General features: G+C 36.1%; 1 protein-coding gene and 1 pseudogene across 1 annotated transcript; one reads left to right on the plus strand and one right to left on the minus strand.

Moving 5' to 3' along the window:
• Positions 1-7,714: 7,714 nt before the first annotated feature.
• LOC138331157 (zinc finger SWIM domain-containing protein 7-like) lies at positions 7,715-16,006 on the minus strand. Its single transcript, XM_069278628.1, has 7 exons — positions 15,838-16,006; positions 14,832-14,903; positions 14,581-14,602; positions 13,978-14,080; positions 13,289-13,367; positions 12,386-12,411; positions 7,715-8,544 (listed from the first exon to the last, which is right to left on the minus strand). Exons 1-7 carry the CDS (start codon positions 15,851-15,853, stop codon positions 8,440-8,442), a joined length of 423 nt encoding a protein of 140 aa, XP_069134729.1. The 5' UTR covers positions 15,854-16,006; the 3' UTR covers positions 7,715-8,439.
• Positions 16,007-16,155: 149 nt separating this feature from the next.
• Positions 16,156-57,122, plus strand: LOC138331158 (beta-ureidopropionase-like; annotated as a pseudogene).
• The last annotated feature ends 5,442 nt before the right edge of the window (positions 57,123-62,564 follow it).

Consider the following 62,564-nt stretch of genomic DNA (forward strand, 5'->3'; position numbering starts at 1 on the left):
TGGTGATGGTTTCTAATTTAATTATTATCATTATTATTAGCTATCATATTACAATTAATCAGTGACATAAAATACAGTGGCATCAATAAGGAGGAGGGTCGAATACGGTATGTGAAATCTTATGGGACCACATACCGTAATATTACCTGATTTCCAGACAGGGCGTCAGTCACATTTGCAGCTTTCACAGCTTTCATACTAGCTTCTACCAGGGGCATCATTATTCAGCTGGACTGGAGTATTGAGCACGATCATACGGGATTTAGGTGGAATGGAGATGGTTTTGGATGTGTCATGTATCTTTACTACCATTTTGTCTGAAGGCATTTTTTCTGAGTAAAGACACTTGATTTTTTCATGGTACTGATGAAAGTATTCTCTGTTTGACAATTATGGGTATACGACGAAAATGTGTATTTGACATTGACATTAATGACTGGTAACATTCGAAGGATTTTGGCCTGACATCAACTGGTATCGTTGTATAATGGTTTGAAAATGAAGTAACATTTGACTTGACTGATTGAAAATGACTGGTACATTTGTCTAAAAGTAATTTTGGCTTACATCACCAATTCAAGGGTAGGTATTTCTCCATCATTGTGTTCGTAGAAAATAATTGATGTTTTAGGTTGACATTCACAAACCATTTAAAACAGTAGCTCTTGGTTCTTTCAGTGGTAAATCTTGCATAAATACAAATCTACCAGGATTTATTAAAGTGGAATTCGTGTCTGTCTCTTTCATTACGAAAAACAACACGAGCCGTTCCGTAAAAACGTTTTTTTCATACGAACACCAGTAAAAACACGATACACCATTGTAAAGTTTATTAAATTTCACGACGTTTATAACTTGCTTTAAAGACTGGAATGTTTAGGGGATATGTCTTAAAATTTTCGTTAAAAAAAAAATCGACAGAGTCATGAAATGACAGCACCGCTTCAGAAAGATAAGACGGTAACCCTCCCACCCGCAAGCTACATCAAAGGCTGCGCGCCGCGGATATCACAGGAAAAGTCAGTCGTCGCCCAACGTCACGGTCAGTGCACAAACACAAAAGCGCCTGCCTTGGACTTCCCCAAAACACCAGTGTGACTTATCCTTCTCATCTATACGTCCTTTGAACGAAACACTGCATAAATTGGTCACTTATGGCTGTTTTTTGAGTTAGTTAATTTCTATATCATTTTCAATCAGGTTGGGCACAACCCTGATATTGGGTAACAGTTAACCATTTCGAGTAAACAGATTTACCTGTTTGAGTTAATCAATAAGATACCCAATATGTGGAGAACTTATTTCAGGTACATATTCAATGAAGTTGTTATAAAAATCTTTTTTATCAAAAAAAGGGCGTAATAATTTTTGACATGGCACCATTTACTTAAAAAGACATAAGTACATTATTAATACAAATTGGTACAAAATCTCACTTGTCTCAATTTTGGTAAAAGTCACTAAATAAACCACCCTCGCAATGCTTAATATGGTGCCCAATATTAAATAGAAACACAGTTAAATACTCATTTCAACCATGACATTTGCACTGATTTTTCCTGATTAGCATACTAAACAATAAACGTCAATGCGTGAGCAACCTAAATTGTCTTTCTTACAATACAAAGTTAGAACAAAAGAATTTGGATACTTCCTCCCACAGGATAACATAAAAAGGCTTTGACAAGTTGTAAGGCATTCAAAAAATTAAGACGCCCTTTTTTTCGATAACATATTTTTAAAACAACATTAGGGCGATTGCTTTTCACAGTTAAAAACTCAATAGTGGTAAACTTATTGATTACTGATAAACATGTAACTGTCTAATCAAATAATTGGGTATATGTTTACCCCATATGACAGGGACTATGTGCCCATCCTGCATCAAACACTTATATTGATATCCACACATTTCATACAAAATCAATTTGTGGGCGAATTACCGACCATACGTTGAAAAGGAACCAGGTTAACGATACATATTTTATATAATATAACGTTATTGTCAAATTAACAACTAGCTTCTGTATGGATTGATGGAAATATAATATAACCTAACCACCCATACTATTTATATTTTTCCAAAACCAAATGCAGACGCCTATGGTTTATGTTTTTTTATGTAAAGAGAGAAAGTTCAGGAGATCCGAAAAAAATGTTTGTACCGAAAAACGTTAAGCCAGTCCCCGAAACGACAAGGAGAATTGCTGCAAGCTACATAAAAATTTGACCAGGGTAAAGCTTAAACTACCAATCCTACGACGCAACTCCATAAAAACAAACTTAATAAATCATAAATATTTGGCATCTGTTGTTAGCTTTCACTTGTTGTATGCAGGTGGCGCAGTTGATAAATAAGGACGTAGGTTGTCGTGCTGCCTTCTAGCATTTGATAAGTCGGGGAACGAAATTAATGGCGATGGGGCAGTAATAAAGATCAGTGAACTAAAATTTAGTGATATTTATTTGGACAATAATTTTTAATCAATTTTCTGTCATTAACAACGAGTCCGTTTCTTTGATATTTTTTATTTGACTTATATTAATTTCTTTTTGGCTGTATATTACACACTCCCGTAGTTTAGCCACACACACCATTGTGCTCATATGTTAGTTGGACTTTCATGGCCCCTCCCTGCATGTATGTCTAATCTGTTTCAGAAATTTACAACGAATCTTATTCAATCAACGGTTAAATACTGACAACATAATTTAATTGATCTACATATAAGTCTCTGAACAATATTAGTACTCGTTTTCTCAAAGTCCACCAGATTATTCTAATTTGAATCCGAAATACCATAACTAAAACAAAGATGACGCAAAATTTGTGGCGTATTCAGTTGCTCTTACAAAATGTATGTATGTGAATCCGGAAATTCAACAATCGTAGAAAATTCTTTTATTTGTGGGTTGTTGTGTTTCTCATAGACCTAAGATGATTTCTGCTATACCAACGTAGGAATTGTGATACATTACGGTATTTTTTCAGTAAACTTGAAGACCACACAACTGGCAATTGTAATGGTTTTAACACTTTGATTGTTAAAACATTCAAATATAAAGTAAATTGCATTTTAATGTATATTTGGTAAATGCCTCAGTAGATTTATAGGTTTCTTGTACTTCTGTGTTATCAAAGTTGATATTTAATGTTTGCAAATCTAATTTAAACAACTCGCCTCGCAACGGTCCTCTTCCCTACTCACTCTTACCCACCGCGCTCGTGCTCTCGGCCTGGCAACAAGACTGCGTAGTGGACTGCGGTTAAAGTCGGGCAGTGTTAATAAAATTCTGCTTCGTAGTGCTGGACAAGTTGAGAATAAAAAGTTTGTGAAACGGACTCGTATTGCCGGCACGAAAAGGAAGGCTGAGTCTCCAGTTGATATAGCGACAGTGAAACGGTTGTGTCGACATTAAAAGTGCTATTACTTCATCTTTGTATACTAACAATTAATTTATTGATCAAGCGCATTCACTGGCAGCTAAGTTGACACTTTTTTGGAGCTCAAATGTTTTAGTCCATCTATGTTGTTTTCCCACCATTCCAAGTGTCCATTCAGAGTGTCTACTCATTCACCCCTGAAGACACATTTAGGCTCTTCTAAATCAAACATTAGACCAGTCCATTTTGGAATTTCAGGGGCGAATGAGTTAAATCTGAAAATATCCACACATTGTCCAATTGTTCTACAATTAATGTTATATTTCTTTGGTCACTTGCATAGTTATAGGATGAAATACGGTTAATACAAAAGTGAGTCTGTATTTTAAAATTTTCGTATGAAGAATGTCTATTTTAAGGTTTAACTGATAAACTGAATTTTTAACTCATCATTCAATGAATGCCTTTTTGTACTGCATCTGTGTAACATTACATAAGGAAAAAGAAAAGAAATTCTAAAAACTCAACTGTTGTAAAGTACATGTTAGATCTCGTTTCCTATTTCCTTCTTTGACCCATTACTTCCTTGCCTCATAGTCTACTGATTTTCCTATGCAATTGTTACGATTATAACAAGGAATATGAACAATTATGCATTGATAGGCATGAATAACAGTTTAAACATTTTTATATCAATTTGCATATATATTTTATAAGTAATTAATTATAATGAATGATCATTTCACTTTATCTATCCATCGTATTAATTCTTAAACACAGTGTCTATGTGATTTCTGATTAATCTTATTTAAGAAAGTTGTTTTGTTTTAATAGTGAAGTTGTTGATTTTAACACATATTTTAATTGAATTATTTCATGGAGTCTTTTTCATATTGAAAATTTTATTTCATAGTTTCTGTTAACGTTGTGGCCATTCATAATGTCCAGAGCAGTCATTTTCTGTTAGAATGTTATTTCTAAACTTTCTAGAATGGACTTAATCCAATTGATATGGTGTTAAATATGAATGGTGTACAGGCTAGGCTAATTCTGGGTTTTCACTGATTGAACCCCCACCCAAATCTAAAAAATATCTACTGAGTTTATTGTACTTGGAAGTTTGATAGCATTCTTTTGTAGCAATATAAAAAAAAATGGGATAACTTTATGGTTTATCTTGGTTAATTTGTGCTTATAAACTGATAATTTTTGTGCAGATTTTCTTTAAAATATTATAAAAGGAAAAACAGTTATTGTAAATATTTGAATATGTTAATTTTCCTTATAGATTGAAATTCTCAGGGATGAAATTTCACACATGTATTGCATGTGTTAATGTTAAATAATTTTGTTGAGAGATGTAATGTTAGGAATTTCTGATTCTGCGCATGTCAATAATTGTCTGCATGCATCAGATGTAATTTATGGTAACTTTAATTAATACCAGTTTTATTTTGAAGTTATTCTTATACATGTTTGAATGTTGTGGGATAGGGAACATTATATAGTTTGAAGTGTTAGTATAACAATATATTTTCCATTATGTGCTCTTGTGTTGTCCAAGTTGATGTTAAAGATGCTCCACCGCTGACAAATGTTTTTTTTTCACTATCAAAAACAGGAGCAGACGATTTAGTATTTTTCTTGAGTAACAAAAGTTTCTTACTTTACACCATTGCCACCATTACAAAGTTTGAGCTTCTTATTTAACTTCAGGGTAAAAATATAAAAGATAATTAATTGCATCCGGAATAAATTCCATGGCACTATATCCTATATGGAATGAAGAACTGATTGCACATGCACCAAAAGCAAATAAATAATTTTATATATTTTTTTTATGTGTTAATTAGATTTATATATACACGATTAACCATCAATTGTTAATCAAATGATGAGTATCATTTATGCTCTGTCGGCGTTGGAGCATCTTTAAAGTATTAATTGGATAGCGACTTTTGAACAGTACATCATGGAGTGTGAAATTTGAAGTATTTAAAGCACATACTATTTCTTTGTGTTTGGTTTATATCTTACTTAACACATATACACTCGCTGTACTTTATGTATATCACTTAAACTCATTCACACCTGAAGACACATTTGAACTCTTCTGAAAGTGACTGAAACTTAAGCTGGAACAGTTCATAATAGAATTTCAGGGGCGAATGAGTTAAATGCATTAAGAAACCCTGGATACATCAAGGGGATGAAGTATGTCAAGTTCCAAAAGTAGGTCACTGTGACCTATATATTTTATCTGTTTGTGATGTTTTCTATGTAGATGAGATATACAAGTATCATAATCCCTCCACGTTTTGTTTTTCACATTCTATTATATTCTTCAATTGTTTCCGTCTAAGTAGTGTGTGCCTATAAACATGTTGTACAGGTCCTGTGATCCGTCTTTCTTCTTTGTCTGTTGATACAAGGTTTTCCTGTCTTTCATTCTCTGTGTTAAAATGACAAACTGTACTTAAAAGCGTTATTTAAATTGTTGATAGATTTCTGTTGAACTGTTCTAACTCAAAATCTTTTTACAAGTAAAGGATATGTTTCAATCTCATGATAAGGATATGTACTTAGATTTAATTTTTAACCATTTTAATAATTTCCTACAGCAAAAAAAGTTTTAAAAGAAAATTCATCATCATTTAATTTTTTATAGACCAAAGTTTTTAGCTAATACATCCACACATATTTTTAGTATTGACTAATCATGTATAATTTACAATCATGTTCCAAATGTTTTTCTTTGCATCAAAATATATGCCAGAACATATTTAAACCAATAGGAATACAATGTACTGAAAATTCCTTAGGTTTAAAAGAGTTGAAATTGTTTGTTCGTATTTTTCTCAGATGTTTGAATTCTTTATAAAAGTTTGATTGAAGTTATTGTTTTTTAAAACACGATTTTTACCACTGAATGACAGTTATTTATTGACACGTTCAATCAGTTTAAATGTTTCTTAATTAGATCTAGTTTCAGTCATTTACCTGAAATCTCATAATGAACTGTTCCAGTCTTTGGACTGGACAAGTTCACTTGTGTTCTGTGGGATGAGTGACGTCCTAAAGTGTACTACACCAATATACTGTTCATTGTATTTTTGGGCAGAGATTTTTGAAGAGGATGATTTCACTGTTATTCTGCATATATAGTGTGGGCAGTTATATAGAAGTTGAGGGTACATGTATTTAATGTTAAAACCTTTGATGAAATTGCAGATGTTTGTGTGAATGACATAAAATATAGTGTATATATTATACACCAGGTTACATTCACATAGCGAGATATATTTTTGTGATACTGTTGAAAACAAAATTATTAAAAAAAAATATATGCATCTTTAAAAAGGTTTTATTTGCCTATTGAACTTTCAATAATATTTTACTGTATATAATATTGTAAATACAATAAATTCAATAGTTTTATATCAAATTGATGATTTTGTTTTGTGTTAACTATAACAGTAACTACTAAAGTCCTAATGTTGAATGGGAATAATTCATAACATACATCTGTTTTGATAAGAGTTATTATTGAGCTAAATTACTGGTATGGCCAATTCTAATTCGAATGGGAATATTTCATGTATCGCATGATCCCAGATAACGTTTGTGCGGGACTAATATCTCCAGTGGAGAAAAAAATGTAACTATTTGTAATCTTCCCAGTGAAATGACATTAGCGTGGAATATCATCTTTCTACATCATTCCATCACCAATAGAAACAATAGTTCCGCATAAATGGTATCATGTGGTACGTGAATTATTCCCATTATTGGTTCACCTGCTTGAAGACCAAATGCAGTTGTCTGTCTAGTCACCTTTTCCTTTTAAACAACTTTTAAGGTAAACCGTGCCCAAGTTGTACAGAGAACTGATCTTTGTACGGTATCATGCTTCCTTGAAACAGACGAATGCCTATAAATGATATAGTAAGAACTGGATCAAATGGATAATGATTCAATCATTTCTCCATATCTTGCAGAAAAAATTTTCAAGATCCTAGCAATGACCCCAAAAACATGTTATTCCCGAGTGAAAACAACTGCTTAAATGATATTTATCATCCTCAATGGACTATCTCATAGTAAAACTAAACGCAGTTTAAGAGAAAACATCTCTCCAATTACAAAGATTTTTTTTTTAAGACTCCAGAAGTGACGTCCAACTTCAAAGCCACACTGTTGACCACAGTGTATCGTTATACGGCTCTTTTGATTTACATCAATGGACCGAATTACCTGTTCTGTTGCCTCCAGTTTTACTATGAGACAGTCCAGAGGGGTGGTATTACATTAAGGATAAAATAACAGTCGTAAAGTTTACATAATTTAATGTTGATAAACATTAACAGCTTTGGCTCTCAGTTATATAATATCGTAAAAACTCCATGTACTTGTGAAGGGATTGTGCCATGTTATATCAGTCAAGATATATGGCAGAATTTGGATGTAAAATGAATTATTTTCATCAAAAATACCTAAAAGGATAACCAATATTTAGTACATGTACAATGTATTTCAACCATTATGCTGTATACATGTAGTTCTATTACTAACCATCTTACCAAAATGGAGTTTATTAGCTATCTCAACGAAGAGAAATTATTTCGTAACCTAAATTACCAGGTAATAACCATTAGTTTCAGTTTTATCTGTGTAGTTTTAATACCAGTACTGCAAGGGAAAGATTGAAACAGAACACTGATCAAGCCAATACAAATTCTCTCACTGACAACAGAAATCTGTGTTGTGGTGGTCAATCTGTTCTGATTACATCCCTGACCAATGACCATCTCCTGTTGCTTAATACACACTTGACCAACGGTTATCTGCTGTTGCTGATGTAATGGTCATCTCTGTTGGTTGCACCCCTGATCAATGACCATCTTCTGTTGTTGGGGCCAATCTGTGCTGATCGCATCCCAAGCCACTTGAAGTTGCGGTGGTCAATCTACTTGTAATGACCTTGACAATTTCCCTTTGTGTGATCAATCTGTGCTGATCACATCTCAAGCCTTTTCCTGTTCTTGATGCTGTGGTCAATCCATATTTGTAATGACCTTGACCAATTCCTCATTGGTAACCACTAACTCCTTACAAAGGTCCATAGCTACAGCCAATCGGATTGCGAGGGTATGTTTACACTACAACAATATAAGCAAATTAAGATCATACGAGTAGAACTTTGTGAGAGTTTGGTCATATACTATACCGGTAAATTGTTTCATTTTGACATTTTTGGCAAGCACAAGATATCAAATGATTTTCATATAAATAAGCCATGGGATTGTTTGTTTTCTAAGTCTTGGCAAGCAAAAATTAAATATTTTGAAATGAGATCATGTTAATATATCTATGCTCCATGATAAAGAGACAAGAGATCCCAGAGGGATCTTGGCGCCCTCCAAAGAAGGATCTATGTCTGACAATGGAAAGAGGGATCTTTTCTCTGCTTTTCAAACTTTTGCAAACATATTACATATAAAATTTGAGACAGATCGCTTCAGTACTCTCTGAGAAATAGCAGTAACAAACTTCAACTATCAAAATCCAAGATGGCAGCCTGGTGGCCATTTTGTTGACCGATCGATCCAAAAACGCATTATGCACAACTAGAGCCCTAGGGGAACCTACATTTGAAATTTGAGAAAGATCCCTTCAGTACTTTGTGAGAAATAGCGATAACAATCTTTAACTATCAAAATCCAAGATGGCAGCCTGGCGGCCATTTTGTTGACTGATCGATCCAAAAACGCATTATGCACAACTAGAGCCCTAGGGGAACCTACATATGAAATTTGAGAAAGATCCCTTCAGTACTTTGTGAGAAATAGCGATAACAATCTTTAACTATCAAAATCCAAGATGGCTGCCTGGCGGCCATCTTGTTGACCGATTGGTCCCAAAACGCAATATGCACAACTAGGGCCCTAGGGGAACCTACATATGAAATTTGAGACAGATCCCTTCTGTACTTTCTGAGAAATAGCGATAACAAACTTTAAGTATCAAAATCCAAGATGGCTGCCTGGTGGCCATCTTGTTGACCGATTGGTCCCAAAATGCAATATGCACAACTAGGGCCCTAGGGGAACATACATATGAAATGTGAGACAGATCCCTTAAGTACTTTCTGAGAAATAGCGATAACAAGAATTGTTAACGGATGGACGACGGACGGACGGACGGACGGACGGAAGGACGGACGACGGACCACGGACAAAAAAGCGATTTGAATAGCCCACCATCTGATGATGGTGGGCTAAAAACATAAAAAGTTAAATTGCCAATAATCAGTCACAACCAGGACAATGACTTCATACCACATTAAATGAAGTTTAATGGAGTTAAAAGATTTTGGAGTCGTAGCTCAGAAAGAAAATTGTAATGGGTAATTTGATTTTTAGGTCATCTGACCCGAAGGGTCAGGATGACCTATAGTCATCATGTTTCGTCCGTCGTCGTCCGCCGTCCGCCGTCCGCCGTCCGCCGTGCGCCGTGCGTTAACTTTTCACATTTTGAGCTTCTTCTCAAGTTCTACCAGTGCCATTTAGCTGAAACTTACATGAAATGATCCTGACATGGTCCTGACAAAGTGTTGTTATTTTTTGGGTTGATCCGAAATCCAAGATGGCCGCCACAGCCGCCATCTTGAAAACACATTTTGAACTTCTTCTCAAGTTCTACCAGTGCGATTTGGCTGAAACTTGCATGAAATGATCCTGACATGGTCCCGACAAAGTGTTGTTATTTTTCGGGTCGATTCGAAATCCAAGATGGCCGCCACAGCCGCCATCTTGAAAACACATTTTGAACTTCTTCGTAAGTTCTACCAATGCGATTTGGCTGAAACTTGCATGAAATGATCCTGACATGGTCCCGACAAAGTGTTGTTATTTTTTGGGTCGATCCGAAATCCAAGATGGCCGCCACAGCCGCCATCTTGAAAACACATTTTGAACTTCTTCTCAAGTTCTACCGGTGCGATTTGGCTGAAACTTGCATGAAATGATCCTGACATGGTCCCGACAAAGTGTTGTTATTTTTAGGGTCGATCCGAAATCCAAGATGGCCGCCACAGCCGCCATCTTGAAAACACATTTTGAACTTCTTCTCAAGTTCTACCAGTGCGATTTGGCTGAAACTTGCATGAAATGATCCTGACATGGTCCCGACAAAGTGTTGTTATTTTTCGGGTCGATCCGAAATCCAAGATGGCCGCCACAGCCGCCATCTTGAAAACACATTTTGAACTTCTTCTCAAGTTCTACCAATGCGATTTGGCTGAAACTTGCATGAAATGATCCTGACATGGTCCCGACAAAGTGTTGTTATTTTTCGGGTCGATCCGAAATCCAAGATGGCCGCCACAGCCGCCATCTTGAAAACACATTTTGAACTTCTTCTCAAGTTCTACCGGTGCGATTTGGCTGAAACTTGCATGAAATGATCCTGACATGGTCCCGACAAAGTGTTGTTATTTTTCGGGTCGATCCGAAATCCAAGATGGCCGCCATCTTGAAAACACATTTTGAACTTCTTCTCAAGTTCTACCTGTGCGATTTGGCTGAAACTTGCATGAAATGATCCTGACATGGTCCCGACAAAGTGTTAATATTTTTCGGGTCGATCCGAAATCCAAGATGGCCGCCACAGCCGCCATCTTGAAAACACATTTTGAACTTCTTCTCAAGTTCTACGGGTGCGATTTGGCTGAAACTTGCATGAAATGATCCTGACATGGTCCCGACAAAGTGTTGTTATTTTTCGGGTTGATCCGAAATCCAAGATGGCCACCACAGCCGCCATCTTGAAAACACATTTTGAATTCTAATCACCGTTCTACCCCGTGCAGATCTGGCATGATAACTTGCTTGAGATAATGATCCGGACTACGATACTAATAGTGTTGTTATTATTTGGGGTCGGTCCTCGAAATCCACGGATGGCTGCCACAGCAGCTTTGCACACACACACATTTTGCTAAGAGTCTCAAAGCTCTCTAACGCGTTTTCGCAGATTTTGGAACCTGATACATTCGCATCGAAAATGATGACTCTCTGGACAAATTGTACCCGACAAAGTGTTGTGTTATTTCTTTCGGCAGCTGACTGACAGTGGTCTGATCCGATAAATCCATGATGGAACCGCTAAAATACTGCCGACACCATCTTGAGGGCGAGCTTGGGTATAATATACACATTTCTTGAACTTCTTACTACACAAGTCAATTTACCTTCATGTGCGATATGGCTGACTATGAATTTTGCATGAATAGTGATTCAGACATGGGTCCCTGACACATCACGTGTTGTTTCATTCTCTTCGGGCAGCATCTGAAATCCTCACGATGAGCCGCCCACTAAGAGCAATGTCCTGTGAAAACACATTTGTGAGAAATCATATTCGTCCAGTTTCTACCATCGAGCGAATTTGGCTTGAAACTTGCCATGATAAATGCTCTTACTGACATTGGTCACGCTCTAACGTGTTTTTCTCTGTATAAGGTCTCGATCGAAAAATTCACATTGATGAGATACTGGACACGCTCGTTATCCGCCATTCTGAAATACCACAATTTCGCACTTCTCACAGATATTTACATGATTCGATATGCATTTGAACCCCGAGTGCCTGCTCTCATGCTCTGGACATGTTACGTTGACACACATGTCTTGTTCGATTATTTTTGGGAACGATCCAAAATCGAAGATGGCTACAATGACACTATATCTAATTAATTTCCTATATGTGTAAGGCCCTTGGGCCTCTTGTTTGAAATAAAATTTGTTGAAAGAAATGGATAAAATGATCCTGACATGGTCCTGACAAAGTGACTCACCATATATAATTAATTTTACTATTGCCAAGGTAGTCAGATGACCGTTAAGGCCTCTTTGGGCCTCTTGTTAGATGTACATACAGATGGAGCCCAAATCAATGTCACCTACAAATGTGATTCACTAGAATCTATTATATACATACCATAATGTGGTCCTGTTTCATAAGCACTGAAAACAGAAATTAACAGACATTTTAGTATTATTGAGTTTACATAGCTCTGGTTAAACACATTCTAAACAGAAATAAACCACACACGATTTAAAGAGAGATCTAACAAGTTATGCTATTAATAGTTGTCTGTTAGAATACTTATTTTATCTGTCGTTCACCAACGAAATATTTACTCTTTATTGCCTGAATTGCTCCATATTTTATGGAACATTCTCTCATCCTCGCTACATTCAAGGGGTTCTATACCACCTGGTGTTGTATAAATCCACCCTTGGGACGATGTACATCAATAGCTACCACAAACTGACGACTCTGTCTCTGTGACAACAGATGAGAAGGTTGTTTCGTCCTTTGAAGCGACTCATCGCTATACAGAGGGGGGATATAACCGCAGATAATTACTAGTAATCCCATGGACAGTACTGAGAATCAATTACTTCTTTAATTTTTTTCTCATTATAGATAACAAATTTGACAACTAAATCAATAACAGAGGGATATTGCTGCTTACTTAAAGAGATTGAGCTTATATTTCTAGGTGCTCTATTAGAGTCAATATTGACTATTTTGTGTGCAGCTGGGAAGCATTATAGACTGAGTAGATATACAATAAAGCAAGCTTATAACAACTTCTGGGGATCAACAAACTTTTTTATAAACATATTTTGTTATACACATATTTCAGATAGGCTAAGTATAGGAAATTTGACAGGAAATGAAAATCACTGTTATAACCACAAATTCACTTTAAGTGTGTTCATTATAAACATGTTTTACTGTATTGGTTAGCCTGGCAATGACTGTAGATTCGTGGTTTTCTGTAGATACTGGTGGTGACCTCCTTTAATGTTAAAGAAATATGTAAATGCTCACCTGAGTACCTGTAGGCCGGACAGGAACAATAGATGCTTGTCGATAGACAGGTGTAAGGTGTCCCTGAACTCCCAACTACCTGTTTTCATAAACAAGAGGCCCATGGGCCTTAACGGTCACCCGAGTTCAGATACAGAAAGACATATAAACACTATATATATTGGCCCATCAAGCCCTTGAAATCAGTCAGTGATTTTATAAATTTGAGTTTTAAATCCATGAAGAGTATTTTGTTCCATCAAATCTGTGAATTCAGAAGAAAGATTTTTGAAATGTTATCCATTTTGACCCCTCTTGGCCCCGCCCCTCTGGCCCCTGGGGGTTGGCCAGGACCAATATGGATATGACGTTATATGCTATCTCAGGCTAATAATTCTAACCCAGATTGACTAATTTCCTAATTACTCTACTTCAATTGCACCAAATAATGCTCAAAAATGTGTTTTCTCCATTATAAACTATTATAGTAAACTTAACCCCCCTCCCCAGGAAACACAAGACCCCAGGGTCATATAATTCACAATTTTTGTAGAGGGCCTTATGACCTTCCAATCTATGAAGAGTATCTGGTTCCATCAAATCTGTGAATTCAGAAGATTTTTTGAAATTTTAACCATTTTGACCCCTTTAGGCCCCGTCCCTCTGGAGCCATGTTCACAGAAGCAAATGACATCTGAAATCATGAATACCTGATAAAGAACACGTCCACAGGGAGAGGAGATTCGTGTGATGTTCCTATGATCGACCAGGTCCAGGGCAGGAGATAACGTGGTTTGGAATACAAACTGTAAACTAACAAAGAATCACTGCAAGTTAAAATATGGTAAGTCTGAAAATACATGTATTGGTAATTATTTGTAAAGTTTTCATTACTATACAAAGACAAGAAAATAAACATTCATCACACATAAAAGTATTAATAGATGCAAGAGGCCCAAAGGGCTTTAACAGACGGTCATCTGATATCCTTGCTATCAGTTGAATAGAAAATGAATTAAACATGTTTTTTAAAGATGGTGAGTTTTGGCATCAATGTTGGATTTTTGAATTGACCGAAAGAAATGTCTCTTTGTGGTCCAGCAATAACAACACTTTCTAGATGGGTTGTCCTTCCTTTACATCAGTTCTGCTTCCATTGCACCAAATATGATTTTAAACGGCCGCTGTGGCAGCCATCTTGAATTCTGGGCAGACCCGAAAAATAATATCACTGCATTTGGAAAATCTTGAGATCTGATCATTCCAATAGAATTAAGTGAAATAAGGCTGCTAATTAGACATTTTGTACTTACGCAGTTAGAAGTTCATCTGTTACTGCAAACAAAAAGTAAATTTTTATCAAAGAATTTGATTCTAATTCTAAGAATTCTATTGAAGACTTCTGCGCCGTAACGATTTCTCCAATATTCAACTGACTTTAACGTCTTGCAAAGATATTCTTGTGGCTTGCAGTACATTTATAATATATAATGTATATTACAATTATCTTATAATTACTATTTAAGATATTCTTTTGATTCTTTAAATAATACCATATACTCACATTGACCTGTAGACTTGTATGAATGTTCAACTTCTTTTAGCAATTGTTCTGTTACTGAGTCCAAAACTGACCCTGAAACCATAAATAAGATATTATTAACAAGACATCAAAGACCCTAAACGCCAGTAAACGGTCAATCATCTGATTAACTCTGCAAAAGTTGTACAAGAAAAGAATTTTAAAGATGGTAACTTTGACATTTTGAATTATGTAATTTGTTTTCAAGATGGCAGTTATGGTGGCCATATTGGATTTCAAATCGGCCAGAAAAATAACAATACTTGGACAGGATCATGTCAGAATCATTTCAGCTAAATTTAAGCAACAAAACTTGTGTAGGAGTCCAAATTGTGTTTTCAAGATGGCAGCATTTGGATTTCACATTGAACCCGCAGAAATAACAACACTTAGCTGGATCATGTCAGAATCATTTCAGGAAAAAATCTTTCAGGAGCTACTACGCGGTAAATTGCATTAGCAGAACCTATGAAGTGGTTCAAAATGTGTTTTCAACTTGTCTAGTACATTTGTATAAGAAAAAAGTAAGCAACAATTTAAATATGAGGGGCATACATCTTTAGATGGTTGTGATAAAGTTGACAATGCATGGCATGATACTGTTTGAAGTTCTTTTAAAATACTGAATATATTACGTTTTGCAGCATTTTAATCCCTTTTTAGATTGTGGGTATATTATTGTTATATGCATTGTACATGTATACCATTTAGTAAACAACATCATGAATCATGATTAGATCAAGTTGGACATTTGCATGTTAGAAAACATGAAAAGCTAACAATGCTTTTACCATGTTCACTTAAAGCCAAGATTGCCCCACATTATTCAACTGAATGTAGAGGACGTGCTAATCTTCAAATGTGCCCGTATATGTTTACTTCTCTCGACATGTTCAATGTCAGTGGTACATATGTTAGCTAGAAACTTCCAGGTCATTCAAAGAGCGATTACAGTCAATACATTAGTATCGACGACCAGTGAGTTTACCTGTGTTGCAGTTCATTTCCAAAGTTGACCGATAACAGGTGGCCGTTTGCGATAGAGAAGAAGTGAAAGATTTTAATCAGTCACGTAAAACAGTTTTCGTCCTAAATCTAGACTTCAGTAACAGGCCTCAAATACATGACGGTTTACATGATGACATCCTCGATCTGTCTACCCACTTCTTGCTACGGATGTTGATTTTCGCGGGGGAAATGGAAGAGTCCATTATTTCAAAATATGTGTTAATGCATACCTACATTGAATTCTTTGGGCTTAACTGATTCCGTAGTAAACAAAAACAGAAATATAGTTAATAAAATTATCAATATTCAACAAACAGAAAATTAATACAAACATTATAGGAACGAACAAATGGAAATTAGTCAATGTGTAATGCGACGTGTCTACCCTCGAAGTGAACTAGTCCGTTGCACTTAAAGGTCAAGGACGTCATACTAATCGCAACAGGATGGCTGCAGAATTGGAAAGCGTTGAGAAAGTCTTGGAAAAACATTTGCCTCCGGCAGAGTTTGCAGAGGTTAGGCGTATCTTCTATGGAAAAGAACTAAGGTAAAAATTATCTGGTTGTCAAACGAAAAATCATGTAGCCACACTTACTGAGGAATAAACAAGCATCTCCAATATTGACCCAGTTTTTCGTCTGAAAATGCACCAGCACGATATCAGGTTTCAGTGACGATTTTGTCAGATACCATTACACCATGTGATATCCCTATATTAGATTTAAGTGTTGCAATGAAATTTATTGGTAAAAAGTCTTGAGTTGATAATTTTGGTTCGTCACGTGATGTTTGTTTACAAACAAATGCACGTGGCAAATTACAATCTAATTACAATTAAACTTGTAATTCCGCTCCACTACTACGATGCTCCAGTGTCCCCAAACAGAGAGTAGATCTTGTATTAAAGCATGTCTTAGTGCATCGTTGTGGAGCAGAATTATAAGTCAAATTTTAATTTGATTTTATAAATTAATATCTTAATCAATCCTGAAAATTCTTTTGATTTGAATTATTATAGGAAGCTTGATCTGCCAGAAGATGTGTTCTCCACTGCTGCCCAGCAAGACTTTGAAGTTCAGGGTTATAGTTTCTGTGAGATTGCAAAAGAGGAAAACTTTCGCCAACCCAGGATAGTTCGAAAACTTTCGCCAACCCAGGATAGTTCGGATTGGAGCCATACAGAATAAGATTGTCCTTCCAACTACAGCACCAATACCAAAACAGGTACCGTTCTCATCCGATATACATTAAATGATGTACTAAAGTTATTGAAATTGATCAAATATTGGAACGCTGGTTGCTAAGGACTCTAGATATCCACTTGATTGATGGAAAGATAATCAACCAAAATGTTGATAAAAAGACTGCCATTAAAGAGACATAATTTTGGTATCGTTATTACCAATATTTAGTTATTAAGTATTGTTGACAAAATTATTCATCTGAAGTTCATAACCTCAGGTATTTCAGAATGGTGCTCTCATTATAAGGACGGCAATAAGACAGAAAAATTTTTTCATGCTCTTTATGTTTTTCAGATTGAAGCACTCCACAATCGAATTTCAGATATCATCGCTGTCGCTGCTCAATGTGGTGTGAATGTACTCTGTATGCAGGAAGCATGGAGTAAGAGAAATAGCCCCTCAGAGTTTAAGGAGTGCTACCATGAAACTTTAGCGATTATTTTTTTAGTTTTGAGAGTCCCTGTCGCTACTTTTATATGCGTAGTTTGCATGTTCCCTCAGACTCTGCACTTCAGTGATGGTGTCAACATCAGTGCTGAATATGTGTCTCTGTTAAGTTATTAACCCCACCATTAATTTGTTCAAGATAATATCTAGGGTTACTTCCCCTTAACCGACACAAATGACTTGTAAGTTATAAGTTCAACTCTGTGAAAATTGTGGTAATATTTAATGTCAAACAACAGATACAACATTGACCTAGAAAAAGCCTGAATTTCACAGAGCTATATTTAAAGTTGAAAATATAAATCCACTTTTTCTTAAAAACTCATAGTAGAAGTGCTAGGATTTCCTCAATGATATTAGAAAACAACTTTTTCTGTTTGAAGAAGAAAGGCATCAAAGAAAAAGAATTCTGCTTTAATTTTATATGAGAAGAAGAAAGGCATCAAAGAAAATGAATTCTGCTTTAATTTTATATGAAATATTTACTAAAGCATAAAGGTCAAGAAAACCCGGGGACACAGAAAACATGACCAAAGATTCTGAAGAATCAGTTATTGATCATTTTGCTGAATGTGAAAAGTTATGTATTAAAAATAGTTTAACATTAGTAGAATATCAGAAATAAGCTTGGAAATGCTTTTAACCTTATCATTCCTCAAATGGAAATAGATTTCAGAATGTGTTATATGCATGTAAATGATTCAATTAAAAATGTAAACAAATTTAATGTTTTTATCGATTTCTTTATTTTCGGCAGCTATGCCTTTTGCCTTCTGCACTCGAGAGAAACATCCCTGGTGTGATTTTGCAGAATCTGCAGAAAATGGCCCAACAACTAAACTCTTACAAGAGGTATAGTATACACATTTATTTAAGTTTGCGTAGATATTTATATTCAAAACTGTTAAAGTTATAGGTTATTAACTCAGCATTTCTCTGTCAATGATATTCCAGGCATTACCATTCTATATCTATAATATCACAGATGGAGTTTCTATTACTTTTGTGTATTTAAAAATACCATATTTAATCCAAAAAGAGTTAGGAGTATTTAAGATAACGAGAAGATTGAGGGGATGCTAAGTTCAGACTTTTCCTAAAATTATTGAGCAAAGTAAGCCAACAATCAATAAGCAAGGGAAATAGAATAATAGATGGTATTACAATTTCCTGCCTGCATTTAAAGTAAATAGTCGGGCAAAGAAAACCAGTCTAAATGCGTTCATTGGCCTTCCAAAAGTCCTCGCATATTAATATGACGGTCAAGTTCTGCTTAGTTTCCCAGTTCTGACCATTAAAGTAAAGAAAAGTTGAAAGCATTGAAAGCGAGGCTGCGTGGAAATGTAACCACAGACATAGTGGGCCGGGAGGACGTTTTAGAATTTCCATACTTTAAATTAATTTCTTCCTACGCAGACAGATTTTGACGAGAGATTTTATTTTTTCATTTCATAAGAAATTATACTGGATACATTTACACCTTTTTTACCGACTTTAGCCATCCTTGCCCGACTGTTCACTTTAATTAAGATTGAAATTTAAAGTAATTGAATTGAAATCTTGAAAATAAGGATGAAGCATTATTGGGAAAGAGGCAGATTTTCTTATCAAATACCATATACAAGTTGAAAGATCCAAAGATCAGTAAAAGTGTGAAATTACCAAAGACAAGGGATTTCTGACCTTACCACACAAATGAAATAAAATTTTCACATAATAAACATAATTAAGAGAAGATAAGCTTATTTTGTTTGTAACATTCTGATTTCTCTTTATAGCTTGCCAAAAAATACAACATGGTGATTGTATCTCCTATCCTAGAACGGGATGAAACACATGGAGATATTCTTGCTAACACTGCAGGTACAAAAATAATTTGACATTTTCTGTTCCTATAGGAGGCGCATGAACAAGCCCATGTATCTTTTGGTCCTGATACTACACTTAGACATTCTGAGTGATAAATGTCTGGAATTTTCAGCCAATCATAAACTGTTTCTTTTCATATCAGTCGACTTATTCAGATATGCTCTGGCTTTTCCCTTATGTTTAACAATAAAAACTGAGTGAGACAACATCATCAACAAATGTCACTTTTAGATTTAATATAAAGCTGTAATTTGATTGGAAAATGAAAAGGTCACCTGAATATGACCTCGTATTGACCAATTTCAGATCATCATTAGTATGATTTGTAATAAACATCTGTTATTTTCATTTACAATGTAATAGCATTGACAATTTCAATTAAAACTATCATAGCTTATAGTGCAAATTTCATGATGCCAAAAGCATGAAATGGAATTTCCTTTGAGTGTGTTACTGTATGCCTATATTACTTGATATATTATTTTACAGTGGTTATGATTTCTAACACTGGTCAGGTGCTCGGTAAATCCAGGAAGAACCATATCCCAGAGTTGGTGATTTTAATGAAGTAAGTTAATTTGAAGAATGTCAGAATGATTAACAGTTACTTCCCCTTGCATTGGCATTGATACTAGGGCCATTTTCATTTATTCGGAACAACCAGTTTGACCGTTTGTAAAAGTCTTTATTTCAAGTATAAAGCCTGATGGACCTGCAGTTTATGATACAGGCCTGTGAGGGCTTTGTCAAAGCTCGTCTGAAAACAATATAAAATCACCAGGCTCGTCTTTAATTCATAAACGAACAACTGGGTCCAACCAGTCAAACTGCATAATCGAAAATGGCCTAGGAAAATCTAGGTAAGCCAATGAATTTCATTTCACTCAAAATTACAAATTACACAACCACATTTTACCATATTTATCTCTCGCATGGATGTTGAAACATTTTACATTTAATTGGCTGCTGCTGTTTGTAAAATATCAATATTTGTCTGCTTGATAAGATTATGGTGGTGGATTTTTTTTTCATTTAAAGCATTTCAAAAAACAACCACAAAAAGGTTTTTGAGCCAATGCCCATTGAAATATTCAGTTTTCAAAAATTAGGAAACAAATATAATTGGCAATTTCATGATCCAGAAGTGATACTGATAGCAAAATTCTACAAATGTACTCTGGGGTTTCATTATCTTTCAGTACAAGCAGTATGCACTGCAGTTGTTATTTAAGGGAGTACTTTTGTATATAAGCAGTATGCTTTCTATAAATATTATTTATCCGAATTCAGGCGATTCCACAGCCCACTGTGACTTTGGTTGACAAAAAATACTTGGTATTAAATATTTTTGTGTTTAAAGTAAACTCTCTATATTTCAACAATTAATCTTTGCAGTCCACATACTACTTAGAGGGAGACACCGGTCACAAAGTGTTTCAAACACAGTTTGGTAAGTACAAGGTCAATGTAAGGTCATGTTAACTCATTAACCACTAGTGAGTTTTGAATTCTTCTAAATCAAAGGCAGGAAGAGTTCATTATGAATTTTCAGGGGTCAATGAGTAAGGCAATGGTACAGTGCTTTTCTTCCCTATATAGCCAGGGATTAATAGCCATCTGAATCCCAATGGCAAAACCCTTATTCTCAATTACTGCATAAAAATCAAAATTGATAACTTATTCTCTTGAAGAGCGATCATTTCTGGATCCATTGTAAAATGCTGCTATTGGGTTTATAAAATATATATTATTTTGAGAAATTTAATTTCTTGAAATTATTTTCTTTGCTTTATTTCAGTTATGTATCTTATACAGATATTGTATTTTGGTTGTATATATTTTGTAGGAAAGATTGCTATCAATATCTGCTACGGTCGTCACCATCCACCTAACTGGATGATGTATGGTGTGAATGGAGCTGAAATTGTATTCAACCCTTCTGCAACTGTCGGCGCTCTAAGGTAAGGAAATTGTATTCAACCCTTCTGCAACTGTCAGCGCTCTAAGGTAAGGAAAATGTATTCAACCCTTCTGCAACTGTCGGCGCTCTAAGGTAAGGAAATTGTATTCAACCCTTCTGCTACTGTCGGCGCTCTAAGGTAAGGAAATTGTATTCAACCCTTCTGCAACTGTCGGCGCTCTAAGGTAAGGAAATTGTATTCAACCCTTCTGCAACTGTCGGCGCTCTAAGGTAAGGAAATTGTATTCAACCCTTCTGCAACTGTCGGCGCTCTAAGGTAAGGAAATTGTATTCAACCCTTCTGCAACTGTCGGCGCTCTAAGGTAAGGAAATTGTATTCAACCCTTCTGCAACTGTCGGCGCTCTAAGGTAAGGAAATTGTATTCAACCCTTCTGCAACTGTCGGCGCTCTAAGGTAAGGAAATTGTATTCAACCCTTCTGCTACTGTCGGCGCTCTAAGGTAAGGAAATTGTATTCAACCCTTCTGCAACTGTCGGCGCTCTAAGGTAAGGAAATTGTATTCAACCCTTCTGCAACTGTCGGTGCTCTAAGGTAAGGAAATTGTATTCAACCCTTCTGCTACTGTCGGCGCTCTAAGGTAAGGATTTTGTATTCAACCCTTCTGCAACTGTCGGCGCTCTAAGGTAAGGAAATTGTATTCAACCCTTCTGCAACTGTCGGCGCTCTAAGGTAAGGAAATCGTATTCAACCCTTCTGCAACTGTCGGCGCTCTAAGGTAAGGAAATTGTATTCAACCCTTCTGCAACTGTCGGCGCTCTAAGGTAAGGAAATTGTATTCAACCCCTCTGCAACTGTCGGCACTCTTAGGTAAGGAAATTGTATTCAACCCATCTTCAACTGTCGGCTCTCTTAGGTAAGGAAATTGTATTCAACCCTTCTGCTACTGTTGGTGCTCTAAGGTAAGGAAATTGTATTCAACCCTTCTGCTACTGTCGGGCTCTAAGGTAAGGAATTTGTATTCAACCCTTCTGCTACTGTCGGCGCTCTAAGGTAAGGAATTTGTATTCAACCCTTCTGCAACTGTCGGCGCTCTAAGGTAAGGAATTTGTATTCAACCCTTCTGCAACTGTCGGCGCTCTAAGGTAAGGAAATTGTATTCAACCCTTCTGCAACTGTCGGCGCTCTAAGGTAAGGAAATTGTATTCAACCCTTCTGCAACTGTCGGTGCTCTAAGGTAAGGAAATTGTATTCAACCCTTCTGCAACTGTCGGCACTCTAAGGTAAGGAAATTGTATTCAACCCTTCTGCAACTGTCGGCGCTCTAAGGTAAGGAAATTGTATTCAACCCTTCTCCAACTGTCGGTGCTCTTAGGTAAGGAAATTGTATTCAACCCTTCTGCAACTGTCGGTGCTCTAAGGAAAGGAAATTGTATTCAACCCTTCTGCTACTGTCGGCGCTCTAAGGTAAGGAATTTGTATTCAACCCTTCTGCTACTGTCGGTGCTCTAAGGTAAGGAAATTGTATTCAACCCTTCTGCAACTGTCGGCGCTCTAAGGTAAGGAAATTGTATTCAACCCTTCTGCAACTGTCGGCGCTCTAAGGTAAGGAAATTGTATTCAACCCTTCTGCAACTGTCGGCGCTCTTAGGTAAGGAAATTGTATTTAACCCTTCTGCAACTGTCGGCGCTCTTAGGTAAGGAAATTGTATTCAACCCTTCTGCAACTGTCGGTGCTCTAAGGTAAGGAAGTTGTATTCAACCCTTCTGCAACTGTCGGTGCTCTAAGGTTAGGAAATTGTATTCAACCCTTCTGCTACTGTCGGTGCTCTTAGGTAAGGAAATTGTATTCAACCCTTCTGCAACTGTCGGCGCTCTAAGGTAAGGAAATTGTATTCAACCCTTCTGCAACTATTGGCACTCTAAGGTAAGGAAATTGTATTCAACCCTTCTGCTACTGTCGGCGCTCTAAGGTAAGGAAATTGTATTCAACCCTTCTGCAACTGTCGGCGCTCTAAGGTAAGGAAATTGTATTCAACCCTTCTGCAACTGTCGGCGCTCTAAGGTAAGGAAATTGTATTCAACCCTTCTGCAACTATTGGCGCTCTAAGGTAAGGAAATTGTATTCAACCCTTCTGCTACTGTCGGCGCTCTAAGGTAAGGAAATTGTATTCAACCCTTCTGCTACTGTCGGCGCTCTAAGGTAAGGAAATTGTATTCAACTCTTCTGCAACTATTGGCACTCTAAGGTAAGGAAATTGTATTCAACCCTTCTGCTACTGTCGGCGCTCTAAGGTAAGGAAATTGTATTCAACCCTTCTGCTACTGTCGGCGCTCTAAGGTAAGGAAATTGTATTCAATGTTTCTACATTTGAAGTTGCATTTGAGTAAGGAAATTATGTTCAATCCTTCTGCAACTGTAGGTGGTTTAAGGTAAGGAAATTGTATTCAACCCTTCTGCTACTGTCGGCGCTCTAAGGTAAGGAAATTGTATTCAACCCTTCTGCTACTGTCGGCGCTCTATGGTAAGGAAATTGTATTCAACCCTTCTGCTACTGTCGGCGCTCTAAGGTAAGGAAATTGTATTCAACCCTTCTTGTTCGCTACTGTCGGCGCTCTAAGGTAAGGAAATTGTATTCAACCCTTCTGCAACTGTCGGCGCTCTAAGGTAAGGAAATTGTATTCAACCCTTCTGCAACTGTCGGCGCTCTAAGGTAAGGAAATTGTATTCAACCCTTCTGCAACTGTCGGCGCTCTTAGGTAAGGAAATTGTATTCAACCCTTCTGCAACTGTCGGCGCTCTTAGGTAAGGAAATTGTATTCAACCCTTCTGCAACTGTCGGTGCTCTAAGGTAAGGAAGTTGTATTCAACCCTTCTGCAACTGTCGGTGCTCTAAGGTTAGGAAATTGTATTCAACCCTTCTGCAACTGTCGGTGCTCTTAGGTAAGGAAATTGTATTCAACCCTTCTGCAACTGTCGGCGCTCTAAGGTAAGGAAATTGTATTCAACCCTTCTGCAACTATTGGCACTCTAAGGTAAGGAAATTGTATTCAACCCTTCTGCTACTGTCGGCGCTCTAAGGTAAGGAAATTGTATTCAACCCTTCTGCAACTGTCGGCGCTCTAAGGTAAGGAAATTGTATTCAACCCTTCTGCAACTGTCGGCGCTCTAAGGTAAGGAAATTGTATTCAACCCTTCTGCAACTATTGGCGCTCTAAGGTAAGGAATTTGTATTCAACCCTTCTGCTACTGTCGGCGCTCTAAGGTAAGGAAATTGTATTCAACCCTTCTGCTACTGTCGGCGCTCTAAGGTAAGGAAATTGTATTCAACCCTTCTGCAACTATTGGCGCTCTAAGGTAAGGAAATTGTATTCAACCCTTCTGCTACTGTCGGCGCTCTAAGGTAAGGAAATTGTATTCAACCCTTCTGCTACTGTCGGCGCTCTAAGGTAAGGAAATTGTATTCAATGTTTCTACATTTGAAGTTGCATTTGAGTAAGGAAATTATGTTCAATCCTTCTGCAACTGTAGGTGGTTTAAGGTAAGGAAATTGTATTCAACCCTTCTGCTACTGTCGGCGCTCTAAGGTAAGGAAATTGTATTCAACCCTTCTGCTACTGTCGGCGCTCTATGGTAAGGAAATTGTATTCAACCCTTCTGCAACTGTCGGCGCTCTTAGGTAAGGAAATTGTATTCAACCCTTCTGCTACTGTCGGCGCTCTAAGGTAAGGAAGTTGTATTCAATGTTTCTACATTTGAAGTTGCATTTGAGTAAGGAAATTATGTTCAATCCTTCTGCAACTGTAGGTGGTTTAAGGTAAGGAAATTGTATTTAACCCGTCTGTCGCTATTTCTTAGCTTTGGTAAGGAAATTTTATTCAACCATTCAGCTTCTGTGGGTGCTCTCTGGTAAAAAAAATTGCATTCAACGTTTCTATCTTTGTAAACGCTTTTAAGGTAAGAATATTGTATTCTGTCGCTAGTTCTTTGCTATATAGGGAAGGAAACTGTATTCAACACTTCTGTCACTGTAGGAGCCCTGAGGCATCTTGTCTGTAAATGCTTCAAAATAATTTTTGTAGAGTGTGTAAAAGTCATTGATTTAGGTTAAACTATCAATTCTATCTTTTCAAGAGAATATTTCGAATAGAGGTTTACTACTATCAAATACAACTTTAATGCAAAAATTGAAAATGCCTTCCACCCCTTTCACAGTTTTCTAAAAAAATAAAAGAAAAAAACACAACATAAAAGTTAGGCTAAAATATGAATATTTCTGTATGATGAATTTAGCTAATATATATCTATTATTATGTGTCATATTGAAAGTACAGATCTAAAATCAGAGACGATACACTGACCTTGGTAACATTTTCCTCTATTCCAGTGAGCCCATGTGGCCAATTGAAGCTCGATGTGCAGCCATCGCCAACAGTTATTTCACCTGTGGCATCAACAGAGTTGGCACAGTGAGTGTTCAGTCAAACATATCTCAGGGACAAACCCTGCATAAAGACCACCTGCTTATAAGACCATTTTCTTAGGGTCCCAAATGACCAATTTAAAGATGCTCCACCGCTGACAAATTGTATTTTTTCACTATTAAAAACAGGAGTAGACAATTAAGTATTTTTCTTCAGTCACAAAAGTTACTTAATTTACACCGTTTCTGCCATTGAAAAGTTTGAGCTTCCAATTTTACTTCAAGTTGAAAATAAAAAATAATTAATTGCATCCTGAAAAAATTCTGTGGCATTATATCCTGGAATGAAGTACTCATTTCTCATGCACCAAACGCAAAATAGATTATTTTATATTATTTTTTGTGTTAATCAGACATATATATACACAATTAAACACCAATTATTGTTCAAATGATGAATGCTATTTATGCACTGTCGGCAGTGGAGTATCTTTAACATAATTTCAAATGTATATAAAGCCAACGGGTTGAAAAGATTATATTTTTGTCCATTTAATTTCATTTTAAATTATTTTATTTTCAATAATTTTTTTTCATTTTTTTTTTCAAAAATTCAGAAAAAGTAATGCTTCCGGTTTGTGGGCTCAATATTCCAGTTTTCTACATTGGGTATATTGGGGTAATTTAAATTTTGTGGTTCACTAATAAATCTCATGCGAAAGAAAATTGGTTTACAGTAATTTGTTAACCAAGTTGATCCTATAGACCACTGTCTTATTTCCATTGATTGAGAAATTTGTTAAGAATTCTGTATTAATTAGTGTATTGATTGATTGTTATATCCTATTTTTCAGGAGGAATTCGCCAATGAATTCACATCTGGTAATGGTAAACCAGGTAGGCTTCAAATCCATAGTTTAACTCCTCTTAATTACAGGTTTCCATTCTTGTCTGAATCATCCATTTGAAAAAAAAAGCAAATACATTTAACATCAATTGATATTCATTTGATATAGATTGCTTGCATAAGAATTGTATGCAGCGTTTTAGAATGAACCAAAGTATGAATATAAATTCATCACAAATCACATCAAAACTGGTAATTAAAATTAAGATTTAATTCATTCATAATGAGCAATTTTGCCATTCTAGAGGTACACTGTGTTGTGTTTTTGTTAATTTCTGGTTTTATGATTTTAGCCCACAAAGATTTTGGCCATTTCTATGGTGAGTTAATTTCTCCTTTTCATTTTAGTTTTTCATTGCATTTGGAATTGTAAAGAAAGAACAAGTTAAAAAAAAAACATTTTATTAACGATTAAACACCAATTATTGTTCAAATGATGAGTATCGTTTATGCTCTGTTAGCGGTGGAGCATCTTTATTGAGGAATGAAAAATACTATGTAATAACATGAATTTGTTGTAAACATAATCATTATTTTCATATCAACATATTATTCTGTATTTGTAAAACAAAACAATGATTTTTTTTTTAATGAATTGAAAAAGTACCTTAAATCAGCTTTTTTTTCTTGATTTCTATTTCAAAATAAGTTGGGGAAGATTGACATTCACAGATTTGAAGATTGACATTCACAGATTTAAAAATTGAATGGATATCCCTATCAATTTAGATATATGTGTAAATGGGGTTGATATTGATTTACGGTAACAAACTTTCGCAAATTTACTTGGATCACGACAATTGCAAAAATAGATCGCCCGTAAAAAAAAATTGGTTTACATTACTTTGTGTTCAGAAATAAAATGTAAAAGTTTTGCTGAGTGTTGATTATTTTTCTATCCAGGCTCCAGCTATGTAGCTTCCCCAGATGGTAGCCGTACTCCGGTAAGTTGTTTTATGTCATTGTATGGTATTGTTCTTTTGTATTTGACCTTATAAGCACTCCTTACCCTTGTTTAGGCCTTATGACTTTTTATCTTGAATTTGTATTAATTGCAGACTATCATATTGTTTCTTAATCAGCTTGTAAATGCAAACTGATATCTGGCTTACTTGATGCAATAGTATTGTGAAGGTCAAAAGTTTGCTCTTTAAATGTTTCACAATTTTCTCATTTTTAAGTTTCCTGGAAACTAATCTTATCAGGGCAAATACGGTAAATAGAATTATGTTCAGACAAAACCTGTGAACCCTATTTCAATAGATAACTTTTTAGCCTCTATCAGAACAACTTTCAGAAATTGGAAAAAAATAACTCTTTTAGAGGGGAGGTAACTCCATGTCGTCAGATGATCAGAGTGGAAAGGAAGGAATATGTTAAAATCTTTATATTGTAACGTAATTGCAAAATACATACTGAAAGTTGTTTGTTTTGTCATTAATTTATCAATATTTGGTTGCTATGGAAAGTCCCAATAAGTTCTTTTAGAAATTCCAATAGAAGTACAAACTGAGGGAAAAAATAATGCATATGTATATAAGAGGAGGTAACTCTAGTTAAAAAGGTTTGTTATTTATTGATTGGATTGGTTCTTTTCTGGTTCTTCACATGGTAAAATGATCAGAATAGGCATGTAACTGCCATGTAAGCACATTTTCCTAAGTATGTGAATCAAAATTGAGAAATTCTTATATTTGATGGATGTTTGGAGTGTACTGGAAATTAACTTTGGTTTCTCACGTGGTCAGATGACCAGGATGAAAAGGATTCGGAAGGAAAAGCTTAAAAAAAAAGCTTGACTGTATCATGTTGTTTATCTGTCCAGTCAATGTAATACAGAGAATGACTGAAGTCTAGATATATATGTCAGATATTTTTTTCATTCCTGTTCATACGTTGTAAAGACACTAATTTCTCTCGCCTACATTTGTAATACTGATTTTTCTGATACAATACACTGTCAGCTGAGACTGTATGAAATGGCTACCCAATACAACCTTGTGACATCACTGCATCAACAAAATTACTATATATTTTTTTCGATTAATAAACATTATTAACAGAAAGTAGGCTATAGTTGCTATTAAAAACACAAACAATAGGATTTGCGTTTCAAATACATGTATACAATTTTCATGTATGGAGAACTGACATGCAGACAGTTTTTGTTAACTTAAAAATAACCGGATATCACAATTGTAAAATTGTAATAAAACCATCCAGGTAAGAGAGAAAAATATACGGATATGAAGGATAGGGATGTTGTACACTCGAGATCAGGAAATGTTGTAAAATCCTCAGCAAGCCTCATCAAAGCTACACATGAAAATGAGAAGTAAGCTACCTCTATCATTTGAACTATTTTGTTCTCCCAAATTTGAACTATTTCATTCTCCCAAATTTGAACTATTTTATTCTCCCAAATTTGAACTATTTTATTCTCTATCATTTGAACTATTTCATTCTCCCAAATTTGAACTATTTCATTCTCCCAAATTTGAACTATTTTATTCTCCCAAATTTGAACTATTTTATTCTCCCAAATTTGAACTATTTTATTCTCCCATACTTACATACATTATTGCTAGGGAAGCTATTAAGTAGGTCTTTTGTTGGGGTAGGGAAAAGACCAATAACATGTGCTACACAACTATAATTGTATAATTTAGACCACCTATGTGATTCTTTCATACATGACCATGTTATCAAATCGTTGCTAGGGGAACTGTAAACGGGAACTTATAGTGGGGTTCTTAAGGTAAAAACCTCACAAATGTGCTAGACAATTGTTAGTGTGTGTTAATTGTCATCAATACAAGCGATTTAACCGCTACGAACTTTATCAATGATGTCATCAATTCTAATGCTTAAAGATGCTCCACCGCTGACAGAGCATAAATGATATTCTTCATTTGAACAATACTTGGTGTTTAATCGTGTATATATGCCTAATTAACACAAAAATAATATAAAATAAGTTAATTCGCCTTTGGTGCATGCGCAATCAGTACTTCATTCCATAAAGGATATAGTGCCACAGAATTTTTTCGGGATGTAATTAATTATTTTTAGGTCACCTGAGACGGAGTGACCTATTCTAATCGCCTTTTGTCCGTCGTCGTCCGTCGTATGTCCGTAAACAATTTACATTTTCGACTTCTCCAAAACTGCTGAAGCAATTTCAATGAAATTTTGCGCAAACCTTCTAAGGCATAAGGCCAATCAAATTGTGAATTATATGGTCCCAAACCCCCAGGGAGCTATTGGAGGGGCCAAAAGGGGTATAATTGACTAAAATTTCAAAAATCTTCTTCTCCACTCACAGATGTGATGGAATTAAATACTCTTCATAGATAGAAAGGTCCTAAGGTCCTTTACAAAAATTGTGAATTATATGACCCTGGGGTCTCAGGTTTCCCCCCTGGGGAGGGGGTCAAGTTTACTATAGTTTATATAGGGAAAACCCATTTTTGAGTATTATTTGATCATTTGTAATAGGAAATGAGTCAAATATTGTCAGAATTATCAGTACAAGATGGCCATTGAATCCTATATTAACCAATTTGCCATGACTGACCCCCGGGGGCCTTAGGGGGCAGGGTCAAAATTGGTCAAATAGGCTATAACTTCAAAAATCTTCTTCTGAAATTCTGGAAATGGTAGAATCAAATACTTTTCATAAATAGAAAGGTCTTAAGGTCCTTTACAAAAATTGTGAATTGTATGACCCTGGGGTCTCACGTTTCCCCCTGGGGAGGGGGTCAAGTTTACTATAGTTTATATAGGGAAAACACATTTATGAGCATTTTTTGCTCAATTTTCATAGGAAACGAGTCAAACTTGGTTAGAATTATTAGCCTGAGATAGCATTTTAATATCATATCCACATTGGTCCTGGCCGACCCCCTGGGGGCAGAGGGGCGGGGCTAAAAAAGGGTCAAATAGGCTAAAACTTCAAAAATCTTCTTCTGAAATTCTGGAAATGGTAGAATCAAATACTTTTCATAAATAGAAAGGTCTTAAGGTCCTTTACAAAAATTGTGAATTATATGACCCTGGGGTCTCACGTTTCCCCCTGGGGTGGGGGTCAAGTTTACTATAGTTTATATAGGGAAAACACATTTATGAGCATTTTTTGCTCAATTTTCATAGGAAATGAGTCAAACTTGGTTAGAATTATTAGCCTGAGATAGCATTTTAATATCATATCCACATTGGTCCTGGCCGACTCCCTGGGGGCAGAGGGGCGGGGCAAAAAAAGGGTCAAATAGGCTAAAACTTCAAAAATCTTCTAAAATTCTGGATATAGTAGAATCAAATAATTATAGATGGAAAGGTCTTCAGGTGTTTTATAAAAACTGTGAATTATATGACCTTGGGGTCTCACGTTACCCCCTGGGGAGGGGTCAAGTTTACTTTTAGTTTATATAGGAAAAACATATTTGTGAACATTATTTGCCTAATTTTCGTAGGAAATTAGTCAAACTTGATTAGAATTATTAGCCTAAGATATAGCATTTTAACATCCATATCCGTCCTCGATGACCCTCTGGGGGACCAGAGGGGCAGGATGGAAGCAAATACTCTTCATAGTCTAAAAAGGTCAAATTTATAAACCACTGACCAACTTCAAGGCCCAGCATATAGTGTTTATATGTCTTTAATTTGTTTCATTATTTGTTTCATTATATATTCTAACTCAGGTGACCGTTAAGGCCCATGGGCCTCTTGTTCTTAAATATAGGGTTCAGATTAACATAATGATTATACAAAAGTATACATTTGGTTAAGGACATATATGATATTTGATATTTGAAGCTCACAAATAAAACACAATATATTGTGGTATATATTGTGGTACGATCTTGCCGTATCGTGGCAGCACTATGTTATACCCTAGGGTTTGACAGAGAAATCTGTCTTGCTAAAACTGGTGACAAATCAGTGAATGGGGGGAGAGTAGTAAAGTTTTACAAGAGACTTATCATGTTGACACCCAACATCATATAGGTTCTATTATACTTCAAACACTTGAACCTTACTTTGATTTATTGTTAGTAGGATTATTTGTTTAGCTGATATTGTAAACATTTTAATGGTCTTTGAAAAACTCAGACTGAGTGGTTAAAATGTCTCGACATATTACCACAGGCCCTCCACCTCTGGGTGGCAAATTCAAATTTTATGTGGGGCTGTTGCCAGGTACTAGGCACGTCCTTACATGACTCTGGTTGTTAATAAGACATTAAAAACAAATAAAACCCCAGAACCTGGCATGGGTCTGTTAATTAAATTAGGTCAAAAAAATATTTGTCTGTTTAGGGTTACTTTGGCGAAAAAAAATAGGGTTGGTAGGTCGAGAGGATTTTTTTCCCCTTAATTGTCTTTCACAATTAAATAATGGCATGAACCGGAGTCTGAGATCCCGACTTTTAATATTTTTTTCGTAGAAAAGTGGGGGGGGGGGGGGGGGGGGAATTTAGGGTCGGAGTTAAAAATTCGGGTTGGTCGGGTAACCCTAAACACACATATTATTTTTTGGCCTTACTAATATAGAAGTGAAATATATTTTTTTATCTATTTGACAATCCCATGTGTGATTATTTACTCCCATAACCAATAATTCGTTTTTAGCTCACCTGGCCCGAAGGGCGGTGAGCTTATGTCATGGCCCGGCGTCTGTCCGTCCGGCAACATTTGCTTTAAATCGCTTCTTGTTATAGAGTTTCTGCATGGAATGTAACCAAATTTGGCCAGAAACATCCTTGGGGGAAGGGGAACAGAGTTTTTTATAAATTTAGGCTCTGACCCCCCAGGGGCAGGAGGGTCGGAGCCCAAAATAGAGGAAATAGAGATCAATCCTTAAAATCGCTATCAAAGAGTTCTGCTGGAATGTAACCAAATTTGGACAGAAACATCCCTGGGGGGAAGAGAGCTTGAAAAAAGATAAAATTTTAGGCTCTGACCCCCCGGGGAGCAGGTATAAAGGTGCTCATGGCGGGCAGGATGCCCAATAGGGAAATAGAGGTTAATCCTTTAAATCGCTACTAGTCATATAGTTCTGCATGGAATGTAACCAAATTTGGCCAGAAACATTCTTTGTTGAAGGGGAACAGAGTTTGTATTAAATTTTGGCTCTGACCCCCCTCCAGGGGCAGGAGAGGGGCGGGCGGCGCAATATGAGAAATAGAGGTAAAGCCGTTTATAAATCGCTACATGTACCATAGAGATCTGCATGGAATGTAAACCAAATTTGGCCACAAACATGCTTTGGGGAAGAGAACAATACATTGTAGTTTGTATCAATTTTGGCTGTGACCCCCCCCCCCCCCCCCCCCCCCCTGGAGCAGAAAGAATGGGTTCAAATATGGAAATTTAGAGGTAAACAGTTTAAATTTCTTAAGAAAAGAAACAATCAGAACATTACTTGGCATTACAATTACCAGGTGTGCGATACAGGTCCTCTCGGCCTCTTGTTCTTTGTTTTCAATCATACTAAAATCTGACTTTCTGATTGGCCAATTTCTTTTTTTCATACCATTATGAAAAAAAAAAAATGAGAATGGTGTGATTTTGGTATTGTTTATTTTACGTCCTATTAACAGCCAGGGTCATGTAAGGACGTGCCAGGTTTGTTGGTGGAGGAAAGCCGGAAGTACCCGGAGAAAAAACCACCACCGAGACCAGCGGTCAGTACCTGCAACTGCCCCACATGGGATTACGAACCCGCATCCCAGAGGTGGGAGGGCCTGTGTGGTAAAATGTCGAGACATCTTAACCACTCGGCCACCGCTGGGGCCCCAGAATTGGTGTGAAAACCTGACATTAACTGGATGATAAATAGACTTTATTTAAAACTTGAACTTAGCAGCTCATCATACACATGGTCAAGATAAATATAAAATATACAATATATAAAAAAATATCTATATTCATTCATGAAAAAAAGTAGCACATATGAAGAGGATGTTAAATACATCTACATGTCCAATAAAATCATTCCATAAAAAAAATCCTTTGCTACTTTCTGAAGAGATAAAAGTGAGGTATGTACTATTTCTTATGTGGTCTGGTAAAAATGTTCCAAACATAAGCCGCTTTATATTTAAAAGATCATTTAAATGGTACTTTGTATAGTGATTTTGGTAAATAAACTGTTCAGGCCAAGGGCCAGGTCCAGATTAGGGCTAAATTCCCTATATTTGAATTTGGTTATACACTATGACTTATCATTGTTTACCTTTTCTATATATTTGAATCTGAAAATCTAGTATGTTGATGCCATGTACAATAGAGATATTAATGTTGCACATTGATTTGTAAAATGAATCCCTTGAAAAATCAATAGAATCATACCTTAAAACCTATTTTATTTCATCAAATAGTCTAAAAATTAATTATAAGCATTGAAATCACTATTTTTTTAATTTCTTCAGGTTATGAACAAAATTATGTTTCCAAACTTTTGTAAGAATCCATTATGCAAATTCACTTAGTGTGCAAACAATTTTTTTTTTCATACCCGATGAAATTAAAAACTAGTGACATCAATGCTAACTAGAGAAAACTGAAAATTGATTAATTTAAAAATATCGTGTTGAAAATGCTTCAAAAGATGTAGGGTTGTTTAGCAACAAGCAATTAAAGGATAATAAATCATACTCTTAGTCCTATTATCAAAAGGTGAGATGCCCAAAAATCTGCTCTTTAAAAGTTGTCCTAAAATAAGGGCTACATGATGGGATATCGTCTTGAAATGAGTACTCCGACATGAGATGCCCAAAAATCAGGTCTTTAAAGTTGTCCTGAAATTAGGGCTACTGGGGATGTCCGTCCTGAAATGAGTGCTTAGGCTGTCTGATCTGCGTCCTGATCGGCTGTCATCTACTCTCTGATTAAGTATGCTGTCTGACTATATATAGCTACTCGCACACAACCTCACAGAGCTGGGCAGAGATTGAGAACAACTGTCTCTAAACTGGAACACTCCATCTGAAAATGAAAAGCTATCGGTATCAGTTTCAACAACCCGAGAGATATTATATTGATGTGTGATAAAACGGTTGTATATTTAACCTGATTCATAAATATATGTTGTACAGCTTAAGTAATTGAACATAAATCCTTAAAAGTATCTGTTTCATAGTGGTATGTGCGTGTGATTATAAAGGCCTATTGATAGATATAAGGACATCGGTACAGAATGAACTGTAATTATATCTTAAAATAAAAATAAGAATTCCAAGTTTCTTGTATTGGAGCGTAAGGTAGAGCATCATTTGTAGGGGAAATACAAGTCCAATTTTATTTAGATTGCTTTGTCCAGAAATATCCACAGAAGTTAAAAATAGAACTGTGGATGTTAACATTCATAGTTAAGGAAATGCCCTAAGGATAGGAATATAATCACAGTTGGGGTCATTGCATTGTTAAACACTCCTCTTGTGAAATGGAATCACCCAGCTACTGAAGATTTATCAAATGGAATCTCCCATCCTCTCACTGGGCTAATTCATTCTCATGATAGAATCATCCTGTTGTAGGGTAGAACAGGGTCTCTGTTGTTATGGAATCTTCCAACTGAGGGGAGTTATTCTGACACAGAACCATTTATTCAAGGTAATATACATCTGCCAGGAGTTACTTATGTATAAATCATGATATATTGATTTCTCTTAAAAATCATGATTCACCAATCATCCAAATACTAATCAGTTTGTCTACACTGTATTCAATGTATTCAACCTAATTGGTGTATTCAACCTAATTGGTGTATTCAACCTAATTGGTGTATTCAACTTAATTAGTGTATTCAACCTAATTAGTGTATTCAACTTAATTAGTGTATTCAACCTAATTAGTGTATTCAACCTAATTATTGTATTCAACCTAATTATTGTATTCAACCTAATTACTGTATTCAACCTAATCAGTGTATTCAACCTAATTAGCATATTCAACATAATTACTGTATTCATTCCATGATGAACCCTTCGTGGATTGACTTTTATTGCTCCACTAATATATGAACCCTTCATCTCTGGGATGCATTGGATCAGGGGAGGGATTGCATTGGATGAAAGAAGGGGAGGAGATGGGGGATCAGGGGTAATAAGGGGAGGGATATGAAACCCTCATCTCTGGGATTGCATTGGATCAGGGGAGAGGAGGGGGCATTGGGAGATAAGAGGGGGAGTGGGGATGGGGGGTTAGGGGTAATAAGGTGACTTCTGATTTGCTATATATGAACCCCTCATCTCTGGGATCAGGGAGGGTAAGGGGTTGCATTGGATCAGGGGAGGGTAATAAGGGGATTGCCATTGGATTAAAGAGGGGGAGACGAGATGGGGGTGGGGGGGTTCAGGAAGGGGTAATAAGGGTGAACTCTGATTCGGCTATATATGAACCCCTCATCTCTGGGATGCATTGGATCAGGGGAGGGATACAGGGATTGCATTGGATGAAAGAGGGAGGAGATGGGGTACTGGGGGGTCACGGGGTAATAAGGTGAGACTCTGATTCGGCTATATATGAAACCCCTCATCTCTGGATTGCAGTGTAATTTTTCAACGAATTTAAGTCTTAGCTGTTATACCTATGGGCTGCTACTTTCCTTTCAGGGATATAATCATTGTTCTAGTACTCGATATTGAGGATGCAGGTTTTTCTCTTGGAACTCCATCAGCTTTTGTTAACCCCTATAGTCGTTGTGGCACAATGTGTACGAACAGCTGCTACAAAACAGCTTGTGTATCTATAACCATGACAGTGAGTAGGTGTATTCATATATACATGTATATACTAAGGCTTATAAACATGATGCATATATGTAAATGTATACAGCCTCTGTCAGACTACCTGCAGGGTAAACTGCAATATCAAATAATCAACATGTCTAAGTCCTGAAAGAGATGTGTTTTACAAGTTCTAGAGTGCGGTTGTGGAAATTTCCCCTAGCATGGTCACGCTCAAACTTCATGGACATATTTATTTTACAGTAAAACTTTTTATTTGGGATTACGTAACTGGTTCTTTTAATCATTTATACCTCTGTGAAAGCTTTGTCAGTAGGATATAGCTGAAGTTATAATTTCATAATCGTTTCTGTCAGTTCTAACCATAGATGTTAATTTTTAGCTCACCTGGCCCGAGGGCCGGTAGAGCTTATGTCATGGCGCGGCGTCCGTCGTCCGTCGTCCGTCGTCCGTCGTCCGTCCGTCCGTCCGTCCGTCCGTCAACATTTCCTATAAATCGCTACTTGTCCTAGAGTTCTGCATGGATTGTAACCAAATTTGGCCACAAACATCCTTGGGGGAGGGGGAACAGAACTTGTATAAATTTTGGCTCTGACCCCCCAGGGGCAGGAGGGGCGGGGCCCAATAGGGGAAATAGAGGTAAATCCTTTAAATCGCTACTTGTCCTAGAGTTTGGCATGGATTGTAACCAAAATCAGCCACAAACATCCTTCGGGGAAGGGGAACAGAACTTGTATAAATTTTGGCTCTGATCCCCCAGGGGCAGGAGGGGCGGGGCCCAATAGGGGAAATAGAGGTAAATCCTTTAAATCGCTACTTGTCCTAGAGTTTGGCATGGAATGTAACCAAAATCAGCCACAAACATCCTTGGGGGAAGGGGAACAGTACTTGTATAAATTTTGGCTCTGATCACCCAGGGGCAGGAGGGGCTGGGCCCAATAGGGGAAATAGAGGTAAATCCTTTAAATCGCTACTAGTCATAGAGTTGTGAATGGAATGTACCCAAATTTGGCCACAAACATCCTTTGGGGAAGGGGAACAGAACTTGTATAAATTTTGGCTCTGGCCCCCCCGGGGGCAGGAGGGGCGGGGCCCAATAGGGGAAATAGAGGTAAATCCTTTAAATCGCTACTAGTCATAGAGTTCTGCATGGATTGGAACCAAATTTGGCCACAAACATCCTTGGGGGAAGGGGAACAGAACTTTTATAAATTTTGGCTCTGACCCCCCCGGGGGCAGGAGGGGCGGGGCCCAATAGGGGAAATAGAGGTAAATCCTTTAAATCGCTACTAGTCATAGAGTTCTGCAGGAATTGGAACCAAATTTGGCCACAAACATCCTTGGGGGAAGGGGAACAGAACTTGTATAAATTTTGGCTCTGGCCCCCCGGGGGCTGGAGGGGCGGAGCCTAATAGGGGAAATAGAGGTAAATCCTTTAAATCGCTACTAGTCACAGAGTTCCGCATGGAATGTAACCAAATTTGGCCAGAAATATCCTTGGGAGAATAAGAACTGAGTTTGTATAAATTTTGGTTCTGGTCCCGGGGGGCAGGAGGGGCGGGGCCCAATAGGGGAAATAGAGGTAAATTCTTTAAATCGCTACTAGTCATAGAGTTCTGTATGGAATGTAACCAAATTTGGCCACAAACATCCTTGGGGGAAGGGGAACAGAACTTGTAAAAGTTTTGGCTCTGGCCCCCCAGGGGCAGGACGGGTGGGGCCCAATAGGGGAAATAGAGGTAAATCCTATAAATTGCTAAAATAAATTGTCCTAGAGTTTTGCTTGGATTATGACCAAATTTGGCCGCAAACATCCTTGGGGGAAGGGGAACAGAACTTGTATAAATTTTGGCTCTGACCCCCTGGGGGCAGGAGGGGTGGGGCCTAATAGGGGATTTAGAGGTTAATATCAAAATTCCTTCAGAAAAGAAACAATGAACCTGTATTCAGAACATTACTTGGCATTACAAACCAGGTGGAGCGATACAGGCCCTCTGGGCCTCTTGTTACTTTTACTGACACATATTTTTCATAAGGCCAAAAAAAATGTTTAGTTGTTACATTGGCAAAAAAAAAAATAGGGTCGGTAGGTCGGGATGTCTTTGACTCTAAAGAAATGGCCGGAACCGGAGTCTGATATCAAAATCCTGACTTCTAATTTTTTTTCATAGAAAAGTGGGGGGGAGGGGGGGGGGGAATTAGGGTCGGTCGGGCAACCTTAAACAGACATTTTTTTGGTCATAACAATTACAAGTGTATTTCACACATACAACATATGTAATTAGCAGTATATTTTATAAACTGCACTTGGGGGATAGTTGCCAGGTATTGATTGCAGGTAGATGATTTTTGTCTAGGTACTCCAGCTTTTGTGTATCTAGCTCTAAAACCTACTTTGTTAAATGACTGACTGTATGACATGATACAGGAGGTAAAATCTCAATACCGTACCAGGTAGAAAATTAACAATATATCGGTTAACAAATTATCGGTAGATTTGGTTTAGATAAGCCCACTCTGTATTTCACCTATCTTGACAGAGTATAAAAGGTTGTTGTTGTGGTGGTCAGGGCACAAGTGAAGATAATTGACCTCTGTCTGGTTTAGATTTAAATTTGGAAGAGTCCAATACTGACCATATCTTGGATCATACCAAGTTGTGTAGAACAGCTCTGTGTATAGCAAACATCCTGTATTATTGAGGTGTGTATAGCAGCGATTAATTTGGACTTGTCCATTATCACATTTGGGGTGTGTTTAGCAAGGATGGGACCGGCCCATTATGTACATATTTCAGTTGGTACATTTGCACCCAGTTGAGTACTAGAGTCTCAGTGCAGACCCACTCTGTCTGGTGCAGAAGAACCCATCACCATCAGACTAGGTACAGCTGACCAATCACAGCTGACGAGTGAACTAGGGTCGGTACATGTGTACCAAAAGGAAGTTTTTAAAAACTAGAGTCTGTACATATACATTCAGGACTAAAAATTGTGATCCATGTAATGTAGGAGAGAAATTACATTTTATTAGACTGAGAAATGTATATATTCTGTGACACTTAAAGGGCTATGTGAATGTGAGAGTGATCAATTCTATTTTGCTTCACATTGTATTATACACTCAACTATTGATTGATTATCTGGTACTGAATAACACATTTATTTTAAGGTGCGATTTCATTACCATATATTAAATCAAACACAGCAAGTGAAATAATATATGATCTGTATAAGCTGTTCTTTATATGGTAGTGGATTATTGCAAGGCATTTCAACGTTACATGAAATTACTCGTTAGTCTGTTGAGTTTCAATAGGGGCAGCGATGGTTAAGATGTCCTGACATAATACCATAAGCCCTTGACCTCTGGGTTGTGAGTTTGAATCCTAGCTGTGAAGTAGGGCAGTTGCCTGCAGGTACTGACCACTGGTTGGTGGTTTTTCTCCAGGTACTCCAACATTTAATTATCAAACTAAATCAAACTTTTGATAAAAGTCTCCAAAAACTGCTGAAGCAAGTTCAGTGAAATTTTTCTCAAGTCGTCTATGGCCAATCACACTTGTATATGTGTAAGGAAAGCTGAAATATGAGCATCATTTGCTCACTTTTCTTAGTAAATGAGTCAAATTTGGTTAGAATTATTAGCCTGAGATAGGATTTTAACCTTATATCCAAATTTGACTTACCCTCAGGGGTCAAGGGGTGGGGCCTTATATCCCTATAAAATTGTTATAATATCATATGTGAGTTTATGTCATGGCGGCGTCCATCGATCATCCGTCGATCATCCATCAACATTTCCTTTAAAATCGCTACTAGTCATAGAGTTCTGCATGGAATGTAACCAAATTTGGCCAGAAACTTCCTTGGGGGAAGGGGAATAAGGTTTGTATAAATTTTAAATTTTGTCACTGACCCCCTGGGGGCATGAGGGGCTGGGCCCAATAGGGGAAATAAAGCTTAATCCCTTGTTACTAGTCATAGTGTTCTGCACATAGAATGTAACCAATTCATGCCACAAACATCCTTGGGGGAAGGGGAACAAAGGTTGTATAAATTTTGGCTCTGACACCCCCCCCCCCCCCCTTTCCCCCCCAAATTTGACCAGAAAACATCCTGTGGAGAAGAGTTACAAAACTTGTGTTTATTTTTTTTTTTTTTTAATTTTGGCTCTGACCCCGTGGAGTAGAAAGAGTGGAGCCCAATACAGACATTAGAGGGAAAAGGGAAAATTCCTTGAGAAAAGAAACAATTAATTACCTTGTATTGGTATTTAATGAACCTGTATTCAGAACATAACTTAGCATTACAAACCATGTGAAGCTCAAACTTTTTCAATGGTGGTAATGGTGTAAAGTAAGTAACTTTTTTATACACTGAAGAAAAATACAAATCGTCTGCTACTGTTTTTGATATATCCATTTAATAGTTTCTATTAATCTATTGATTTACCTTCCCAATAGAGTTTTGTCATATTGTAATTTTTATTTCGAAACAAGTAAACATGATTATTTAATATATATGACCTCAAATGGTATAAACACTCCATCCAAATATGGAAATATTTAATATAGGCGTGTTATTGACTGTGTGCCTTCAATCTGTCAATAAAATTTATTGAAATGAAGAAATTGTTAAGGCCCAAGGGAGCTTTTATGCTTTGATGGATTTGAACCATCATATATGTATATGCATTTATACTCACACATTGTATGTTTTATGACCGTTTGTGATAGTTAAAATTACAAGAAATACAACTTTAACCAATCACAAGCGTCGTTCGTTCGCCTATAATAGGGTTGCATGTGTTTTATGCACAGCCATCATCATGTAATATACCTGTGTAGAATACACATTTCCATTCCTTACATTAACACCCCTGAAATTTGATAATGGACTGGTCCATTCCTTGATTAAGAATAGCCTATATTTGTCTTCAGGGGTAAATAAGTTAACATTTAATTAGCTTAGATACCTGACATCCTGGGAGGAAGGGCTACAAGATGAATGACTTTGACCTTCATCTGACCTTCATCCAAGTTCACAGGGGACAAATGGGCTAAAATCTTTAAGTAATGCTTCTCATTAACTGTGCAGCCGGAGAGTGTAACAAAATGAAGGGATAGGAATTTTCATTTAGAAATTAATGACTTTTGAAAATTTAGCAAGGTCTCCAAACAGATTTTCATTGATGACTTGGGGAAAAAATGAAAGGCATTTTGACCTTCAATCAAGGTCAGAACTACCACATGTTTGTGTGAATGAATCATTTGTACTTAAGAATACTTTATCTGAAAGTTTTTTATTGGTATGAATTTTCAATTTGTAGTAAATTCACTTTGAATCTTACAAATATTTCTTAATGAAAATAAGGAGCTGTAGTATTGACAGATTCAAGTCCATTGGGCCTCTTGTTGTGTTTCAAGTCTAGTTAAAGGCCAGGATACTAAAATGATGAGCCTGGTTCTAGTTTTAGAAAAAGTAAAAAAACCCAAAGTTCCTGGCGATAAACCATGGACCTTTTATAACATGCCAGCTGTCAGATATACATGTATGTGTCATACACATGTCTCACACTGAGAAGTTTGTTTAATTATTTATTTTATTTATTAATTATTATTGTTTAAGTAATTAATGTGCAATACAGATAGCAAGCACATTCAAATTAATGACATAAATGTTTACTATGATCATTATTTATATAGCTTACTTAGTACATAGTGCCCACACTTTTCCGTTTCATGCAGTTACCATAGTTACCCGATTGTCACTACTTTAAAGGTGTTAAAGTTTTAATTTTACCTGTGTGGCTATTTATAGCTACACAGACATATCAATGCTTAGGGAAAGATACAAAATAATACACACACCTGCCTTCCCCATACAAAGTAAATCTCGTTAGATGACAGTTATAAATCTATGGACCAGTCCATTTGTAATTTGAGGTGTGGGCAGGATAGTACCGTAACAGTGCATTGTCACTCTTAGAGTACAAATAGGGTGTGGTATGTACTTTACAGAGGCGAGATGTCCCTTACCCGGTAAAGTCCATCTCAACTCAAGTAAAGTCCATCTAACCTCAGGTCTAGTCCACTTCGTGGTGTGGACATGTACTTTTATTACTCAGGCCTGTGATGAGATAGTCCTTTGATATTTCACTGTTTGAACAAGGTTGTCAATTGACTGATCAGTTCACAATACACTATTGTTATACAGCCAACGTGTGTATAGCTATTTTTACCTACACGTTTGTTTTACACTGTATAAGCATGTGAGAGATGTGCTGTTGAACAATTAGTGCTATTATTCTGTCATATACTGTGGTATTTTCGTAACTGTGTATGTCTTCCTATTGCTGTAACCTAATTATCTATCTATAGGTATCTACTGTGTATGTCTTCTATTACTGTAACCTGGTATTATCTATCTTAGGTTACTGTGTATGTCTTCCTATTACTGTAACCTGGGTATTATCTATCTTAGGTTACTGTGTATGTCTTCCTATTACTGTAACCTGGGTATTATCTATCTTAGGTTACTGTGTATGTCTTCCTATTACTGTAACCTGGGTATTATCTATCTTAGGTTACTGTGTATGTCTTCCTATTACTGTAACCTTGGTATTATCTATCTTAGGTAACTGTGTATGTCTTCCTATTACTGTAACCTGGGTATTATCTATCTTAGGTTACTGTGTATGTCTTCCTATTACTGTAACCTGGGTATTATCTATCTTAGGTTACTGTGTATGTCTTCCTATTACTGTAACCTGGGTATTATCTATCTTAGGTTACTGTGTATGTCTTCCTATAACTGTAACCTGGGTATTATCTATCTTAGGTTACTGTGTATGTCTTCCTATTACTGTAACCTGGGTATTATCTATCTTAGGTTACTGTGTATGTCTTCCTATTACTGTAACCTGGGTATTATCTATCTTAGGTTACTGTGTATGTCTTCCTATTACTGTAACCTGGGTATTATCTATCTTAGGTTACTGTGTATGTCTTCCTATTACTGTAACCTGGGTATTATCTATCTTAGGTTACTGTGTATGTCTTCTATTACTGTAACCTGGGTATTATCTATCTTAGGTTACTGTGTATGTCTTCCTATTACTGTAACCTGGGTATTATCTATCTTAGGTAACTGTGTATGTCTTCCTATTACTGTAACCTGGGTATTATCTATCTTAGGTTACTGTGTATGTCTTCCTATAACTGTAACCTGGGTATTATCTATCTTAGGTTACTGTGTATGTCTTCCTATTACTGTAACCTGGGTATTATCTATCTTAGGTTACTGTGTATGTCTTCCTATTACTGTAACCTGGGTATTATCTATCTTAGGTTACTGTGTATGTCTTCCTATTACTGTAACCTGGGTATTATCTATCTTAGGTTACTGTGTATGTCTTCCTATTACTGTAACCTGGGTATTATCTATCTTAGGTTACTGTGTATGTCTTCCTATTACTGTAACCTGGGTATTATCTATCTTAGGTTACTGTGTATGTCTTCCTATTACTGTAACCTGGGTATTATCTATCTTAGGTTACTGTGTATGTCTTCCTATTACTGTAACCTGGGTATTATCTATCTTAGGTTACTGTGTATGTCTTCCTATTACTGTAACCTGGGTATTATCTATCTTAGGTTACTGTGTATGTCTTCCTATTACTGTAACCTGGGTATTATCTATCTTAGGTTACTGTGTATGTCTTCCTATTACTGTAACCTGGGTATTATCTATCTTAGGTTACTGTGTATGTCTTCCTATTACTGTATGTGTAACCTGGGTATTATCTATCTTAGGTTACTGTGTATGTCTTCCTATTACTGTAACCTGGGTATTATCTATCTTAGGTTACTGTGTATGTCTTCCTATTACTGTAACCTGGGTATTATCTATCTTAGGTTACTGTGTATGTCTTCCTATTACTGTAACCTGGGTATTATCTATCTTAGGTTACTGTGTATGTCTTCCTATTACTGTAACCTGGGTATTATCTATCTTAGGTTACTGTGTATGTCTTCCTATTACTGTAACCTTGGTATTATCTATCTTAGGTTACTGTGTATGTCTTCCTATTACTGTAACCTGGGTATTATCTATCTTAGGTTACTGTGTATGTCTTCCTATAACTGTAACCTGGGTATTATCTATCTTAGGTTACTGTGTATGTCTTCCTATAACTGTAACCTGGGTATTATCTATCTTAGGTTACTGTGTATGTCTTCCTATTACTGTAACCTGGGTATTATCTATCTTAGGTTACTGTGTATGTCTTCCTATTACTGTAACCTTGGTATTATCTATCTTAGGTTACTGTGTATGTCTTCCTATTACTGTAACCTGGGTATTATCTATCTTAGGTTACTGTGTATGTCTTCCTATTACTGTAACCTGGGTATTATCTATCTTAGGTAACTGTGTATGTCTTCTATTACTGTAACCTGGGTATTATCTATCTTAGGTTACTGTGTATGTCTTCCTATTACTGTAACCTGGGTATTATCTATCTTAGGTTACTGTGTATGTCTTCCTATTACTGTAACCTGGGTATTATCTATCTTAGGTTACTGTGTATGTCTTCCTATTACTGTAACCTGGGTATTATCTATCTTAGGTTACTGTGTATGTCTTCCTATTACTGTAACCTGGGTATTATCTATCTTAGGTTACTGTGTATGTCTTCCTATTACTGTAACCTGGGTATTATCTATCTTAGGTTACTGTGTATATCTTCCTATTACTGTAACCTGGGTATTATCTATCTTAGGTTACTGTGTATGTCTTCCTATTACTGTAACCTGGGTATTATCTATCTTAGGTTACTGTGTATGTCTTCCTATTACTGTAACCTGGGTATTATCTATCTTAGGTTACTGTGTATGTCTTCCTATTACTGTAACCTGGGTATTATCTATCTTAGGTTACTGTGTATGTCTTCCTATTACTGTAACCTGGGTATTATCTATCTTAGGTTACTGTGTATGTCTTCCTATTACTGTAACCTGGGTATTATCTATCTTAGGTTACTGTGTATGTCTTCCTATTACTGTAACCTGGGTATTATCTATCTTAGGTTACTGTGTATGTCTTCCTATTACTGTAACCTTGGTATTATCTATCTTAGGTTACTGTGTATGTCTTCCTATTACTGTAACCTGGGTATTATCTATCTTAGGTTACTGTGTATGTCTTCCTATTACTGTAACCTGGGTATTATCTATCTTAGGTTACTGTGTATGTCTTCCTATTACTGTAACCTGGGTATTATCTATCTTAGGTTACTGTGTATGTCTTCCTATTACTGTAACCTGGGTATTATCTATCTTAGGTTACTGTGTATGTCTTCCTATTACTGTAACCTGGGTATTATCTATCTTAGGTTACTGTGTATGTCTTCCTATTACTGTAACCTGGGTATTATCTATCTTAGGTTACTGTGTATATGTCTTCCTATTACTGTAACCTGGGTATTATCTATCTTAGGTTACTGTGTATGTCTTCTATTACTGTAACCTGGTATTATCTATCTTAGGTTACTGTGTATGTCTTCCTATTACTGTAACCTGGGTATTATCTATCTTAGGTTACTGTGTATGTCTTCCTATTACTGTAACCTGGGTATTATCTATCTTAGGTTACTGTGTATGTCTTCCTATTACTGTAACCTGGGTATTATCTATCTTAGGTTACTGTGTATGTCTTCCTATTACTGTAACCTGGGTATTATCTATCTTAGGTTACTGTGTATGTCTTCCTATTACTGTAACCTGGGTATTATCTATCTTAGGTTACTGTGTATGTCTTCCTATACTGTAACCTGGGTATTATCTATCTTAGGTTACTGTGTATGTCTTCCTATTACTGTAACCTGGGTATTATCTATCTTAGGTTACTGTGTATGTCTTCCTATTACTGTAACCTGGGTATTATCTATCTTAGGTTACTGTGTATGTCTTCTATTACTGTAACCTTGGTATTATCTATCTTAGGTTACTGTGTATGTCTTCCTATTACTGTAACCTTGGTATTATCTATCTTAGGTTACTGTGTATGTCTTCCTATTACTGTAACCTGGGTATTATCTATCTTAGGTTACTGTGTATGTCTTCCTATTACTGTAACCTGGGTATTATCTATCTTAGGTTACTGTGTATGTCTTCCTATTACTGTAACCCTGGGTATTATCTATCTTAGGTTACTGTGTATGTCTTCCTATTACTGTAACCTGGTATTATCTATCTTAGGTTACTGTGTATGTCTTCCTATACTGTAACCTTGGTATTATCTATCTTAGGTTACTGTGTATGTCTTCCTATTACTGTAACCTGGGTATTATCTATCTTAGGTTACTGTGTATGTCTTCCTATTACTGTAACCTTGGTATTATCTATCTTAGGTTACTGTGTATGTCTTCCTATTACTGTAACCTGGGTATTATCTATCTTAGGTTTTACTGTGTATGTCTTCCTATTACTGTAACCTGGGTATTATCTATCTTAGGTTACTGTGTATGTCTTCCTATTACTGTAACCTTGGTATTATCTATCTTAGGTTACTGTGTATGTCTTCCTATTACTGTAACCTGGGTATTATCTATCTTAGGTTACTGTGTATGTCTTCCTATTACTGTAACCTGGGTATTATCTATCTTAGGTTACTGTGTATGTCTTCCTATTACTGTAACCTGGGTATTATCTATCTTAGGTTACTGTGTATGTCTTCCTATTACTGTAACCTGGGTATTATCTATCTTAGGTTACTGTGTATGTCTTCCTATTACTGTAACCTGGGTATTATCTATCTTAGGTTACTGTGTATGTCTTCCTATTACTGTAACCTGGGTATTATCTATCTTAGGTTACTGTGTATGTCTTCCTATTACTGTAACCTGGGTATTATCTATCTTAGGTTACTGTGTATGTCTTCCTATTACTGTAACCTGGGTATTATCTATCTTAGGTTACTGTGTATGTCTTCCTATTACTGTAACCTGGGTATTATCTATCTTAGGTTACTGTGTATGTCTTCCTATTACTGTAACCTGGGTATTATCTATCTTAGGTTACTGTGTATGTCTTCCTATTACTGTAACCTGGGTATTATCTATCTTAGGTTACTGTGTATGTCTTCCTATACTGTAACCTGGTATTATCTATCTTATACTGTGTATCCTAACTGTACCTGGGTATTATCTATCTTAGGTTACTGTGTATGTCTTCCTATTACTGTAACCTGGGTATTATCTATCTTAGGTTACTGTGTATGTCTTCCTATATTACTGTAACCTGGGTATTATCTATCTTAGGTTACTGTGTATGTCTTCCTATTACTGTAACCTGGGTATTATCTATCTTAGGTTACTGTGTATGTCTTCCTATTACTGTAACCTGGGTATTATCTATCTTAGGTTACTGTGTATGTCTTCCTATACTGTAACCTTGGTATTATCTATCTTAGGTTACTGTGTATGTCTTCCTATTACTGTAACCTGGGTATTATCTATCTTAGGTTACTGTGTATGTCTTCCTATTACTGTAACCTGGGTATTATCTATCTTAGGTTACTGTGTATGTCTTCCTATTACTGTAACCTGGGTATTATCTATCTTAGGTTACTGTGTATGTCTTCCTTTTACTGTAACCTGGGTATTATCTATCTTAGGTTACTGTGTATGTCTTCCTATTACTGTAACCTTGGTATTATCTATCTTAGGTTACTGTGTATGTCTTCCTATTACTGTAACCTGGGTATTATCTATCTTAGGTTACTGTGTATGTCTTCCTATTACTGTAACCTTGGTATTATCTATCTTAGGTTACTGTGTATGTCTTCCTATTACTGTAACCTTGGTATTATCTATCTTAGGTTACTGTGTATGTCTTCCTATTACTGTAACCTTGGTATTATCTATCTTAGGTTACTGTGTATGTCTTCCTATTACTGTAACCTGGGTATTATCTATCTTAGGTTACTGTGTATGTCTTCCTATTACTGTAACCTGGGTATTATCTATCTTAGGTTACTGTGTATGTCTTCCTATTACTGTAACCTGGGTATTATCTATCTTAGGTTACTGTGTATGTCTTCCTATTACTGTAACCTGGGTATTATCTATCTTAGGTTACTGTGTATGTCTTCCTATTACTGTAACCTGGGTATTATCTATCTTAGGTTACTGTGTATGTCTTCCTATTACTGTAACCTTGGTATTATCTATCTTAGGTTACTGTGTATGTCTTCCTATTACTGTAACCTGGGTATTATCTATCTTAGGTTACTGTGTATGTCTTCCTATTACTGTAACCTGGGTATTATCTATCTTAGGTTACTGTGTATGTCTTCCTATAACTGTAACCTGGGTATTATCTATCTTAGGTTACTGTGTATGTCTTCCTATTACTGTAACCTTGGTATTATCTATCTTAGGTTACTGTGTATGTCTTCCTATTACTGTAACCTTGGTATTATCTATCTTAGGTTACTGTGTATGTCTTCCTATTACTGTAACCTGGGTATTATCTATCTTAGGTTACTGTGTATGTCTTCCTATTACTGTAACCTGGGTATTATCTATCTTAGGTTACTGTGTATGTCTTCCTATTACTGTAACCTGGGTATTATCTATCTTAGGTTACTGTGTATGTCTTCCTATTACTGTAACCTGGGTATTATCTATCTTAGGTTACTGTGTATGTCTTCCTATTACTGTAACCTGGGTATTATCTATCTTAGGTTACTGTGTATGTCTTCCTATAACTGTAACCTTGGTATTATCTATCTTAGGTTACTGTGTATGTCTTCCTATTACTGTAACCTGGGTATTATCTATCTTAGGTTACTGTGTATGTCTTCCTATTACTGTAACCTTGGGTATTATCTATCTTAGGTTACTGTGTATGTCTTCCTATAACTGTAACCTGGGTATTATCTATCTTAGGTAACTGTGTATGTCTTCCTATAACTGTAACCTTGGTATTATCTATCTTAGGTTACTGTGTATGTCTTCCTATTACTGTAACCTGGGTATTATCTATCTTAGGTTACTGTGTATGTCTTCCTATTACTGTAACCTGGGTATTATCTATCTTAGGTTACTGTGTATGTCTTCCTATTACTGTAACCTGGGTATTATCTATCTTAGGTTACTGTGTATGTCTTCCTATAACTGTAACCTTGGTATTATCTATCTTAAGGTTACTGTGTATGTCTTCCTATAACTGTAACCTGGGTATTATCTATCTTAGGTTACTGTGTATGTCTTCCTATTACTGTAACCTGGTATTATCTATCTTAGGTTACTGTGTATGTCTTCCTATTACTGTAACCTTGGTATTATCTATCTTAGGTTACTGTGTATGTCTTCCTATTACTGTAACCTGGGTATTATCTATCTTAGGTTACTGTGTATGTCTTCCTATTAACTGTAACCTGGGTATTATCTATCTTAGGTTACTGTGTATGTCTTCCTATAACTGTAACCTGGGTATTATCTATCTTAGGTTACTGTGTATGTCTTCCTATTACTGTAACCTGGGTATTATCTATCTTAGGTTACTGTGTATGTCTTCCTATTACTGTAACCTGGGTATTATCTATCTTAGGTTACTGTGTATGTCTTCCTATTACTGTAACCTTGGTATTATCTATCTTAGGTTACTGTGTATGTCTTCCTATTACTGTAACCTTGGTATTATCTATCTTAGGTTACTGTGTATGTCTTCCTATTACTGTAACCTGGGTATTATCTATCTTAGGTTACTGTGTATGTCTTCCTATTGCTGTAACCTGGTATTTTATATCTTAGGTTACTGTGTATGTCTTCCTATTACTGTAACCTTGGTATTATCTATCTTAGGTTACTGTGTATGTCTTCCTATTACTGTAACCTGGGTATTATCTATCTTAGGTTACTGTGTATGTCTTCCTATTACTGTAACCTGGGTATTATCTATCTTAGGTTACTGTGTATGTCTTCCTATTACTGTAACCTGGGTATTATCTATCTTAGGTTACTGTGTATGTCTTCCTATTACTGTAACCTGGGTATTATCTATCTTAGGTTACTGTGTATGTCTTCCTATTACTGTAACCTTGGTATTATCTATCTTAGGTTACTGTGTATGTCTTCCTATTACTGTAACCTGGTATTATCTATCTTAGGTTACTGTGTATGTCTTCCTATTACTGTAACCTGGGTATTATCTATCTTAGGTTACTGTGTATGTCTTCCTATTACTGTAACCTGGGTATTATCTATCTTAGGTTACTGTGTATGTCTTCCTATTACTGTAACCTTGGTATTATCTATCTTAGGTTACTGTGTATGTCTTCCTATTACTGTAACCTTGGTATTATCTATCTTAGGTTACTGTGTATGTCTTCCTATTACTGTAACCTTGGTATTATCTATCTTAGGTTACTGTGTATGTCTTCCTATTACTGTAACCTGGGTATTATTATCTATCTTAGGTTACTGTGTATGTCTTCCTATTACTGTAACCTGGGTATTATCTATCTTAGGTTACTGTGTATGTCTTCCTATTACTGTAACCTGGGTATTATCTATCTTAGGTTACTGTGTATGTCTTCCTATAACTGTAACCTGGGTATTATCTATCTTAGGTTACTGTGTATGTCTTCCTATTACTGTAACCTGGGTATTATCTATCTTAGGTTACTGTGTATGTCTTCCTATTACTGTAACCTGGGTATTATCTATCTTAGGTTACTGTGTATGTCTTCCTATAACTGTAACCTGGGTATTATCTATCTTAGGTTACTGTGTATGTCTTCCTATAACTGTAACCTTGGTATTATCTATCTTAGGTTACTGTGTATGTCTTCCTATTACTGTAACCTGGGTATTATCTATCTTAGGTTACTGTGTATGTCTTCCTATTACTGTAACCTGGGTATTATCTATCTTAGGTTACTGTGTATGTCTTCCTATAACTGTAACCTGGGTATTATCTATCTTAGGTTACTGTGTATGTCTTCCTATTACTGTAACCTGGGTATTATCTATCTTAGGTTACTGTGTATGTCTTCCTATACTGTAACCTGGGTATTATCTATCTTAGGTTACTGTGTATGTCTTCCTATACTGTAACCTGGTATTATCTATCTTAGGTTACTGTGTATGTCTTCCTATAACTGTAACCTGGGTATTATCTATCTTAGGTTACTGTGTATGTCTTCCTATTACTGTAACCTGGGTATTATCTATCTTAGGTTACTGTGTATGTCTTCCTATTACTGTAACCTGGGTATTATCTATCTTAGGTTACTGTGTATGTCTTCCTATTACTGTAACCTGGGTATTATCTATCTTAGGTTACTGTGTATGTCTTCCTATTACTGTAACCTGGGTATTATCTATCTTAGGTTACTGTGTATGTCTTCCTATTACTGTAACCTGGGTATTATCTATCTTAGGTTACTGTGTATGTCTTCCTATTACTGTAACCTGGGTATTATCTATCTTAGGTTACTGTGTATGTCTTCCTATTACTGTAACCTGGGTATTATCTATCTTAGGTTACTGTGTATGTCTTCCTATTACTGTAACCTGTGTATTATCTATCTTAGGTTACTGTGTATGTCTTCCTATAACTGTAACCTGGTATTATCTATCTTAGGTTACTGTGTATGTCTTCCTATTACTGTAACCTGGGTATTATCTATCTTAGGTTACTGTGTATGTCTTCCTATTACTGTAACCTGGGTATTATCTATCTTAGGTTACTGTGTATGTCTTCCTATTACTGTAACCTGGGTATTATCTATCTTAGGTTACTGTGTATGTCTTCCTATTACTGTAACCTGGGTATTATCTATCTTAGGTTACTGTGTATGTCTTCCTATTACTGTAACCTGGGTATTATCTATCTTAGGTTACTGTGTGTGTCTTCCTATTACTGTAACCTGGGTATTATCTATCTTAGGTTACTGTGTATGTCTTCCTATTGCTGTAACCTGGGTATTATCTATCTTAGGTTACTGTGTATGTCTTCCTATAACTGTAACCTGGGTATTATCTATCTTAGGTTACTGTGTATGTCTTCCTATTACTGTAACCTGGGTATTATCTATCTTAGGTGACTGTGTATGTCTTGGACAGTCATGAAATTAGTCCTGGAAAAAATTGAAAATAGTCCTTGAAAACTCCAGGAAATCTCCTTGAATTTTGCATGGCCAAGTCTGTGTGAGCCATGAATAACCTTGACCTTCATTCAAGGTCACAGGGGTCAAAAAGGTTAAATCTTTAAACAAATTCTTCTCAAGAACTGAAAGGTTTAGTCTTATATTTTCTGTTGGTTTTTAGGGACTTTCAAGGACTCGTGATGGACTCATGGTGGCAGAAGTCGACCTCAACCTATGTAGACAGGTCAAGGATGCTTGGTGCTTCAGGGTCAGTATCTTATACTGTAGGGCAACTGTCTTTTGCATGTGATTTATTTTCGCGAATTTAAAACAATCATGGTAATTCGTTAATGTAAATCTTTGCAAATTTATATTTTCCACCGTTCTTGCACAATTCAATTCAATGGTATTTCCATTATATTTAAAATTGGCGAAAGGTCATTTCCGAGAAAATGCTTTGAAATGGAAATCGCAAGAGAAAGTTGGTTTTCAGTAAACACTTTGTATAACAGTGTATTACAAGAAAAATTGGTTGTGAAAAAATTTTCGTTGTTTTCATGGTTACTGTAAAACCATGAATATACTAAATTGGCTTCATGTATTACACTGTTCCACCAGCTAACCACAAATATTTCAATCCACAAATAACTTGATGCAAGAAAAATTCAACCAACCAAACTTTCGTGAAACTGGGTCAAGGTCATTTTGATGTTTCAGTTTTGGTGACACAAAATACAAAATCTTTGAAATACGAAAGATGACCTTCTCTATAGAATTTGTAGTCAGAGAAGTATCTCAAATAAAAAAAGTGTCAAAATCTGTCTTATACCTCATAAGGATCCTATTATTCCACAAATATTTTTATCATCAGAATATTTTTGAAGTCTCAAACCACAAAAAAATGTACCCACAAATGTTTCCTGTTCTGCAGTATGTGTGTCATTATCAGGATCATGTTATTCCACAAATATTTTTATCATCAAATTATTTTTGAAGTCTCAAACCACAAAAAAATGTACCCACAAATGTTTCCTGTTCTGCAGTATGTGTGTCATTATCAGGATCATGTTATTCCACAAATATTTTTATCATCAGAATATTTTTGAAGTCTCAAACCACAAAAAAATGTACTCACAAATATTTCCTGTTCTGCAGTATGTGTGTCATTATCAGGATCATGTTATTCCACAAATATTTTTATCATCAAAATATTTTTGAAGTCTCAAACCACAAAAAAATGTACCCACAAATATTTCCTGTTCTGCGGTATATGTGTCATTATCAGGATGTTTATGTGTTGTAGATGACCCAAAGACTGGACATGTATGCCAAGTCACTGACAGAAGCGGTCAAGCCGGACTACCAGCCAGACGTGGTCAAGGAAAAATAGAGTTCAGTGTCCTGAAATATAGGTAGGTGACTGACCATTATGTCTGACCAGTACAATGTTGATAGTGTTGCTTTATTTAAGCATTGATGTCACTATTTTTTAACTTCATCGGGTTATGAAAGAAATTTTGTTTGCAAACTGAATCCGTGTAGCGGATTCTCACAAAAGTTTGCAAAGAAATTTTATTTCATAACCCGATGAAGTTAAAAAATAGTGACATCAATGCTTATTAATTTTTCAGACTATTTGATAATATAAAATATGTTTAAACATACGATTCCATTGATTTTTCCAATGGATTATTTTTTCATAAATCAATACGCAACCATGATGTCTCTATTGTGACATCATTATAACGTCAGGTTTTTTGCGCCATTCTCAGATTTTTTCTTCATAGTATATGAAGAAAAAGGATCTGCTAATCAGAAAGTCGGATATAGTATGAAAACAAATGAAAATTGATTATATAACAGTGAATTATTGTAAACAAATTATCAGAAGCCATATGGTGTCTTCCAATATCAAGATACTACCGTGAAATTTGTCTAAACCGGACGCCACTGAGACCGGCATCTTTGGCCGGTATAACTAGGTTTCTGGACTACACAGGTTCTGATTATTCTGATGAAGTACTATACATTGCGAAGAGAATACCATACACTTATGTCAGAATAGACAGGATTTGGATTAGACAAGAGTCACTTTATGTTGTGGCACTATATAAGGTTCTCCAGTGTCCCCTATTAATAAAGTTATTACTAAATTTGTGCAGTGGGGGGTATGAGTCATCCACTCTGGTGACAGTTCTAGTAAATTTTGTCATAATATGCAAGAATTTGCATCAATAGCCCTCAACCCCTACCACATGATTCTTCTCATACATATCTCAGAGAATCTCCTTTGAATACGGGGCTTATGAGGTGTTAAGATGACGTAGGTTAAGAACGATTTAACATCGATTAGTCTCGCCTTCCAGTAATTGTGACATCAAAAAAAACCACAAAAACAGCTGAAATCACATTCACTGGATAGTGGGACTAATCAACGGTAAATTACAATTCACCCATGTTAATTGTTTTTGGTATGTTGAAATCAGCGTATAACAGTATATCATTAGAAATAATATTTAAAAAACTTCAGAACTTTCTATGTATTTCATTGTAGATCTGCCGTCCAATGGATTCCTGTCGTAAAACAGCACCAAGGCAGAATGGTTCATGATAAACTGTATACTGAGGACAATCATATAGACGGATTAGCTTTTGATCAGTCACAAGTATTTAGAATATATTATTTACTATACTTTTATATTGATGGCTAGATATACATTTCTATTTGGTTTATCATATCATAAGTAATAATGTCTACAATTTGAAAATGTGAATGTTTAAAAAAAAAAAAAAAAAAAATCACCTTTTGGGGACTTTTGGTAAGATTAACCATATTTAACATTTAGATCAGTATTCAGGCTCGGGATATATCAGTGAGGCTACAATTGTCTGTTAATGATCGGATAAAACTTAGCCTGTTAACAATGCACAAACTACACAAGTATATTGGACCATTACATAGAGCATGGGACCCAAATTTAGGCAGTGTAAAATGACAGATTTTGTGTGAATTCACTACACAGGCAAAATTTCCTAACCTGAAATTCTGATTAAAAATCTACCAGTGGGACTTAAACGTGTAGGAAAAGTAAAAAAATCTTAAATAACACCTTTGCTCCTTATGGACAGGTGCGACTTTTTGACCAAAAAATACTATAACCAGAAATTGAACACAATTTCTGGTCAATTTCAGGTAAAGAAATAATTCAGGAAATATTGTCTGTGTACCATCAGTCAGATATCACAACTACATGTATGTACAATGTAAAAGATATCTTAATTTCTGAAGATTTTTATGAGGGGGGGGTTTATTTGTTTTCTTATTTTTGAGGTCTTTACATCTTTTTGCATCTTTGTATTGGTCATAGATATATAGATGTCTTAGTAATACATAATGTTATCGCTATTAATTTGATAAACTTTCATACAATGTTATCACTATTAATTTGATAAACTTTTAATACTTTAATAATAATTTATTGTATAAATGCTTAACTGTATACATGTTCTTGTACTGCAGGTTTTGTGTCATTTATCCAAACTTTTATACGATTTGAATCCTCGATACATTGTGTTGTTATTCTACCTTAGGGACATTATTTAAACATTGCGAGCATTAATAAATACAAATAAAAGCTGTCTTTTATATTGCATATTACAGAGCAATCTGCTCCTGAGGTAGAGAATTACTTTTGTACATCATTTTCTTTAAAAATTGAAATGTTATGCTCACAGTGTTTTATATGGAATTTATATCACACTTTGTAAGTGTTTTTTTTTTTTTTTTTTTTTTTTTTTTTTAATAAAATGATGTTGTGTAAATTGCATACCCAATGACCTGTGGATCATCTATTTAGAACTATGCTTATCAAATTAATCAGTAATGAACATGAACAGTTGCTTTGATGAAATTTGCTCAGTTTCAGATGTGATATACAATTGGCAAAATATTCCAAAATTTTGCTACAAAATGTCCTTCTTGCTACATAATCACCGTGCTTCTTTGATATCAAAAAGTTTAACGAAATTCACTTATTACATAAGTAAGATGCTAAGTACATTACAGATTTAGGGATGTCTTTGATCCTGTGTATAAAAATCAATTACATATTTCTAATGAAGTAATAGCATTATTTAAAGAAGCGACTGAAAAGAACACATTTCTAGTCTTATTTTGTTGATTACTTTAATAAAAATATATAAACATTGGTGCCAAGTTGTTAGTTGATATATCTATATTTTATATATATACCATTATATTTTTCACTTTTGTATAAAGCATATAGTTATTTAGATATTTTGCTATTTTCATCATAGCTTCAAAATGACTTTTTTGTGACTCTATTTGGTCAAAGGGAGACAACTCGGTATAAAAATGCCGGTTGTTTCCGAATTTGAAGTCTTTTGAAGTAAGGGAGATAACCCAGTTATTTCTATCGAAGTAAATAAGTTTGAAGTCTTCCAGCTAGTGAGGTTGGAAGTATGTATAGTAACAATTTAATATTAATCTGATTACACAAATAAAGTAATGCATGTGCCAGCTTGTTTGATGTGTTGTATATTCAACTTTTTTACACCACCCCACAAGTTAAAAAGGTATACTGGAATCTAGAACGAATATACGTACACGGCCTACTATACCTTTCGGCCGGGTACGAATTGGTCCCTATTTGTCGCGGTGAAGCATTGCCTCAGAAAATCACTCGGCAACAATTTTCTACACTTTTTTTGTAGGTTTCCAATTATTTGATGCGTATGCATTTACATTTTTTTTTCGTCCAAAACAAACATAACTACCATTCTTAATATCTACTGTACCGTTCAAAAGACGTCAAATTAACAATTTGTGGACTTGCCGTGTAAATTTCCTTTAGAAAGACCTTCACATGTATTTTGTAAACAAATAATTCCTCAATGAGAATTTGATACTCTATTCGGTTAAGTTTTATTGCCTAGAAGGTAAGCAATGTAAAACAGGTAAAATAAAATGCAAACAAACGTATTGTAATGGTTTGTATAATCATTACTTTGCTCCATTGGCAGTAATAGGCACAAACTGTAGCGCTAACGACGACACCATTTTCTGTCTAAAAGTCTTTTGAGCTACAATATTGCAGCTAACTGGAATCAGCATGTCTTTCTGTCTCCATAGAACACAAATTGTCCTCATGATCTGCTGAACCGATTTCAATGATGTTATGGGGAGCATGCGTTATGTGCATGTAGGCTTTCTTTTTCTAAAATTTTGGTTGTCATTATACAGGTTTTGTAAAATGGCCAAGAACGGATTATTAGCCTTTGGGTATTTTTAGCCCACCATCATCAGATGGTGGGCTATTCAAATCGCCTTTCGTCCGTCCGTCCGTCCGTCCGTCCGTCCGTCCTTCCGTCCGTCCGTCCGTCCGTCCGTCCGTCCGTGCCGTTAACAATTCTTGTTACCGCTTTTTCTCAGAAAGTACTAAAGGGATCTTTTTCAAATTTCATATGTAGGTTCCCCTATGGCCCTAGTTGTGCATATTGCATTTTGGGACCGATCGGTCAACAAGATGGCCGCCTGTCGGCCATCTTGGATTTTGATAGTTAAAGTTCGTTACCGCTATTTCTCAGAAAGTACTAAAGGGATCTTTCTCAAATTTCATATGCAGGTTCCCCTAGGACCCTAGTTGTGCATATTGCATTTTGGGACCGATCGGTCAACAAGATGGCGGACACGCGGCCATCTTGGATTTTGATAATTAAAGTTTGTTACCGCTATTTCTCAGAAAGTACTGAAGGGATCTTTCTCAAATTTCATATGTAGGTTCCCCTAGGGCCCTAGTTGTGCATATTGCATTTTGGGACCGATCGGTCAACAAGATGGCTGCCAGGCGACCATCTTGAATTTTGATAGTTAAAGTTTGTTACCGCTATTTCTCAGAAAGTACTAAAGGGATCTTTCTCAAATTTCAAATGTAGGTTCCCCTAGGACCCTAGTTGTGCATATTGCAATTTGGGACCGATCGGTTAACAAGATGGCCGACAGGCGGCCATCTTGGATTTTGATAGTTAAAGTTTGTTACCGCTATTTCTCAGAAAGTACTAAAGGGATCTTTTTCAAATTTCATATGCAGGTTCCCCTAGGACCCTAGTTGTGCATATTGCATTTTGGGACCCGATCGGTCAACAAGATGGCGGACACACGGCCATCTTGGATTTTGATAATTAAAGTTTGTTACCGCTATTTCTCAGAAAGTACTGAAGGGATCTTTCTTAAATTTCATATGTAGGTTCCCCTAGGGCCCTAGTTGTGCATATTGCATTTTGGGACCGATCGGTCAACAAGATGGCTGCCAGGCGACCATCTTGGATTTTGATAGTTAAAGTTTGTTACCACAATTTCTGAGAAAGTACTAAAGGGATCTTTCTCAAATTTCATATGTAGGTTCCCCTAGGGACCTAGTTGTGCATATTGTGTTTTGATACTGAATTGTCAACAAGACAGACGGCCATCTTGAATTTTGGTAGTGGAAGTTTGTTACCGCTATTTCTCAGAAAGTATTGAAGGGAATTCAAGCAAATTCCATACATAGGTTCCCCTAGGGCCCTAGTTATGCATATTGCGTTTTTGGGACCAATCAGTCAACAAGATGGCCGTCTGGCAGCCATCTTGGATTTTGATAGTTAAAGTTTGTTATTGCTATTTTTTAAAATAGTACTGAAAGGATGTCTCTCAAATTTTATATGTAGGTTCCCTTAGGGCCTTAGTTGTGCATATTGCATTTTGTAACTGATAGGTCAACAAGATGGCTACACGGCTGCCATCTTGGATTTCATTGTTGAAGTTTGTTGCCACTATTTCTTAGAAAGTGCTGCAGCGATCTGTCTCAAATTTTATGTGTAGTCGTGTTTGAAAAAGTTTGAAAAGCAGGGAAAAGATCCCTCTTTCCATTGTCAGACATAGATCATTCATTGGTGGGCGCCAAGATCCCTCTGGGATCTCTTGTTTGTTCTTAAAACGTATGGATGTCTATAATTTGATACATACATGCTTCAATAACGGTCACCATTGAAACACTACGAGGAACATTTTGCCATCGTTTTAAATTAAGGGTAAGTTAGCCATTGATTTGCAGTTGTAGTTGATTTTGTAAAATTTTCTCTACATTCAAAACCAAATCACAAATAGCAATATTGATTTGATTCGTTTTACGTCCTGTTAGAGTCAGAATCATTTAAACGTGTCTGTAAAGGGAGGTAGAGGGGACACAGGTACCCAAAGACAAGCCCCTGACCTGGTCAGTACATGGCAACTGCCTCACATGGGATTCGAACTCGCGACTTACAGGTGGAAAGCTTTTGGTAATTATGTCGGGACCGCGACACAGGACCTTGTTTAATATAGATTAAAATGTAGACAGAAATCTTACAATGTAGAGATAATACAATGAATTTTTAATTCCATTTAAGTAACTTTACATGTCTCTACCAAAAAGGTTAGAAAATGCGCATGTGGCCTACATTTGAACGTTCTCTTGTTCATGTAACCCTCTGAAAATCGAGAATGGGTCCCTGTAATCTGTCAGTTAATGACGTTAAGATCAATTCATTTTAGACGAAGAAAATTGCATTATTTTTTTAATCACTTTTGATTGCATGGGAAAAGATTGAAGGTGGGGGGGGGGGGGGGGGGGTGGCAGCGCTATCACTTATGTAACTCCAGACACTACACACATTTTTTGACCCTCAAATATAAGTGTACTGTTCAGTTGTCCTGGTAAATCTTGCAAGCAACACAAAGTCAGGTAGCAGTTATTTTGTGTATCTAATGCATTTTAAATAGCCCCAAAACGTCAGTATTACCACAGGAGTTTGACGTTCTGTCAGTAATATATAGTATAAATATATTTATAAAAAACGCCTCTATATACTATATAATAAATGTTTTGATATAGTATATAGGGGTATATTTTATATATTTCTACTATATACTATTGACAGAAAGTCAAACTCCTGTAGTAATACACTAACACTTCAACTAAACGACAAGTTTTCCTTACATTTTTTAGCACGAGTTATGTCCCCTCTCACACGAAAACTGTTTTCTCTTGTACAGCTTTGTGCTAATTCGAGACAGAAATATTGTGATAGACGGTAAAGTGATTATTTGGATTGTGCGAATACATTGAACTTTTTCAAAATTAATTTAGAGAAAATTTGATTGCACAAACAAAGTATGTGCAGTGTGCATACAATATATTTACTTTATAAAAAAAACCAAATGATAACATATATCGATAATTAAAGTAACAACAGTAAACTTCTTATGTCTCGTCACCACTGCAATTACCCGTGATTCATTATATTTTTTCTACATGTGCGAGCTAGTTCTTGTACAAGAAGAAACAACACGAATAAATAAAATACCAGTCTCCCAGGATACGCCCCTCTACACTTCACACATGCAGGACACCGGATTCACGGGAGAAAACCGTCCTTAAATGACCCTGGCTGTATATAGGACGTAAATACAATAAAAAAATAAACTATGAGAAAATCAAAGTCTTTGTTGACGTTGGCGTTATTTTTTACTTTATTTTTATAATGACATGTAAATGAGGTTACAAAAAATCAGAAGAAATAATACATATATATATAATTTATTTATTGATTTCTAATATATTATTCTATATGTACATACCAACAAACGGCGACGAAGTAATACTTTGTAGGTCTTATTTAATGGAAGCATGTTAACAATTTACAAACAGAGATTTACTATTTAAATCTCTGTTACATGTATATCATCCTTTAACACTCAGAAACACTAGATTTAAGACTCTCACGCGAATTACCGAAAATGCACATGTTTCAGCGTCAATTCTATTTTAGCGGGTTTCGCATTGAAAAAACAGCCCATAGAATTGACATTTGCTCTTTTAAAGCCGTTCACACCATTTAAGACAGCAGTTTCGTTCTAGTGTAACATGGATCATCTTCAACGTAATCAGAAACCTTGACCTTGCTATCCAAAGCCTTGACCTTGTAATCAGAAGCATTGACCTTGTAATTAGAAGCCTTGACCTTGTAATCAGAAACCTTGACCTTGTAATCAGAAACCTTGACTTTTTAATAAGAAGCCTTGACCTTGCAATAAGATGCCTTGACCTTGTAATCAGAAGCCTTGACCTTGTAATTAGAAGCCTTGACCTTGTTATCAGAAGCCTTGACCTTGTAATATGAAGCCTTGACCTTGTTATCAGAAGCCTTGACCTTGTAATCATAAGAAACCTTGATCTTGTAATAAGAAGCATTGACCTTGTAATCAGAAGCCTTGACCTTGTAATTAGAAGCCTTGACCTTGTTATCAGAAGCATTGATCTTGTAATATGAAGCTTTGACCTTGTTATCAGAAGCCTTGACCTTGTAATCATAAGAAGCCTTGACCTTGTTATCAGAAGCCTTGACCTTGTAATATGAAGCTTTGATCTTGTAATAGGAAGCCTTGACCTTGTTATCAGAAGCCTTGACCATGTAATCAGAAACATTGACCTTGTAAATAGTAGCCCTGATCTTGTAATCATAAGCCTTGACCTTGTTATCAGAAGCCTTGACCTTGTTATCAGAAGCCTTGACCTTGTTATCATAAGCCTTGACCTTGTAATTAGAAGCCCTGATCTTGTAATCATATGCCTTGACCTTGTTATCAGAAGCCTTGACCTTGTAATCAGAAATCTCGACCAAGTGTCTAGCAAAGAATCAGTTAAATAATGAACGTCGTCAATGATCTTGAGTTCATCTTGAATATATGTACATATGAACTGATTTCAGAATAAAAACTGAGAATGTATTCCCTATTATTACCGTAAATTGCCTCTTAATGCGGTAAAGTATACAAATGTCATGTCATTTATATACATGGTTGTAATCTAAACCGATCGGAGTTATGTATAATTACTAGTCATTATTGGGCTTAAATTTCCTCGATCCTATTTGGAAAACTATT

The sequence above is a fragment of the Argopecten irradians genome, chromosome 9 (assembly GCF_041381155.1).
Source record: "Argopecten irradians isolate NY chromosome 9, Ai_NY, whole genome shotgun sequence".
Classification (NCBI taxonomy): Eukaryota; Metazoa; Mollusca; class Bivalvia; order Pectinida; family Pectinidae; genus Argopecten; species Argopecten irradians.

Coding starts and splice junctions, on each gene's coding strand:
- LOC138331157 (XM_069278628.1), bottom strand. Junction 14,081..14,580: donor ACAGATGAACTTCTAACTGC/GTAAGTACAAAA, acceptor ATTCTTTGTTAG/TTTACAGTTTGTATTCCAAA. Junction 12,412..13,288: donor TCCGGCCTACAGGTACTCAG/GTGAGCATTTAC, acceptor TTCTGTTTTCAG/TGCTTATGAAACAGGACCAC.